The 72,089-nt window shown below is 36.1% G+C and overlaps 2 long non-coding RNA genes and 1 pseudogene across 3 annotated transcripts; 1 reads left to right on the top strand and 2 right to left on the bottom strand.

The window, feature by feature from the left end:
• Positions 1-21,973: 21,973 nt before the first annotated feature.
• On the bottom strand, positions 21,974-22,729 carry LOC125153602 (40S ribosomal protein S2-like; annotated as a pseudogene).
• Positions 22,730-26,578: 3,849 nt separating this feature from the next.
• LOC125156125 (uncharacterized) lies at positions 26,579-35,721 on the bottom strand. Its single transcript, XR_007148482.1, has 3 exons — positions 35,500-35,721; positions 31,272-31,349; positions 26,579-26,723 (listed from the first exon to the last, which is right to left on the bottom strand). It is a non-coding gene; the product is annotated as an uncharacterized LOC125156125 (long non-coding RNA).
• On the top strand, positions 35,667-59,752 carry LOC125156113 (uncharacterized). 2 transcript variants are annotated; one of them, XR_007148477.1, is made up of 4 exons: positions 35,667-35,720; positions 47,196-47,336; positions 53,522-53,615; positions 59,704-59,752. It is a non-coding gene; the product is annotated as an uncharacterized LOC125156113 (long non-coding RNA). The 2 variants fall into 2 exon arrangements; XR_007148476.1 differs by having other exon boundaries at positions 35,715-35,851.
• Positions 59,753-72,089: the final 12,337 nt, after the last annotated feature.

Below are 72,089 nucleotides of genomic sequence, written 5' to 3'. Positions count from 1 at the left end.
TTTGCTGTATGATATTCCAAATATTCATTTGCTACATTTTATTTATACATTTTCCTAGTGATTGCACCTAGGTTGCCCCAAGTCACTCTTATCACATACCATTTAATATGAACATCCTCATATGTAACTACTAGGGATCTCCAAGAATATCTTCTGAGGTATAGACTCAGGAATGGAACTGATAGGTCAGTAAATAGAGAATATATATATGTATATATAAAATTAATATAATACATGTTTTTATATATATGTATACATATGTGTATATATGTACATGTATTTAAATATAAGTAGTGACAGACTACTCTCCAGAATGGCTATTCCTGTTTCCATTCCTACCAGCAGTGTTCTGGTTTTCCTGTTTCCAAGTACATCTCACCAATACTTAATATTATCCTATTTCTAGTTTTTGCATCTCTGATCAGTAAAACATGACATTTCATTGTTTTAATATTATTTTTTTTCCTCTTGATTATCAGTGAGGTTGAGCATTTCTTTGCACATTCATTGGCTATCTTCCATTTTGTGTATCACTTCTATAGCCATGGTTCCTTTTCTCTGTATTTTCATTTTTTTAGTTACTAGGCACTCTCTTTAGAGCCAGTAAACATTTTCCCCAATGACCTCTCTATTAGCCTTGTCTATGGTGCCCTTCATTGCATGGTAATTCTTAAATTTTACATAGTTGTAGCCATCAATTTTGGGCAGTATTGTGTGTATTTCCTTGATCAAGAAGCCATTCCTCAGGATGAAGTTAGAAAACATTCCTTTACATCCTATTTATTAGCTTCATGGTTTAATATATAAGCTTTATACTTTATGGTGTGAAGGAGAGCTACTTTATTCTTCTTTATATGGTAAACCAGCACAGTCAGAGTCATACGTTAAAAATCTGTTTTTCTCTACTGCTTTGTAATGCTTCCTCAATCATATTCTAGTTTTTATATGTTTATGGTCTACTTATAAGCTCTCTGTTTGATCACACTGGTCTCTTGTTTATTCTTTGCCAATACCACATTGTTTCTATTGCTAAGAGTCAGAGGTATATCTTACTGTCTGAGGTGAATCATCCTGCTTTGCTCTTCCATTTAAAAATTGTCAGAGTGATGTGGGGACTTTTATTCTTTCATACATTTTATTACCAGTTGGTTAAATTCCTAAAAACATACTGCTATAATTTTATTAATATTTCCAGGCCAACGTTGAAAGAAAAAAAATGTTGTCATTTTATTTACTCAGACTTTCTTTTTACGTTCTTTTTTTTTTAAATTTTTTTTTTAATTTTTGAGAGAGAGAGACAGAGCACGAATGAGGGAGGGGCACAGAGGAGGACACAGAATTCGAAGCAGGCTCCAGGCTCTGAGCCATCTGCACAGAGCCTGATGCGGGGCTCGAATTCACAAACCATGAGACCATGAATTACCTGAGCTGAAGTCGGACGCTCAACCAACTGAGCCACCCAGGTGTCCCTCTTTTTAATTTTTTAAAATATTTTTATTTATTTATTTCTGAGACAGAGAAAGACAGAGCATGAGTGGGGAAGGGGCAGAGAGAGAGGGAGACACAGAATCTGAAGCAGGCTCCAGGCTCCCAGCTGTCAGCACAGAGCCTGATGCAGGGGTCGAACTCACAAACCATGAGATCATGACCTGAGCTGAAGTTGGTCACTCAACTGACTGAGCCACCCAGGCGCCCCTAGGTGTCCCTCTTTTTAAATTCTTAATACAGCTCTAAAATTTTCCTTGCAGATTTGTTCATTATAGATTTTAGTTCTTAGGCTCTACAGTTTTGAATGTTACTATAAATGGTATCTCCTTCCTATTAATGTTTTTTGGCTAATTATTGCCAAAATTGAAAGTTGAAATTTTTAAACTAATTTTGGCAAATTTGTCAAACTCTGTCAAAATTCCCAATACTTTTATATTTTGTCTGCTAATCCCTTTGAGTTTTTTATACAGATACGAAAAATAATAGTTGTTGTTCCATTTTAATCTTATACCTCTTATTTTGTTTCTAATATTATTGTTCGGCCAGCATTTCTAGTATTACACCAAATAATGGTAAGCACTGCAGCCAACCTTCAAAACTTCTCTATTCAGGAGGCCCCTGGGTGGCTCAGTCGGTTAAGCATCTGACTTTAGCTCAGGTCATGATCTCACAGTTCCTGAGTTTAAGTCCTGCATCGGGCTCTGTGTTCATAGCTCAGAGCCTGGAGCCTGCTTCAGATTCTGTGTCTCCCTCTCTCTCTGCCGCTCCCCCACTCATTCTCTGCCTCTCTCTCTGAAAAATAAAAATAAACTTAAAAAAAAAAAACAATTTCTCTATTCAGTATAATGTTGGCTGTAGATTTTTAGTAAATAAGCTTTATTTAGGGAAAAAATTCCTTTAGGTAACATTTATTAAAAATAATCTTTATCAAATTTTCCCCCAGCTATTGGAATAACAGATTTTTTTTTCTTTTAGTCCCTTCATGTGTAGAGATTCTTATGCTAAATGACCTTTGTATTCTCAAGAGAAAAACTTACTGATCATGATGCTATTGTTTTTTAAAACAACGCCGCTTGATCCCATTAGCTAATAATTTTATTTATATTTTTTTAATCTACATTCATAAGTAAAGTAGATATATTTTTTTTTCTTACACTGTTTTCACCTGGGTTTGAAATCAAGGTTTTATTAGCTTTATAAAATTACTTAAACAGCTTTCCCTCTTTTTATATTTTCTGGAATTACTCATATAAAGTTTAACAGTTCTTTAATAATTTAGTGAAACTCAGCTGTAAAATTATAAAAATGCTTGATTACCATAAAGAAATGTAATTGTATTAGTCTATTAAACTTTTCTATTTCTTTTTGGAACAATTACTCATTTTATGTTTTTTCTCAAAATTTATATATTTTATCCAAGTTTTATTGTTGCTATTCTCTATTTCACTGCTTTGTTTTTTTCTTTTACTCCATTGATTGAATTCTTAGCTCATGTGTTTTCAGACTTTCTTGCCTTCTGATAAACATATTTAAAATCTATATTCCACATTAGCTATATTTGATTGCCCTCTGGTAACTCCCTTTGGTGAGGGAGGGATTTTCCCACCCGAAACAGTATGAAATGGCCAAACATAAGACACCTGACATGAAACATATGAGACTGGCAGTTGTGTTAGTAATATACCTACAATCCAGGAGAGGAGGACACCACACCATGGAGGGCCACAAGGGTTGTATGTGGGAACAGAATGGTCTATTTTTTTCCTACTGGAAAAATTTGTCCAACAGCACATTTTATGGGAATCTTATGTTATCATTTTCTCAGCCTTACATCACTGAGAATATCATAAAACCCTAAGTTCAAAGATTTTTCCTTTAACACTTGTGTTAAACAGTAACACAAATATTACTCTATTGTCTTCTTCTATCTGGGAAAAGTTTGATAATAGCAATAGTTAAAACTGACAGAATGCTTACTATGTGCAAAAGTGTTCAGAGCAATTTACATACATTAACTCATTTAATGTTGATAATAGCAATATCATTCTTGTTTCTTTATAGATATAATACCCTGTCCCCACACTCCACTTCCATTTTGGAAGCTTGTAGAATTTTTCTGTTTTAGTTGATGCTCTTAAATGTTAGTATATTATGCCTGGGTATGATTTTTTTTTCATCCACTTTACTTACCAGGTCATGGCCTTTTTATTTTTATTTATTTTTCAATATATGAAGTTTATTGTCAAATTTGTTTCCGTACAACACCCAGTGCTCATCCCAAAAGGTGCCCTCCTCAATACCCATCACCCACTTTCCCCTCCCTCCCACCCCCCCATCAACCCTCAGTTTGTTCTCAGTTTTTAAGAGTCTCCTATGCTTTGGCTCTCTTCCACTCTAACCTCTTTTTTTTTTCCTTCCCCTCCCCCAAGGGTTTCTGTTAAGTTTCTCAGGATCCACATAAGAGTGAAACCATATGGTATCTGCCTTTCTCTGTATGGCTTATTTCACTTAGCATAACACTCTCCAGTTCCATACGTGTTGCTACAAAGGGCCATATTTCATTCTTTCTCATTGCCACGTAGTACTCCATTGTGTATATAAACCACAATTTCTTTATCCATTCATCAGTTGATGGACATTTAGGCTCTTCCATAATTTGGCTATTGTTGAAAGTGCTGCTATAAACATTGGGGTAAAAGTGCCCCTATGCATCAGTACTCCTGTGTCCCTTGGGTAAATTCCTAGCAGTGCTATTGCTGGGTCATAGGGTAGGTCTATTTTTAATTTTTTTGAGGAACCTCCACACTGTTTTCCAGAGTGGCTGCACCAATCTGCATTCCCACCAACAGTGCAAGAGGGTTCCCGTTTCTCCACATCCTCTGGTCATGGCCTTTTTAAATCTAAGGTCTTATATATATCTTTAGTTCTGAAAAATCCTTGTTTATTATATCCTCGAATATTTCCTTTCCTCCACTTATTTGGATTGGTTTTGTGGGTGGATGGGTTAGATGGGTGATGGGTACTAAGGAGGGGACTTGTTATAATGAGCACTGGGGTGTGTATGTAAGTGATGAATCACTGAATTTTACTCCTGAAACCAGTATTGCACTGTTTGTTAACTAACTAAAATTTAAATAAAAAGTAAAAAAAAAAAGATGGACATGATGATTTGATACATTGATATATTATGAAATGATTACCACAGTAAGGTTAGGTAACATATCCATCACCTCACATAACTACCTTTTTTGTGTGTGCTGAAGACATTTTAGATCTACTCTCAGTAACTTAAGTATATGATAAGGTACTGTTAACTGTAGTCACCATGTTGTATATTACATCCCAGAACTTATTCATCTTATAACTGGAAGTTTATACCCTTTGACCAATATTTCCTCCTTTCTGTCACTTTCAGGTCTTGGCAACCACCCTTTTACTGTTTCTATGAATGTGGCTTTTTTAGATTCCACATATAAGTGATATCATACAGTATTTCACTTTCTCTGTCAGATTTATTTCACTGAGCATTATAATCTAAAGGTACATCCATACTGTTACAAACGACAAGACTTCCTTCCTCTATTTGTTCCCTCTTACCTTTCCTTTTATATTTTCTTGCCTGTTCCTTTCTAGGAGAGTTCTCCAGCTGATCTTCCAGCTTACTAATTTATTTTCAGTTTTGTTGAGTTCTTTCTTTATTTCAAGTCTCATGTTTTGATGCCCAGTTTCTTTCACTGTTATATTCATTCTTACAATGATTTGTGTCTGTTTTGTGTTCCTAATAATCTCTTATTTCTTTGAAAAATCTTTATTATGCTCAAAAATTTTTTTCTTCTATCTGGTACATTAAAGGTGCTTCATCTAGTACAGGTTGTTCAGTTTGTCTTTTTTTACAGTGCTTACACCTCAGAAAACGTCTACTTTGGCTGGTAATGTTTCCAAACTGAAGCAGCAAAAAGCCTAGGCCCTGTCTAGCACCATCAGAATGTTTTTGGTATTGGGGAGGGGATTCTCCTTGTAGAACAAGGTCTCTGATGTTATAATTCACTGTCTATCACTCACTCCACTTGTTTTCCTCCCCACCAACTAGGCAGCTGGCTTTGAAACCTTCCTATACCTTGGCCTACTATTTATCAAAAACTACCTCTCTGAACTACAATCACCTATTTCACACGGTATTGAAAGGAAAAGGGAAGAGAGTGCAATAAATGCTTAAGGGTTAGCCTTCTACATGTATGGGTTTTGTTTATTTGTTTGCTTGCTTGCTTTGTTTTTATCACTCTTCACCCAAGCTAGAGAGCTCTTCCCCATCGATTGATCCAGAGCACAGGATGGCCCCTTGCTTTGTACTGTCATGCACCTCATACCTGGACCTAACCTCTTTCTGTCTCCCAGGATCTTCAATGTCAGCTTCTAGGATCCCTCAAACTTTTTTCTTTCTCTTTTAAGAAAGAGGTTGAGTTTCTCTTTTTTCCCTTTCTCTTTTGACAGGACCAGCCAAGTATTGTCTGGTATCCTAGTCCTCACTTATAAAATGTGTCTAAGAAAACATGTCAGCCCAGAAATATATTAAGGCTGAGTTTTCACCCAGAAAGTTGTAGCTTTACAATGATAGAAGAAGGTATTTCACAGACTTGAGGTGGCAGTTTCGTGCCAAGGTATGTAGCTTTTAGAAAGAACATAGCCAGGGTAAGACAGTATGACAGGCCTTGATAACTACATATACCTCAGTCATATTATTAACCTCCAGTAACCCTGTAGAGAATTTATCATTCATTTTCCTTTTTTTCCTCTCCTCTCCCCACTCCTCTTTCCCTCATTCCTGACTGACCTCTTTTTCTGCATGTGAAATGATCAGACGCTGCTTGCCCACAGCAATAGGAATCCACGCAGTGGGGTGCAGGTAAAAGCGGATTTGCAGCAGGAAGTTTGGTGGAGGGACAGAGAAGCACTTTCCTCTGTAGTCAGAGGATTATGTCTAGACGAGGATGCCTGATTTGACTTCCAAATTAAAATACTGCAATGCAATTTCCCCAACAACAATAGGTGATTCTTATAAGCAAAGCATTATATGGTTCTTTGCTCTTCTAGTTGTAATGTCCCCTCTGATTTCTTCCATTAACATGCTTCTTGCCAGAAGCAAGTCAGACAATTGAGTAAAGACAGCTGGATTAATCATTCCAAAATATCTATAGTCTACAAAAGAAAAATATTACCAGAAATCGACAATTTTTATTTTCTCCCAAAGTAAAAATGTGCAAAGGACTATTCAAAAAATGTTATTTTATTTGTATTATATGTTTATGTAAATTCACAAGAATAAATGGTTTCCTATGACATCATCTTCCCTCCTAAGTAGATAATTAACTGACTGGTACACTTTCCAAAAGAAGGCTTTTACCAAATAAGGACTGTTGCAAATGCAAATGCACAAAGTGAACACTCGATGAATAGAAAAATAAGAGAAAGAGAGGAGGAAGAATATACCTAAGTAACTCCTTCTTAAGAATAATAATGTTATTCATTTACTTCAGAATTTCTTATTCAGATAGTCTCAATTTATTCAATAAAGAAAGAAGGTTTATGAGGCTATTCTTCTGCATTCTTTAACATCTAAATTTATTTCATTATGTCCAGAACCTATTTCAGCCAATTAATTTATCCTTCAAAAGTATGTCATAATCATTCCCTTCCTTCTTTCTATACCACTATCACATCCTTATCCCCTGTCCTTATCCTCTGTTTCAGTTACTATTGCTGCATAACAAACATGCCAAAACTCAATGGCTTAAAACAATTATTTAGTATTTATCATGTGTTTGTAGGCTGACAGGGGTTATTTGGGGCTCAAATGTTTCCTAACAATCTCTCTATAGTCTGTATAGACTAGCCAAGACATGTTCTTCTCTTTGATGACAGCAGAATTAAGTCCAATCACACAAGTGCTTCTTGAGTCATACTAACATTCTAGCAGCCCAAACAGGTCACAACATCAAATCCAGAGTCAAGGGGTGAGAGTGGTATGGTGGAAGAGAGAGGAAGTGAATATTTGGAATTGTAATTTAACTTACCTTATCCCCGTATTTACATATTTTGATATATCAACCTCTCAGCCACTCTTGATGATTGTAGAATCACCCTTGTCCAATGCCTACTATGTATATTTTCCAGATTAGTCTTCCTTAAACAGCACTTATATCATGTCATTCATCTCTTCTAAAATCATGAATGGATCTCAATTTCCAGCTGTACTTTGTCTAAAGTCTTCTTCCTGTCTTTCAAAACCCTTTATGATTTGGCTATTCTCCATTTCCTCAACACATATCCTCCACTCTGATAAAACTAGGCTCTCCAATATATTATGAACATTCTCATCTAGGTACTTTTGTTCATACAGTTCCTCCCACCACAAATGCCACCTTGTTTTCCCCAGTCCTAATTTCATCTTATCCACAAAGTTCCCTAGGTAATTTTCCCCAATTTATATCCCTTTTACCAAACATTGCCTGGCATTATAGTAAGTGCTGGAGATACCATAGGGAAAAACACCCAGTCCCTATATGATAACAAATTGGATAACCTAGAAGAAATGGATAAAGTCATAGAAACACCCAACCTTCCAAGATTGAATCACAAAGAAATAGAAAACCTGAATAGACTGATTACAAGTGATAAAATTGAATCAGTAATTTAAAAATTCCTAAGAAACAAAAGCCCAGAACCAGACCATCCACTTCATAGATGAATTTTACCAAACATAAAGAGTTAGTACCCATCTTTTTTGAATTATTCCAAAAAATTGAAGAAGAAGGAATACTTTGAGGCCAGCATTACCGTGATATAAAAAGCAGATAAAGACACCACAAAAAGAAAATTATAGGCCAATATCCTTGATGAATGTAGATACAAAAATTCTCAACAAAACATTAGTAAAACAAATATATCGAGTGGGATTTATTCTATGGATGCAAGAATGGTTCAACATATGCACATCAATCAACATTCTACATCACATTAACAAAACAAAGCATAAAAACCATATACGATTACATCAATAGATGCAGAAAGAGCATGTGACAAAATTCAACATTGATTTATGATAAAAACTCTCAACAAAGTGGATACAGAAGGAATGTACTTCAACATAATAAAGATCATTATGACAAATCCACAACCAACATCATGCTCAACAATGAAAAGCTGAAAACTTTTCCTCTAAGGTGAGGAACAAGACAAGGATGCCCATTCTCACCACTTCTATTCAACTTAGATAAGATGTCTTAACCATAGCAATTAGGCAAGAAAAATAAACAAAGTCACCCAAATTGAAAAGGAAGAAGTAAAACTGTCTTTGTAGATGACATAATATTATACAGAGAAAATCCAAAGGACTCCACCAAAAAGTTATTAGAACTAATAAATTAATCCAGTAAAGTCACAGGACACAAAACTAACATAGAGAAATCAGTTGCATTTCTATACACTAATAATATACTGTTAGAAAGACAATTTAGGAAAACAATTTCATTTACAATTTCATCAAAAAGAATAAAATACCAAGGAATAAATTTAACCAAGGAGATGAAAGACCCATACACTGAAACTGTAAGACATCAATGAAAGAAACTGAAGCCAATACAAATAGAATACTATTCCATGCTCACAGAATGGAAGAATTCACGTTGTTAAAATATCCATATTACCCAAAGCAATCTATAGATTCAGTGCCATCCCCATGAAAATACCAATGACATATTTTTCACAGAACTAGAACAAAGAATCCTAAAATTTATATGAAACCACAAAAGACCCTGAAGAGCCAAAGCAATCTTGATAAAAAAGAACAAAGCTGGAGATATACCAGACTCCCTGATTTCAAACTATATTATGAAGCTATAGTAATCAAAACAGTATGGTAGTAGCCCAAAAGCAAATATAAAGATCAGTAAAATAGAATAGAGAGCACAGAAGTAAACCAATACATATATGGTCAATTAATCTATGACAAATGGGGGAAAAGACATTCTCTTCAATAAATGGTGCTGAGAATAGTGGTCAGCTACATGCAAAAGAATAAAACGGAATCACCATCTTTACACCATAAACAAAAACAAATTCAAAATTAAAGACTTGAATGTAGGACCTGAAACCATAAAACTCCTAGAGGAAAAGATATGTTTAAGCTCTTAAACATATTGGCAATTTATTTTTAGTCCAGTCTCCTCAAGGCAAGGCCAATAAAAGCAAAAATAAATGAGATTATGTAAAATTAAAAATATTTTGTATAGTGAAGGAAACCATCAACAAAACTAAAAGGCTAAAAAACTAAAATATTTGCAAATCATACATCTGTAATGGCTTAATATAACAAAATATGTAAAGAACTTACACAACTTAATATCACACAACTTAACTAAACAATGGGCAGAAAACCTGAACAGACATTGTTTCCAAAGAAGACCTGATGGCCAACAGACACATGAAAAGATGCTCAACATCCATAATAATGATGGAAATGCAAATCAAAAGCACAATGAGATACAGCCTTACATTTGTTAGAAGGGCTATTATCAAAAAGACAAAAAATAGCAAGTGTTGGCAAGGAGGTGAAGAAAATAGAACCCTTGTACACACACTGTTGGTAGAAATGTACATTGGTGCAGCCACTATGGAAAACAGTATAGAGTTTCCTCAAAAAAAACTAAAACTAGAACTACCATATAATCCAGCCATTCCACTTTTGGATATTTATCCAAAGAAAACAAAAACACTCATTTGAAGAGATATACGCACATTGTAGCATCACTACAATAGTCAAGATATGGAAGGAAATTAAGTTTCCCTCAACAAATGAATGGACATATATATACATACATGCACCCAACACAATGGAGTACCACTCAGCTATAAAAAAGAATAAAATCTTGCTATTTGCAACAACATGAATGAATCTAAAGGGTATTATGTTAAGTGAAATAAGTCAGTCAGAGAAAGACAAATACATGATTTCACTTACATGTAGAATCTAAAAAACAAAACAAATGAAAAAAAAAACAGACTTATAGATACAGGAAACAAATTCTTGGTTACCAGTTGGAGCAGGGGCTGGGGAGAGGACAAAGTAGGTGAAAGAGATTAATAGGGACAAATCTGCAGTTATAAAATAAGTAAGTCATGGGATATAATAATGTACAACATAGGGAATATAGTTAATAATATAATTTTGAATGGTGAGAGTTACTAGACTTATTGTGAAGATCATTTCATAATGTATAAAAATTGAATCACTATGATATACACCTGAAACTAATAGGATACTGTATGTCTATTGTACTTAAATAAAAAAATAATGAAATAAATATAAATAAAAGTCAATAAATATATTAGGTAAAAAAAAATTTCCTAGTCCCTGTCCAACATGCTGGTTGACAATCTCTTAGGAAATAGTAAGGTGATAGAGCTGTAGAGAGGTGAACACAGAGGACACAGAAATGCATATGAGGAGCATTTAATTCCTATCTTGGGAGACTATGGAAAGACTTGGAGGACAAGTTCTCTAGAGTTAAGTCTATGTGGTAAGTGAGAGTTATTCAGCTGAAAAGGGATTAGTAGAAAGCATTAACAGTAGAAGGAACTAAGAAAGGAAGAAAGACCCAGCATATTTGAAGTGCTGCCCACAATCCTGCATGGCTGTGGCAATGAATGTGAGACAGAGAGAGGAAGGAAATAAGGCTAGAGAGGAAAGCCATGTGTAAGGAATACGAAACTGACTGAAGTCAGCAAGGAAGTACGTAGCATGCTTAAGCAGGGACATGACATAATCAGATTAGTGTTTAGTTTTTTTGTTTTGTTTTGTTTCATTTGAGATATAATTGAAATATAACACAGTAGTTTTAGGTGTACAACATAATGATTCAATATTTGTATATATTATGGAATCATCACCACGAAATCTACTTAACATCCATCACCATACATAGTTGCAATTTTTTTCTTATGATGAGAACTTTCAACATCCACTGTCAGTAATTTTTAAATACACAATATGGCGTTATTAACTATAGTCACCATTCTGTACATCACATCTCTGTGTCCTGTTTATTTTCTATTTGGCAGTTGGTACCTTTTGACCCCTTTCACCCATTTCATGTCTCACAACCACCCACTTACTGCTGGCAAACACCAATCTGTTATTGATATTTGTGACTTCATTTTTTAATTCCACATATAAGTGTGATCATATGGTATTTGTCTTTCTTTGACTTATTTCACTTATAATGACCTCAAGGTCCATCCATGCTATTGCAAATGGCAAGATATCCTTTTTTATGCCTGCATTCCATTTTCATATATTATACATCTATATATTATGATTACATATATAACAGTATATTATATATTATAAATTTTATTATACTTATAAATTATTTATAAATGCTAGAAATATAATATATATAATATATATGTAATAATATAGTATAATATGACCTAATATAATAATAATATGTAATATGCCTATATCATTTTCTTTATCCATTCATCCACTGATGGACATTTAGTTTGTTTTTATGTCTTGGCCATTGTAAATAACGTTTCAATGAGTATGTGGGTCCAGGTATCTTTTTGAGTTAGTGTATTTGTTTCCTTTGGATACAGAATTCCAAAAGTGAAATTGCTGGATCGTACACACAAGTACACAAGTGTTCTTTTTTCTCCATATCCTCCCCTGTTTTAAATTTTTTGACACAGATTAATTAGTGTGTTAAAAAGATCACTTTGGCTGCTTTGTGGACCATGGATTAAAGGGAGATAAGAAGAGAAGCAACACTCACACGTGGAATTTAAGAAACAAAACAGATGAACGTATATGGGAGGGGGGAAAAGAGAGAGGAAACAAACCATAAGAGATTCTTAACAGTAGAGACAAAATGGAGGGTTAATGGAGGGAGGTGGTGGGAGAATGGGCTATATGGGTGATGAGTTCTAAGGAGGGCACCTGTTGTGATGACTGCTGGATATTGTATGTAAGTGATGAATCATTGAATTCTACTCCTGAAATCAATATAGCACTGTATGTTAACTAATTGCAATTTAAATAAAATTAGAAAAAAAAAGAGAAGAGAACTAAGTCCAGTTCAGGAGGTTGTTGTAATAATCCAGGTGAGAGATGAGTGTGGATCACACTATAGTAGCGGAGAAAGTAGATTATTTCAGAGATACCTAGAAGTGGATTTAACAGGTCTTGGCTACTAAAATGAAATGAGGGTACAAGGCAAAGAGCAGTGCCACTAGTTTGGGGAGCCAGAGAAGGAAAAGAGGAGATATGGAGAAGTGGAAAGTAGTGCAGAGCAGGATGCAGAGGTGGACAATAAAGGGGGGGGGGGTGCACGCCACACCTTGATGCTAATTAAAGAATGATGTTTGTTGTAGATATCATCAAGTAGGCAGATAAGGAGGTCCTTCCTAGTACCCCTGAATCACTCCACATAGGTGAACACTTATAAGTGTCCTGCTGGTGAGTGGAAGTAAGTTCAAGTTGGAATGGGCCTAGGAGGAGTGCTATGGCCCAAAGTTGCCTGAGATCCAGATCAGCCCAGTTGTGGATACCAGGGGTGGGGTACAAAGTTGCTGAAGGTAAGACTATGGGTCTATGTGTACTTTCTCCTTACTTGACTTAGAACACTGATAGTTAACAATTCCTCATTCCTTAAATACATATCCAGTGATAGTGTTCCTGAGACTTGCAGCTCAACCTTACTCATTTGATGTTGCTACACTAATAGTGTTCTACCAAACAAGAAATGAAAGAATTAACTCCAAAAAGTCAGTTTTACATTCAATAAAAATTTATATTCCTTTTAAGGAAAATGAAATTAATAATCATTTACATCTGGAGAAATAAAATTTCCTTTGCTGGAAGAATGGTCAAAATATACATATTGGATCTTAAAAACAAAGACAGACATGGAGTTTTTATGTTAATATCAGTGATATCGGAATGTTGCCCCAAAAGAAAATAGCATCCATAGGAATGACAGCTATACACTCAAGGGAGGGGACTGTGTGCTTGATGGTTTACAATGCGTTCAATTACCGGGTAGATCAGCGACTCAAGGCTTTTAGCAGTGCAAAAGGCTGTTAGATCACTTACCAACCCCTATTCCATACCCCCACCAGCACAGGATTCTTCTCTTTGGTATGTTCATAAGGACTCTGTTCAGTCTCGTTTTAAAGGTCTTACGCTTGGAGGTTTTAATCACCTTCTTTAGAAGACTCTTCCCTCCTATCATAGGAAGTATGTCCTTAAGGGAAATTCACTGATACTTAACCCATATTTTACTTGTTATAATTTCCTATTACTCTAATTAATACCTTTCTCTGAGCTTTTCCTTGTGACTCACCCACCCTGTATCACCTCTTCCTCTGTGGTGTTTTTGCCATTTAGATCCCTTGCATGTGGATAGTCATCCTGAGTCTCTAGTCAGTCTTAATAGTTAGGAAATGTTTAAGCCTGTAGTACTAATAAATCAGGTCAAGGTATAATTAGAGGCTTAACTCTGCGAAGAGAAGATGTAACCCATTTGTTAATAACATCACTTAGGTCTTTTGAAAACATTCCTGCCTAAAATAACTGAGTCAAATTAAGAACTAGCCTTAAACAAAATGTCAAAATAATGGGCTTTGAGGACACTGAGAGCCCAATTCCTCTACTGAAAGTGCAGCTAAGAATGCGCTGCCGCTTTCTGCTAGTTATTCCATAGGCAAGTTGACTTTTAGCTTCTCCAAAGTTGATTAAAATTCAGTTGTGATTAATATTCGCTGATGTACTAGATACTTTCATTTAACCCCCACATTATACTCATAGACAGTACACTACAGCTAAGAGATGTTAAGTAACATTTAGGATACCATACAGTAGAAAGTGAAAGACTCAGGATATAAATCCACGTCTTTTGACTCCAAATCCTGAGCTCTGGAAATGTTATTCACCTGACTCAGAGATGATTACATTATTACTTAGTGGGCTTGGAGTCTCTCCACTACACCCTGAGGCCTTAGCAAAATATCTGCTTTGTATTTTCTGCTGTGCCATAAAGCATCTGGGCACTAAGAACAAGCATGTTTATGGATGTATATAGAGCTATGGAATTCATATTCTCCACTTTGTAGTAATCCATACTTCCTTGCTCAACCTACTTCACATTTATTCCTTTTGTGTTCTTATACAAAATGGCCGCTGCCCCCTTTTATGGACAAGGTGCTCTTAAAAGTTTTCCAAAGAGCACAGAGTAAGTAGAAAGTGGCTGAGTTCAAAATCAAACACAAATCTCTCTGATTCCAAAGCTCTTCCTTCATTTGTTGAAAATAAGTGAAGGAAGCCTACTTTGCTTCCTCATCAGGAATCTTGTGAGGGGGGGCGGGGGGGGGGGGGGCGGCGGATAACCAAAGAGTGATTGCAACATGTTTTGCAAAGTAAAATATGTCAGGGAAGAACTGATAGTATCAACAAGCTCCATAGGAATTGTGTAGATGATGAACTTTAAGACTCACTAAACTAGTTTTTCTGTTGTGTAATTCCTTTTCTTGTCACTCTCCTAAATATGCAATGTCATCTCTTATGTACTGTAACCTGTTTAGTGATAGCTAGTTCTAATTTTATTGCTACTTGGGTAAATTATGTTTAAAATTAAAGTTAGTAATTTTTAATGAAGAGAACATTTTCTATGACTAAGTAAAATATCAAAAGAGCATGTAACCTGACAAACACTACTTCAGCCAGGTGGTCAAGGTGATTATCAACAGTGATAAATCATGGGATTAAATTGGCACTTTATGTCTGTGGTCTTGCTTCCAAAGATTGTAACTTCCATCCAATTGAGAAAAAAATTAGAAAAATCTCATTAGAGGGACATTTTACAAGATACCTAATATAGATATAGCTAAAACCGAAAGTACTCCTCAAACCTGTCAAGGTCATCAAAAACCAAGAAAGTCTAAAAAATTGTCACTGTCAGTAGAGGCTTAAGGAGAAATGATTAAATGTAATATGATATCCTGGATGATATCCTGGAACAGAAAAAAGGACACTGGGTAAAACTAAAAAAATCTGAGTAGAGTACAGACTTTAATTAAAAACAATATATTGATATCGGTTCATTAATTGTGACAAATATACCATACTAAGGTAAGATGTTAATGACAGAGGAAACTAGTTGTGGGTTATATGGGATTCTCCATACTATCCTCATAATTTTTCTATAACTCTAAAACTGTTCTAGAAAATAAAGTTTATTAGAAAAATAGCTAAAACGAAAGATTATGTAAATAGAATTTTGCTTTGAATAAATTCCTTAAAATATATATTCTCCTCCCATTCTCATGGTTTTGTTATTTTGTTAAATTTTTTCTAATATTTTAGAATATTCTAAATAAATAAATATTTATTTTTGGGAGAGCGCAAGTGGAGGAGGGGCAGAGAGAGGGGGCAGAGGACCCAAACTGGGCTCTGCTCTGACAGGCTGACATCAGTGAGCCTGATGTGGGGCTCAAACTCATGAACCGCCAGATCATGACCTGAGCCGAAGTCGAATGCTCAACTGACTAAGCCAACCAGGTGCCCCTCATGGTTATTTTTTTTAACTGCAAGCACACAGGAAAAATAGCATTTTTTAAGTTCACAGTAAATGTGTTTATCATGGAAATGTAAAAAATTACCTTTCCCTTGCTATCATGAACAGAGATTTAGAAACTCAGGGCTATTTTTCTTTAGCTTATCATTGATTAATTATGATCTTTAAAAAGTCATTTTTCCATTTGTAAAATAGATAAAATTCTACTTTACGGGAGGCTTATATAGTTTAGTGAAATGAAATAGATAAATAGTGCCTAAAAGAGAATTACTTTAGGGCTAAAGTTATAATATCAGAGCTTTTTAAAAATAATCAATGATCCATTTCACCACTGACCAGAATATTTGACTTTCCTGTCAAGGAATATGACTATAATGATTTTATTCCTTTGTTGAATTTTCTTCACACAAATCAGATGCACTTAAACTTGGCTTAAATACCAAAACATGCTGACACAAGTTGAGGACAGAATTGCATAGACAGTCCACACCCTGGCTCCTGCTCAGTTTTTAAAATCCAAGACACAGTATAACCCAGCAAGTCACTGTTTCATGAATCAGCCCCTCGATGTGAGGGGGAAAGTCCTTGGCAACCTGACTGTGCTGTTCTAAGGTAAGAGAAGTGATTGCCTAGGGAGAAGACATCAAGGCCACCACATGTACAGACTTGCTCTGCCCAGGATATGGGGAATTTTGCTTTGCTTGGAATCAGCCCCAGAATTCAGAAGTAAGCTAACTATAGCTTGCTTCTCTAATATCCTAAAAATTCATGCTTTTCATAAGACCCTATGTGCTGGTTTTCATATCTGTGCTTGCTTTGCTCTGCTCACCATCCCTGAGCCCTTGGAGTTGACACACCATTGCTTGATCTAGTCAGGTAATGTGAACTGGAGTGAGGCAATCAGCCATTCAATTCAGTCACAGGTGTGAGTGTAGAAACAACCTCACATGTAATCAAAGGAAGTCACAAGACAGCAAAGGCAACTGCAGGTTTTGAAAAGAGACCTGATTAGGTCTATACCAGAATCTAGGTAGCTAGAGTGGGGTATGGTCACCACTTCTGTGGTGTCTGTTGTTGTTATGGTTTATGCTATCATTGCTTAATTCAAGAGAATCTCACCTGGTGGTACCAACAGGAGATAGAGAGGCTACTCTTCTGTGGGGTCCAGTCTCTGACCTAAGGTTATTTCCAACTGCTCCTTTTATTCCCTCAAGTAGGCCCATGGAACTCATGTGATTAGACTTATGACTCATGGTAGTTACTAACAAGAATTTTATGGAACATAAATTCACCACATGACTTTAAAGTTGTAAGACTGAATTTCATAGCCTGCATTCCTTTTCTCTTTATTGCTGTGCCTACTGCATCTATCCCTAGAGATTCCTCTTTTTTCTCATCTCCAAGACTGGCTGTGAGTGGATCATGTACTCTCTAGTACTTAGTTGTTAACAGTATGGACATGCACACCATTTCTGCTTTAGAAGTTTAGACCAAAGTACTATAGGAATGCTGACACAAGAAAAGAAAAGAATGTAGTAAGCATGGGGGAAGTTGTAAAACCAAAACCAAAACCAAAACAAAACAATAAATTATATAAAAGTCTTCCAGTCATAATCCCTAGTCTGAAGTTGTGGGATAACACCCATTGGTATTCGGTTCTTGTTCATAAGGGTGAAGTTTGAAAGAAATAAACTTATATTTCCTATCTAGGGGTAATGTTTATTTTTCAGAAACTTTCAAATAAATGTTACCAAATGTAGTGGGCATTTTCACAGGAATGGGTATTTAAGGAATTACCACCTCCTTAAACATACTGAGATACTTACATCCCTATCCAAAATTCTTTGAAAGCTAAGGAGTTATTCAGTCAATATACTCAAAAAGAAGAACTTGACTTCAAATTTTACTTCTATCATTTGACTCATGAGGGTAACTAACCAGAATTTTATTGAATATATATGTGATTCTGAAACAAATGCAGAAGGCTCTGTGGCTTGGTTTCTAATTTCATTATCATCTCTCTACTCAGCAATGTTGCTTGGACTCAATGCTAGTCTAGGGTTTTTTTTCCTCATTTAGATCCAGAGCTTCATCTGACAGAGTTTAGGCTTATGTTCGATAAAGTCACTAGAAAACTTTATTAATTTATAACACTAAGAACATTAATTTTTTTTTCTCTAGATACTGTCCTCAGAAATGAACCAAGGACAGACACAGGCCTAATGACTATGGAGGTAGGGAATAAAGCAAAGAGAACGTTTTTTAAGCTGAAACAGCTTGAGGAAACTTCCCCTTACAATTATGGCACCACAGACTTATATCTGCCCAGGAGCCTAAATACTCCTGTCACTAGTCTGGGGGCCCTTAGTTTGGAGACATGCCCACAAATTCTTACTTTATAATTCCCATCTTTCTGGATGCCATATGTACCCACACTTTCTGTATCTTCACCCTCAATGCAACCCTCTTACAACCTTTGAACAATGTCTTCTACGTTCCATTTAGCTGACTTCTTATGGGAAAAAAGTACCTATGTATATTAATTGCTGTCAGTCCCACAGTAGGACTTGCCTTTTTTTCTCTCTTTTAAAAAAAAAAATGTTCTAGCATTCATCTTATTTTGGTCCGTTTTGTATATCCAATTATTACAATTGCATACAGCAATTAACTCACCACATTTCAAATTTGTAGTTATATCATCAGTTGACTAGGTACCATAAGCACAAACAAGAGCAAAAATGGTATTATAAAATCACAAAGGAGAATCATATAGGATATACATTCCTTTTTTCCTCATCCTATATATGTGAATGGGGGAATTAATATAGGTTGACATAATGGTAGGGATCTTGGCACTTTAATACATAACAGTAAATGAAGGAGTGTAATTGAACAATTGCCAATCTTGTGTTCAGTCATTACTGACTTGAGGTTTTATTTTTAAATGTTTATTCATGTTTGAAGGAGAGAGTGTGGTAGGGGAGGAGCAGAGAGAGGGGAACAGAGGATCCAAGGCAGGCTCTGTGCTGACAGCAGTGAGCCTGATGTGGTTCATGAACCATGAGATCATGACCTGAGCCAAAGTCAGCCACTCAACCCACTGAGCCACCCAGGCACCCTACTGACTTGAGATTTTAATTCAATGGACATTTGTTTCGTTCTAAATAGGAGTGTTTACAAATCTTTGACAGAATAGCAGAGAAGCACCCAGAGTGGGGAAATCGTATTGTAATTATTATTAGTAAACACACTATAATTAATATAGCCTCTGAAGTATTTTTACCTAAATTTTGAAAGGATCCTGTGATTGGGATAACTGGATATGAAAAAGAATAAAATTGGACCCTTATTTCACACCATGTATAAAAATTAACTCAAAATGGATTACTGACCTGAATCTTCATGACCTTGGATTATGCAATTGTTTCTAGACGTAACCTAAAAGCACAAGTGATAAAAGGAAAAACAGATAAATTGGATTTCATCGAAAAAAAAATTTTTAAGTTTATTTATTTGAGAGAGACAGAGACAACGTGAATAGGGGAGGGGCAGAGAGAGATGGAGAGAGGGAGAATCCCAAGCAAGCTCTGCACTACCAGCACAGAGTCCAACGCCGGGCTGGAAATCAAGAAACCATGAGATCATGACCTGAGCCGAAACCAACAGTCAGATGCTTAATGGACTGAGCTGCCCAGGCACCCCAAGCTTAAAAACTTTTTAATTGTAACTATGAGATGATACATTAATTAGCTTAATTGCAGTAATCATTTCACAGTCTGTATGTATACCAAATTATCATGTTGTACACTTAAATATATACAGTTTAAAATATATAAATTACAATATTAAAAGCTTTTTGCTTCAATGGACACTGTTGAGAAAGTGAAAAGGCAACCCACAGAATGGGAGAAATTGCAAGTCATATATCCAATAAGGGACTTGTACCCAGAATACATAAAGAATTCTTATACCTCAACAATAAAAAGACAACCCAACTTAAACATGGGCAAAGATTTGGATAGGCATTTCTCCAAAGAAGATATATAAATGTCCAATAGCACTTGAAAAACTAAACATCATTAGTCATACAGCAATGCAAATCAAAACCCTAATGAGACACTACTTCACACCCATTGGGATGGCTATAATCAAAATGACAGACAATGACAAGTGTTGTCAAGGTTATGGAAAAACTGGAGCCCTCATACATTGCCAATGGTAATGTAAAATGGTACAATGCTTTGGAAATAGTTTGATAGTTCTTCAAAATGTTAAATATAGAGACACTATAGGAGTCAGCAATTCCACTCCTACTGAACTCATTCCCAGTTATATCCCATGAAAAAATGAAAACAAATCCACACAAGTTCATAAATAACCAAAAAGTGGAAACAACCAAAATGTGCATCAACTGATAAATGGATAAACAAAATGTGGTATGCCCATATAATTTTATATTATTTGACCATAAAATGGAATTAAGTATCCATACATGTTATAACATGGATGAACCTTGAAAACCTTATGCTAAGTGAAAGAAGCCAGACACAAAAGACCACATATTATATTTTCAATTTGCATGAAATGTCCATAATGGGCAAATCCATAAAGAAGGTGATTAGTGGTTACCAGGACCTGGGGGAAGGGGTAATGGAGACTGCTAATGGATATTGGGTTTCTTTTTGGAGTGATGGAAACATTTTGGAACTGGATAGCAATGATAGTTGCAAAACTGAATATACCAAAACCCTGGAGTTGCACCCTTTAAAATGGTGAATTTCATGGTTTGTGAGGTAGGTATATGAAATATCCACACTTTAAGGTAAAGAAACAATGGTTCAAAAATGCTGAGGACTTTATTAGACTAATGGTTCTCAAAATGTGGTTTGCAAATCAGCAGCATCAAAATCACCTGGAAGCTTGTTAGCAATGCACATTCTCAGGTTACTCCCCAGGTCAAACGAGTCAGAACTTTCGGAGGAGGAGCTCAGCAATCTGCGTTTTAACAAGCTGTGCAGGTAATTCTGATGACACTCAGGATTGAGAGTCACTGGGTTAGTTATAGCTTTAAAGCCATATTGCTCTCCTGGTCACTAGATGTATAGCCTTTGACAAGTTTCTTGACCTTTCAGTGCCTCAAATTATTCATCCAGAGAAATCGTTCTTCACAGGGTTATTATGAGGATAAATGTATAAACACAAGTAACTTGCTTGGAAGAGAGTTTGCCACTCAATGAGCTGAGCACTCAATAAGAATCAGCTTCTGTTATGTAACAGTACTGAGCTGATATAGGAAACAAATGTAGATCCCCTCACTTGGGGAAACTGAGTCACAGATATAAGTTTTCTAGTAGCCACATAAAAAAAGTAAAAAGAAATGATAAATTAATAACATATTTTGTTTAACTCAATGTGTTAAAAATATTAGCATTTCAATATGTACTCAGCACAAAGTTTTTGGATAGCTTACACTTTCTTTTTCAAACTGAGCCATCAAAATCCAGTGTGTTTTATACTTAGAGCACGTCTCAATCTGAACTAGCCACATTTCAATTGCTCAGTAGTTACCTGTGGCTGGTGGCTGGTGTACTGGACAACACAGCTCTTACTCAAATGCTATGCTCTTTTCCTTACCTAAAGTTCCTAAAAAAAATTCAGCATGTAGTCTTTGAGGATATTCAAAGAGTGGAATTATGAGGTGGGGACAAGCACAGAGCATCCTTTACTAACATATTCCATCTTAAAAGGTGATGTTGGGTTGCAGATGAGCTTTGAATCCATGTCCTCAATTGCATATTATTACACAGGAATTATCTGGTGAACTGTCTGAGAAGATTTTTTTTTTAAGCTTTAATTCACTTTATTTTTCTTACAGCTGAAGTCTGGGTCCTCTGCATGGAGACTCTGGTGTGGATCTTTACAAGATGGTCAGTAAATTCCTCATAAGGAGACTTGGTGAACACAGTCTCTTTCCAGAGGTCAGGGGTAGGTCTTGGAAATGGCATCAAAAGTGGCCTTGGCAAGGTTGCCCAGGGTGGCAGTGCAGCCCCTCGCTGAGGTATAGCAGTTGTCCATACTGGCCATCATCAGTAGCTTCTTTGGCACAGGGGCTGAGACAATGCCAGTGCCTCGGGGGGCAAGGATGAGGCACACCAGCAGAGACCCACAGTGGTCATGGGACAATGTGGGGCTTGCTGATCTTGTTCCCTGAGTAGCCTCCTTGCACAAGGACAATGGAAAGCTTGGCCACGATGATGGCCCCACAGATGGCAGTGGCTACCTCCTTGGAGCAGTTAACACCCAGACCGATGTGTCCATTGTAATCTCTGATAGCAACAAATGCCCTGAACCTGATCGGCTGGCCAGCATGGGTCTGCTTTTGCACAGGTATAATCTTCAATACCTCATCCTTGAGGGATGCCCCCAGGAAAAAGTCAATGATTGATGGGCAGGGAGAAGACAGAGATTTCCTCCAGGGAATTGATCTTCATGTCCTTGACCAGGTAGCCCAGCTTGGTAATGGGGATCCATTCCTTGTCCTCCTTGAGGAGAATCTTACTGGAATAACATAGTAGACTGCAGGCCTTTGCGTATTGTTTGTTCTTGTTCATTCTTGTATCCATAGAATCTAGAAAACTTGCTAGGCACATTGCAGGCACTCAGTACACTTTTTTCAATTAATGAATGAACATTGAGAGTGATTTTCTAACTTAACTTTTAATTTTATTACAATTTTTTTCAAATATCTGAAACATCTAGTAATTCCTTTCATACTGTCTTTACTTCTCAAAAGCAAAATCCACCTTTTGTCTTCTAAATTGATTTATGCTTTTCCTTATGTTTAAATATTTATCAAGTCCCTAGTAAAGATTAGATTTCAAGAACATGAGCCTGTAACAGAATTGCCAATATTAAGGGTTTATTTTCTGTGACAAAAGACATAGTTCATATATGTGCAAGTATCGTACAAAGATCACAAATGAAATTTTTTTTGGATTTTTTTATTGCTGGTCTAAGAATAAATGGAAGCAAATATCCAGAGTTTCAATATTGATGAGTCTTCCTCATTCTCAGTAGCAGTAATTATAGGACATACTTTTACATTAAGGGCTGATATTAGTACATTAGTGCTGACATTAGTAAAACTTGCAGACTTAAGTAACCTGAAGAAACACTATTGATATATGGGTGGAATGGTTTCCTAGGAAATTTGATGCCTGGAATGAAGTAGTTTCTTACTGAGTTCCTAGAATCCTAGAAGCAAGATATTGTGGGTAGTTAACTCAGATGGAGTAAAAGACAAGGTCCTGTTAACAACCTAGGCTTCCTTGACTCACTCTATGGTTTTCTTTATGCTCACTCCCCTCCAGCCACACTAGCCTCCTTCCCGTTCCTCAGACACACCAGGTTTGCTCTGACTTTCCTCCTATACTTAATGTTCTTTCCCCCAAATTCACCTGGCTACCTCCTTTCACTTCCAGTCTTGCTCAGATGTCTCTCCTCCATGAGTTCTACCCCAGTTGCATTATTAAATACAGTCACCTGCTGGGATTCCACCCCCTGTCCCTCATCTTTTTACCCCACTTAGCACTCATTACTCCTTATGATACACCATCCTGTGTTGTTTATTGTTCATTGTGCTAGAATGTAAGTTTCACAAGAACAGAGATCTTGTCTGTTTTGTTCACTGATGTACCCTACCTAGAGTAGTGGTTGGCTTACAGCAGGCACTCCACAAATCTTTGTTGAATGAATAGTTCACTCATAGACCAGATTCTTTAACAGATTTCTTTTCCTTTTCACTTTTTTAGCCTGCTCTAGTATTAAGATCAGCTGGAAGGTTTTGCAAGCCTAACTGTGAGGCTGAACTCTCCCAGCCTTCTAGTTGGGCTTGCTCCCTGAAGGGTCCTGTCTCTGGAATTCATTTCTCTGGGCAGGTTGCCAGGAGCCTGAATTTGTCGTCTTTGGTGTATGATGCAAGATTTAGGGTTTTTGTTTTTCTTTTTGGAGGGGCGTGTTTCAATTTTGGCTAACTTTATTGTTTTGTCTGGAGTTTTATTCTTGTGTTGAGTTTTGTTTGTCTGGGTTGATCAAGCAATTTAGCAACTATTCTTCACAGAGCTATGGAATACTAGAAATTAGAGCTGAAAAAGACCTCATGGTTGATCCAGTCCATCCCCCTTGCCATTGAAGTCTTGCTCTGCACAATACAATGTCCACGGCTTTGTTCAATGAGGTTTTAAATGTCCTCAGAGATTCCTTTGGGCACCCACTCAACTAACCTAATACTCTCAACAACTAACAAAAATTCCTAGTGTATGTCTAAACTCTCCCTTTCTATTTTCATTTTATTTCTATGTGTCCAAGATGTCAAGCCTTTTCCCTTGTGGGATTTTATATCTTTCAAAGAAGTGTGGACTTATATTTCTGCTATATCAGTTCTTTAGCCAACTATGCATGCATTCCTACCTTCATTCTCTTCAATTTTGGTTTTGCTTAGTGAATTCTTTCAAACTCCTTACCTTTTTATTTAGTATGTGTAGTTTTACTAGTCATCCATTGAATGACTGTAACATAATGCTTTTCCTTCTGAAACCTTAAGACAAAGCACTGCCATCTACCATAAGGAATTGCAAATATATCCAATTTGCTGCCATAATCAACCTAGGGTGTTTTTATTTTATTCATCAGACTATTAAACAAGTTCTATGCAATGCTCTTCCCTTGACTTTAAAATTTTGATGATAATTGTGTAATATCAGACATCTCACTTAAGCTCTTTGTACTTTTGTTTTTCCATCTGCAAAAGGAGAGAATATTGGCTTCAGCCTGCTTTGCTGTAATCTTATGAAAATAAAGATGTTATATTAGGGCTAAAGAGATCTTTCAGAGATAAAAACCTTTCACTTCCTAGCTTTCAGAATCACATGGAATAAATTATTGTCAATACTATGAAGTTCAAATGGCACTCTTTTTTTTCTGGTTTATAGTAATTTATGCTAGATCAATGCAGCTCAAACTAATTGTAGTAAAGGGCAGCTTTCAAAAATTTTCAAATGCCATGGACTGATTTTTTCAAAATACAAAATCACAGGGTTCGATGAAATAGGAAGAGTCAGTTTTTATATTTATCTTTTCCCAAATGGGCAATGGTTCATGGACCCTACTTTTAGTAGCCCTAACCGTCATTGTCCTCACTTTCAGATTCGGATACTTTATAAATATTTCTCTTATGAAGATTAACATAGTACTTGCTTTTACCTTTCAGCTTGTTTTCTGCTTCACTTGAAAATCAACTTTTAGAAAAAAGAGCCAATTAATCATTTCCCCAAAATATTTGGTTACATGTTTCCCATTTATTTATCTTCACTTTTTTTGAAGTGTAATAATCCCTAATTTATTTCATAAAATCAAATCTGAATGAAAAATATGTTTATGAAAGAAAAATACATCTCTTGGAGTTTACACCAAGTCAGCATCTTATAGGATAGTCTCTTGGTCACACAATGCCAGTTGCTTCACTGCTCAAACTGTCACTAGTCTCTAGCAATTCTGACCATGGCCAGGGCAACACTGTTGACAGCAGAAAACCACCAGTCCAAGAAGGTAAAAAACAATCTCGCTTATTCCACTTTGTCTGGCACTCTGCCATCAACCTGCACTTTTTGGATTTAAGACGCAGATTATATGTCACCAATAACTGGAGTAGCTATTACATAAGCTGGTTATAAGATGCCATGTGCTTTCAACCGGCATCTTTTATAGTTTGGGCATAACAAAAATTTAGTTTTAGCACTCTTTTCTGAAATAGGCTTCTCTTATTTTTAGTGGGTTTTAATTACTTTGAGAGGGAATTAAATAAAAATATACTGAAATATCATTTCTCCAGGGAATTAAAAAAATAAAGTTTATGGGAAAACATGAAATGTAAGGAAATATTAAATATAGTAAACTGCACAAATGTAACATAAGTTACACATTGGGCTTTTTATGATCTAAAAATCTATTCCAAGAAAAAGAAAAAATGAAACTTGAAGACTTATGAGCTTGTTTCAAAAAACACTAAAAATAAGTTCCAGCTGGTGTGAGAACATGGTAAAGGTATAACATGGTACTAGGATAAATAATAGCACAGGATGGGTGAGGCACTGGCAGAGGAAAACTTTAAATGCATAACATTTTATACTGCTTTTTAAAGGAATTTTTACAAAAGTAAGAAAGCATATATACACACATCAATAGCAGAGAAAATGTATTGAAACAATATATCAGATATGTTTTCTTTACATAAGAGAAAGCACAAGGCCAATATGGATTAATCACTAATGAATTTAATAAAGTGAACAAATTATTAGCTCCTAAAGCTAGTTATTTTATTTTCTAATGTTTCAATGTGCCAGATGTTTCATAAAAATAGTTTTTATTATTTAAAACGATTTATGAAGCTAGAATGCCCAACTTTTATTTCTGTGTTAAAATTTAAGAGTTAAAAACCGTTAACAAACAGAATTTGCAGTTCAGTTAGCAGTCACTGAATGTGAAAAGAGTTCTTAAAATGCTCCTCTTCAGAGCCATTCTTGTTCCCATAGAAACCAATGTGAGATCCTGGAAAACAAGGTAAGTTCTAAAATAATCACCATTATAAATACCCATTATATAAATGTAAATACAGGCAATTGAAATGATTTAGATGATTTTGAAATTGCATATCATTTCCCAAACCATAATGATTCCTTCAGAGTGGTTCTTGTCTGTCATATAAATACAGCATTTACAAAATTTTTAAAATTCTTATGATTTACTTGTGAGACCATAATCGCCTTTTCAAACAAGACTTCGGCATGCAAATATCGATTTTTGAACATGTATTTTGGTGCAAGATGAGTATTTTGGCTGGGCTTTTCCTTTGGGTAGATTAAGTACTTACCATTATTAGTATTTGGATTTTATATAACTACTTCTTTATTCATTATTAATTGCTCTACAATGAGATCTAGATATTTTAGAGTTATTTTACAATTATAAGTTTTCACATTTTTATTTATCCAAGCATTTTGTCATGTTAAAAGAACCAAGAAATCTTCTTTTATTGGGATTGTAATTCTTTCCAAAGTCCAGAACTGATCATTGAGTATAGATAATAATATTAATAAAGATGTGTGAGTTGCTCACAGATATATATCCCTCTAAGAGATAAGCTTCCTAATGTTTAAGGAGCAAGAAAATTTCAGAGGTAAAGTTCCAATAGTAAGAAGCAAGCATTTTAATTTAGTATGGCTGTTGAAGGAGTTCTGGATATGCTACCCCAAAACATGACACTTTGGTATAGTGATTATTTTGAGGTGAAGGCACTTGAAAAACAACAAATGCAGGGAGAGGCTTTCTCTGAACTTCCCTCAGCTTCATAAAAAAAGAGCCTTCAAAAGTAATTTAATTGTCATAAATTCCCTCCCTGGGATTGACTCCTACCATTGGGAGGAGACTAGAAGTCAACACCACAGCCAGACAAACTTTGTCACAAACTATTATATCTCCCATCTATTCTTCTAACGGCCCATTCATTTTCCCTAAAAATAATTTACTGTCCCCCAAGTTGCCTATATCCTCTCCTTCCTCTGTTAAAGATGGCATATAAGTTCTCAAATCTCACCACTTTTTTGAGTTTTCACTTTTTTTCCCCCTGTGATGTCCTAATAAACATAATATTAAAAATTAATAAATTACCATTTCTCCTGTTAATCTACCTGTTGTCAATTCATTTTATAGACTCAGCTATTGAACCTAGTAGAAGAGTGAAAGTCTTTTCTCCCTTACACTGTTAAAGGAGCCACAAGTTATAGACTAGTCATGCAATGTTGTTAGCTGGATCAATGTTCAGAAACTCAGATATTTTCTCTTCCATTTCATCTAACCCTTGCTTCTTAAAACTTAGTGTCCAGAACAGCAATCTGAAAGCTTGTTAAAAATGTAGAATTTCGGGGCGCCTGGGTGGCGCAGTCGGTTAAGCGTCCGACTTCAGCCAGGTCACGATCTCGCGGTCCGTGAGTTCGAGCCCCGCGTCGGGCTCTGGGCTGATGGCTCAGAGCCTGGAGCCTGTTTCCGATTCTGTGTCTCCCTCTCTCTCTGCCCCTTGCCCGTTCATGCTCTGTCTCTCTCTGTCCCAAAAATAAATAAACATTGAAAAAAAAATTAAAAAAAAAAAAAAAAAAATGTAGAATTTCAGGGGCACCTGGGTGGCTCAGTCAGTTAAGCATCCAACTCTTGATTTTGGCTCAGGTCATGATCTCACAGTTTATGAGTTTGAGCCCTGCCTCAGGCTCTGCCCTGACAGTGTGGAGCCTGCTTGGGATTCTCTCTCTCCCTCTCTCTGCTCATGCGCTCTCTCTCTCTCTCTCTCTCCCTCCCTCCCTCTCAAAATAAACACATAAATAAAACTTAAAATAATTGTTTTAAAGATGTAGAATTTCAGGCCCTAGGTAGACTAACTGATTCAAAAGCTGCATTTTAATGAGGTCAACAGTGGTCTGAATGCACATTAAAATTTAGAAACACAGCTAGTCTCAAATATTTGCTCCAAACAAATTTTTGCTTTATTCCAGTTGGACTGATGGAAGCTACTAGGATATAAACTCTGAGAGGGGAGGGACTGTGTCTGCATGTGGCATCTGTCCATCATGTAGGTTTAGAATAAAATCCATAAACAACGTTAAGTAATTTTGAGAAAAGAGAATGAAAAAATATCCCTTTATTTCACAAATGACATATTTTCAAATTTTATTTTTTAAAAGGAAATGTTCTTATATTTCATTTTGTTTTTACCCACTCCCCACAAATCAAACCATTAAACATATATCATGTGCAAAAATCAACTCAAAGTAAATGGAATATTGAAATGTAAGACCTGAAGTTGTAAAACTCCTAGGAGAAAACATAGGGAAGAGCTTCAAGATATTAGTCTAGGCACTAATTTCTTGGACATGATACCAAAAGCACAAGCAACAAAAGCAAAAATAAACTAGTGGGACTAAATTAAACTGAAAAATTCTGCACAGGGAAATAAACAATCAACTGAAAAGGCAACTTACAGAATGGGAGAAAATATGTGAAAACTATAATGTAACTAATAAAGGTAATAAAGGGTTAATCTCCAAAATACATATGGAACTCCTACAATTCAATAGCAAACAAACAAACAAACAACCCAATTAAAAAATGGGCAAAGAATTTCAATAGACATTTCTCCAAAGAAAACATACAAATAACTAATAGGTATCTGAAAAGATACTCAACATCCTGAATCATCAAGGAAATGCAAAAAACAAAACAAACAAAAAAACCCACAATGAGATATCGCCTCACATCTGTCAGGATGGCTATAATAATAGTAATAATAATAATAATAATAACAACAACATATATTGGCAAGGATATGGAGAAACCGTAACCCTTACATACTGTTTTTGGGAACGTAAAATGGTGTAGCCACTATAGAACACAGTATGAAGATTTCCCAAAAATTACAAGTAGAACTACTATATGAACCAGCAATCCCAATTCTGGGAATTTATTCAAAAGAACTGAAATCAGGATCTCAAAATGATATCTGGATTCCCATGTTTACTCTGCAGCATTATTCACAATAGCCAAGATACAGAAACAACCTAAATTCCCATTGACAGATAAATGGATAGAATATTACTCAGCCTTAAAAAAAGAAAGAAATTCTGACATATTAAACAACATGGATGAACCTGGAGGACATTATAATAATAAAATAAGACACTCACAGAAGGACAACTATTGCCCTTACATGATCCCACTTACATGAGGTATATAAAATAGTCAAACTCGTAAAAACAGAAAATAGAAAGGTGATTTCCAGGGGCTGGGAGGAGAGGGCAATGGGGGAATTGCTGTTAAATGGCTGTAAAGTTCAGTTATACAAGATGAGTAAGTTCTAGAGATCCTCTGTATAGCATCATGCCTATAGGTAACAGTAATGTATTATGTGTTCAAAAATGTAAGAGGGTAGGGGTACCTGGGTGGCTCTGTTAAGCATTTGACTTTGGCTCAGGTCAGGATCTCACGGTTTGTGGGTTCAAGCCCTATGTCAGGCTCTGTGCTGACAGCTCAAAGCCTGGAACCTGCTTTGGATTCTGTCTCTCGCTCTCTCCCTGCCCCTCCCCCACTCACACTCTGACTCTGTCTCTCTCTCTCAAAAATAAATAATAAAAATGTAAAAGGGTAGATATATTAAGTGCTCTTACCACAATTTAAAAAAAAAATAGATCACAGCAGGGTACAGAGCTAGCTGCACATGTTCAGAGTCTGACTTCATAATTATAGTTCACTTTTCTTAAAGACCTTAAAGATCTGTTTCAGGGGAAAGTGAATAAAATTTAAAAGTCCAGAAAGAATGAAAATGTGAACATGGAGCTATAGATTTATATGAAATAAGAGATGTTCTATAAACTATATCCCAAAGACTTTCTAAATCTCATCCTTTCTACATTTCCCCTGCTTTATTTCCATTGCTGAAAATTACATATGGTTTAGTTTACCCCACCCTTTCAAATTTTCTCCTAACAGAGTTACACCTACATTTACCACAAATTTATGTAAACTCTGTTGATGGTGTTGATAGTTGTCTAAATGTTGTGACCTGGTGTGTAGAGAAGGGTCCTAAAAGTGTGCTTTACAGATTTAATTTCATCTAGGACCTGTCCCTCGGAGACTGAGAGAAAAGCTGAAACAAATAGTTGTGTTCTGGATGTTAGAAAGGGCAGATAAAAAGATAGATAAGACATAGGAAAAGTTCAGTACTTCTTGATGACAAGCATGGATGCTGTTGGAAATAAACTCTTGAGGAGTTTTATGCATTGCTAGAGGGCAGAAATCAGCATTATCATTCTCTTTTCTACTTCAAACTATTACTATTTACTGCCTATTTACCACATGCCTTCTGAGTGTTTTTACATGAAATAGTTCATTTAATCCTTGTAACAACCTCACAGGGAAAGTAATTATTCCTCCCATTTCAAATCTAAAAAATTGAGGTCCAAGAGGGAAAGTAATTTTCTAGGGTCCCTCAGCTGGTAAGTAGCAGAGTGTGAGTCAGGTAGAGTGACTCTAGAACCAAAGCTTTTTACATACCCTGAAAGGATGTCTTACAAACTTGGTATGTAGACGTGCCTCTTCAGTCTTCATGGCTGGCTAATTAGCTGTGACCCCCTGAAGAAAAAATGAAGGTGCATTTGAAATCATTCCTCCCTCCAGCTATCACTCACTTAGCAGTCACTCACCATTTCTTCCTGGATAGAGACAGATACAGAGAGGTCAATCTTGCAGAATCCATTCTGCCTCATTAACTAAATGGTCACTCTATAGCAAACTTAAGGATTCAGGTATTTGTGGTACAACTAAAACTATGTAGATCCCAAATGAAGCTTAAGGGGCGGGGGGGGGAAGATTTGCCAGAGACAAATGGAATCATCTACTAAAAAATCTGCTGCTAGCTTGATTTCTTCTGAAGTTAAATATAATCAACCGATTACAGATATGATATGTAAAGGCATAGTTTTGACTATAAACAATGCTTCTCTCTCACATTGTGGAGGGTGTCCTAGCCATACACAGCTAAATCAATATTAAGATTTTATTTTCTTCTTCATTCTACCTCTTTGCCTTCTGCACTTCTGTCTACATTTACATCTTTGTTATTTTCCTATATATGTGTATGTTCAGCAGTGTAGAAATGATTCCAGGGGTTCCTGTGTCAACTGTCTGCCTCTCTACACACTGAGATGCTTTTTTTCTTATCCTTTTAAAAGCCCTTAGGAAATACAAATCAAAACCACACTGAGCTACCACCTTACACCAGTGAGGGTGGCTAAAATTAACAACTCAGGGAACAACTGATGCTGGCGAGGATGTGGAGAAACAAATGCAAACTGTTGGTGGGAATGCAAACTGGTGCAGCCACTCTGGAAAACGTGTGGAGGTTCCTCAAAAAATTAAAAATAGAACTACCCTATGACCCAGCAATAGCACTACTAGGAATTTATCCAAAGGATACAGGAGTGCTGATTCATAGGGGCACGTGTACCCCAATGTTTACAGCAGCGCTTTCAACAATAGCCAAATTATGGAAAAAGCCTAAATGTCCACCAACTGATGAATGGATAAAGAAGACGTGGTATATATATACAATGGAATACTACTTGGCAATAAGAATGAAATCATGCATTTGCAGCAATGTGGATGGAACTGGAAGGTATTACGCTGAGTGAAATAAGTCAGAGAAGGACAGCTATCGATAATATGTTTTCACTCATATGTGGATCTTGAGAAACTTAACAGAAGACCATGGGGGAAGGGAAGGAGAAAAAAAAAGTTACAAGCAAGGAGGGAGGGAGGCAAACTATAAGAGACTCTTAAACACAGAGAACAAACTAAGGATTAATGGGGGGAGGTGGGAGAGAGGGGAAAATGGGTGATGGCCCTTGAGGAGGGCACTTGGTGGGATGAGCACTGGGTGTTGCATGTAAGCGATGAACTATAGGAATCTACCCCAAAAACCAAGAGCACACTTTACACACTATATGTTAGCCAATTTGACAGTAAATTATATTAAAAAATAAAATAAAAAGCCCTTAGAATACAATAGCTCCGTCACTTCTTAGCACTGTGACTTTGGCCATATTACAACCTCTCTGTGCCTCAGTTCCCTCAAGTATTAAATGTATTTCATTCATACTCACTTAATACACAGAAAAGGTTTGGCACGGTGACTGATACAAAGTAAACACTAAATACATGTTAGCTATTGTTAACTTGTGGAGGAACTGACTTCTTCCTTGGAAGGAAGGGAAGGAAACAGAACCCACATTTAAAGACTTTTACGGTTGGTATAGAGGGTCTGAGATATTTAAAATTGAAGTCCCTTATTTAATAAGAGCTAACATGTATTTATAATTATCACATGCCAGGTATTGTGCTATGCCCATTATATATATCTATAATGTACATGTATATCTATATAGAGATAGATACAGTCATTTAATCTTTGTTATCTCTTCAAATCACTAAAATATATTTTGGAGAAATTAAGCAATTTGCCTAAATCCCCTATTTAGTAGGAAATGAGCCTAGATTTATATGCTGGTTCATCAAATATGTATTCTTATGCACTTAAGTTAGCAAAGCAATAATGTCTCTTACACTTTAAGAGCTATCATTTTCCAGAGTTTTTCCATGTACCATGACCATTTAAGTGAGAAGTTGCTCATTGTAGAATGTGCCACATGATTAAAATAAGTTTTTTCAGTGGTTCCAACATTCTGGACTTAACAGATCAAAAGTTGAAAATTTAACATAAAATTGTTATTTGTAAATTATTCCTTTACATTAAATATATTCAGTTTTAGGGGGGAAATCACTATATTGCTATTGATTTTTTCTTTTTCTAAGAATTCATACAAACATCAATTATATATCAAATAAATTAAATAATACACACAGGAGTTAGAATTTGGGACCCCTGACTTCTTGGCCAAATTTTTAATAACATTTACAAAAATTCAGATATACTTCACATACCATAAACTTTATCATTTTGAAGTGTACACTCAGTAGTTTTTAGTACATTCACTATGTTTTGCAACCATCATCACTATCTAGTTTCAGAATATTTTATTACCCCACAAACCCTATATCTATTAGCATTTGTCCCAAATTCCGCCCTTCCCCATCGCCAGGTAGCTGTTAATCTTTCTGTCTCTATGAATATGTCCTAAGGCAAATCTTTTATCTCTGCACAAACATGGCAATCTCAGACCTGTGATTTGTTTTTTATTCCTTGCTGCCTAAATCAAACTGCCTGCCCAAAGCTTTACCTTGGTATGTTGTTCCCAGTGGCATATGTAATATATATATGATAGAAGGCATGAGAGTGTGAAATTCTAAGATAACTCATCAAGGTTAGCAAATGCTGCCATATGTATGGATTTTATTTTATTTCATTTCATTTATTTATTTTTGAGAGAGAGAGAGAGAGAGAGAGAGATGGAGGCAGAGAGAGAGAGAGAGAGAGAGAGAGAGAGCAGGGGAGGGGCAGAGAGAGAGAGAGACAGAGAGAGAGACAGAGAGAGAGAATGAATCCCAAGCAGGCTGCATGCTGTCAGCAGAGCCTGACCCAGGGCTCAAACCCATGAACTGTGAGATCATGACCTGAGCCAGTATCAAGAATCGAATGCTTAACCGGCTGAGCCAACCAGGCGTCCCAGTATGGATTTTAGTATGAAGAAATATACTACATTCTTTCTACATTTCCACTGTCTACATTTACTTACAGTTTTAGTTTACTTCCAATTTACTTCCCATTTTAGATTTTCCTCATCTTTTCTCTTCTTTCTCTTTTTATGGCATCTATTTATATGTCAAATTATATACACTTTGAACTTGAGGACTGCTAATGTTTTTAGTAATGAATAGAAATCAAAATAGTATTATAATACTCATCTTATTTTTCCTTTAATTTATATCTAATTGTAGGATCCCAAATTCTAGTCCAAATTTGTGCTATATTTAGTTGATCTGTACACCCATACACTCTGTTCATTTCTCAGATAATTTCCTTTTAAGGGAGACATTCAAATGTATTGCTATGTTCCACTGTAATTTATCTGTTTACATGTCTCTGAACTCCTGGAGGGTAAGGACTTTGTCTATACATCTTTGATTTCCAGTATAATGCCTGGTGCATGACATAAACTATTGTTGTTGAATGAAGGAATAGGATTTAAATATACAAACATTGTATCAAAATTTATAACACTCAATTACATGTTATATTACATAATGTCCATCTAGAATATTACATACCCATGTAACAGATCTATATAGTTCACAGCTACATTAAAAAGTTTTTAATATTTGAAAAATTCAAAATGATACATTTTGAACACCATAAAATGTTACATGTATCAAATTTAACATAGTATTATGTTATAATAACCTGTAAACTAGTTATTACACACACAGAAACACACTGTTTAACACAGTATTCACTGCGTAATTATAAGATGGAGACACTGAATAATGTTTGTGGAGATTAAAGTCAGGTAAACAAACCTGTACTTGGATTGTCTAGCACTGCCTTACTGATTTTGCCTATTTCTTTCTGAACCTGAATTTTCTGTGACTGCAAATATTTAATATCAAACCGCTTAGGGAATGGTTTAAGGATGGAGCTAATCCATACTAAAGGCCTGACCTTTAGGCCCTTCAGGAATTTTAGCGGCCACTTTATCCCTCAGACGTGAACTAAGTAAAGGTGTTTAATTTTTTAACACGAGTGTCTCTTCCAGTGAGGAAAACCTACCCGGACGCCAAATTTGTCAATTCAGAGAGTCCAGATAAAACGGTAAATGCTCAAAATAACCCGCCTCTAACTCTGACGGACGGCTAAACCCGCAGGTAGCGCTGGGCGGACTTCCACTATCCCAGCATTCCGCGCGCCGCTCCCGTTGCTCTTCTATCCCGTCTCTATGGTAGAGCCGGTCTCAGAGGCGCCAGTGGTGTTGGCGACTTCGGTGAAGAAAAGTGAGAGTTCCAACTTTGCTCTTGGCCCGGGAGGGTTTTGGCGCGGAGCGTTGTCATGTCAGAGAAAAAGCAGCCAGTAGATTTGGGTCTCTTGGAGGAGGACGACGAGTTCGAGGAGTTCCCTGCGGAAGGTAACTGGCTGGGCCCGGGCCTCTGGGCCGCGCGGACGGTGACTCAGGCCTCCGGGTAGAGTCGGCGCGCTGGGCGCGCCGGGCGCTTGGGCTCGGCCTCGAGGTGCCCACGGGAAGTCTGGACCCCTGCGGCCGGCTCTGTCGAAGCTGTGCACGCGCTACCCTCCGTGAGAGCTGCTTCGGGTTCGGAGTGTCACGGTGGGCCTCACCGGTGAGCGTCACCGGTGAGGCTGAATGCCTTCTGCTTCCTCTTTGGGAGGAGCCACGGTGACCTGGGTTAGCGCCGTGTCTGGGATGGTTGGTCCTTCTGCTCTTCAGTCGGGTGACCCGCCACCTCGTTCCTGTCTGTATAAACCTCTTTGCTCTTTATTTTCTCGCAGTGTAGCAGCCTGCCTTTGTCCTTAGACAAGCCAGAATTAAATTGTTGTTCCCGGTTAGGCCAATTTTGCTTACTTTTAGGACTTTACAAATGAAGGCTGTGAAGAAGGATGGGAGGATCAAGTGTTGGGTAATACACGTTATTGCCTTGTCCTTGTTCCTCATTTTGGATCACTTCAAACTAACAGAAGTTGAAGGATCTGTAAGACCCTAAAACGTGTACGTTTTTATTAGTTTAATGGTTACTAAGACAAACTGTAGGTTTTTCATTGTAAATAATAGCAAATAGCTAACATTTATTGGGTGGTTACTTGTCCTAAGTGCTTTGCTTGTATTAGTTCATTTTCATAGTTCTGGCAATTATTAGGTACTGGTGCTACCATTTTTCAGATAAAGAAATTGAAGTTTGGAACTATTTAAAGAAACTTGGCCAATGCCATAGCTGGCTAGAAATGAGGGACACCTGGCCCAGTTGACTCCAGCTCTCTTAAATCTTTTGATGTACTGCTTCTGTTTATTTACTAGATCGTTGTTACCAGGTGTGTTTTCAGAATTATTTGCTTTATCGGCTGGTTATGTATAGGATAAATGCTTGTAAGAAAAGACTACTGTTGGGTAGCCTTTCTGAAGGTGATGGGAAGAGAATTGGTTAATGGTGTACAAATCTGTTAGGCAGTTACTGCTTCACTAAAGTTGTGTTTAATTGTACCCCATCGTGATTCTATTGTGCATAAAACCGCATAGCTCGAACATTTGTTCTTTTTATTTATGATGTACTCTATTACTTTCCTTACAGAAGAAGACATTAGTGTGCATAGGACATAAACTAACCCAAGTCACATTTCAATTATGGGATTCATTATATATTGAGGGGATTGTTTTGTTTTTGTTTTGATAGTGGATTTATCTGTCCAGACATGTTTTCTGTACCTCACTTTAATGTTGGTTCATAATTTAACGTAGAGCCATACAGTAAAAAAAACTCACTTATTGAGGACAGAATCCACTTTTTACTCAAACTTCATATTTCAAATAGTATTTATCCATTGTTTATCACATACAAGGTAGAATGTTAGGCATTTTATTTGCATTTTATAGTCTAATTATCACCATACCTGGGAGGAAACTATGGCTTAGATTTAAAAAGTTTCCATTAAGTAGCCAAGCCAGAATCTGAAAGGTCTAAGTGACTCCCCAACACAAGCTTTTATTTTTACCTTTAGCAAAGTACGTGTCACATAGTAGGTGGTTAATAAATATTTCTTGAATGAATGAAGTTGAGAATTTACTACATCGCAAGCTCTAGAGATAACTGTGTACCTAATGATACACATGATTTTTCTCAGCAACTTTCATCAATTTTGCAGAATATGTAGTTCTTATTCTAAGTTTATGTTGTGTGAGCAGCAATTTGTTCAGTTTGGTAGTTACATAGTAAAAAGTCTCATTGAGAGGAAAAGCAGAGAATGTTTTTGTTTTTGAAGAGGAAGGCCTCTCACAACAGACTAGTTTATTAGCATTAAGTAACTCACCATTTATTGGTCACCTTATAGAATATTTGCTGTCTTCAGGTTTGAATGTGTAGAACCTAATTCATTTAGGAATTTTTCCATTTAGAATGAGAAATAACATTGCAATGCCATTGTTCTGTTCAGTTTTCTATGTTTCTCTTGTTTATAATTTAGACAGGTTTTCTTTTCATGTTAATTTGAATTGAGATTTTGCTGGATACAAAATTACCCCACTAGGTGAAATCAATCAATATTTACTAATAAAAACTGCCCTTTAAAAAACAAAACTAAAAGAAGGAAAAACTTGGAGAAATATCATCAAAGAATTATTTCTCTTTTGAAAGTAGTTGTGTGTGTGGCGGGGGGAAGGGGGGCACTTAGCCATGGTTTAATCTCCATTGCTGCTTAGTGTGATCCATGCAGTTTTGGCATTACCCGGCAGCTTATTAGAAATGCAGCATCTTCAGGCACCTGGGTGGCTCAGTCTGTTAAGTGTCCAACTTCAGCTCTGGTCATGATCTCACTGCTTGTGGGTTGGAGCCCTGCATCTGGCTCTGTGCTGACAGCTCAGAGCCTGGAGCCTGTTTCAGATTCTGTGTCTCCCTCTCTTTCTGCCCCTCCCCCACTCACTCTCTGTCTCTCAAAAATAAATAAATGTTAAAAAAAAAAAAAAAGTGCAGCATCTCAGTCTAGAACTACTGAATTGGTTTAGACTTTTGCAGTCTAAATCTTCCTAAAAGATTTCTATGCATTTAAAGTTGGAGAAACACCCAAATGGCCTATTTTGAATATTTTAGTATTTAAGTTTTCAGTTCAACTATTATGCCCACTTCTCAAGTTCTCTGCCTTTTTTGGAAATTGTCTTTCTTGTGATTGTCCTTACAGTAAATGTACCATTGACAAACTCACTAACAGATACAACTTAAAATGGCCTGTAATCATCTTTTCTATGTATAGGAGGTCTGATTTTCAGGGGCCTCGTTTCCTGTCTGATCCAGAAAGTGGATGATAACCATTGTCTAGGGCAGAGACTGCTACATGAAAGCCATTACTGATGTTTGACTGGTTTGACTAAGGATTGTCCGTCTTTTTGGGGAGTGTTGTTGGCTACATCTCATCCTGGATAAGAACTTGTTTGGTAGAGTGTCATTCAGTCATTTTAAGAAAGGGGAATTTCTATTTTAAAAAGGAAAATAAGATAATATGTTTTCATGGAGGGCTCTTTGTTTCTTCTGAACAGTTCTTCAATGGAGATATAGCTGTGGGAGGAGGAGGGTAGGGGTGATTCTCTGAAGGTACAAAGAAACAATTGCTTTTCTTTTTTTTTTAACTTTTTACTTTTTTGTCTGTAGATCTGTGTTACATTGGCAGTTCACAGTTATTCTAATTGATGGGTGTGTAATCTGGTCCTTAAGCAAAAACCGTTTAAAAATCCTGTTTAGGGGGTGCCTGGTAGCTCGGTCTGTTAAGCCTCTGACTTCTGCTCAGGTCAAGATCTCAAGGTTTGTGAGTTTGAGCCCCATATCGGGCTCTGTGCTGACAGCTGAGAGCCTGGAGCCTGCTTTGGAATCTGTCACTCCCTCTCTGTCTGCCCCTCCCTCCCTCCCTCTCTCTCTCTCTTTCTCAAAAAATAAATGTTAAAAAAAATTTTTTTTTAATCTTGTTTAGTATCTTTGTGAAATGCATTCTGCAACTTTTTGACTGTTTAAACTGATTGAGAATAGGCATATATTAAGAATTTCAACATACTGGGTGTGATTGATTATAATTAAATTTGAAGGCTTTGGCATGGTTAGAATTTTAGAACTGGAAAGCAACTTAAAGTCTAGAGAAGATAAAACTTGTCAAGCTTATACAGCTAGGTTGGTGGTAGTAGAGCAGGATCTAAAACTGAAATACTTTATAATTTATTTGAAACTTCAAACAATTTTTCATACCAGATATTGAAAGGGTATTAAAAATATTTTCATTAATCTCCTCCCTCTGACAATTTGAAGTGGGTGAGAGTAAAAGTGGGAAGAACAAGTGGGTGGGCCTTTAGGTTCTTTTATTCTCTTCTTTCTGTGCCAGAATTGAGAGGGTTTTTTTTTTCTTTTTTTGAGGAAATAACTTTTTAGAATATTTAAAAGGAAACTGAGTTTGCCTCCAGAAGCAATGATATTTACAAGAAAATTGTTAGATACTAAGTATTCTGTAATTTTTCTACAATCAGTGAAACTGCTCTATTATTTGATAAAATCAAGAGCAGTATACTACCTAACTTCCTACCCTCCTTGAGAAATTGCTGACCAAGAGACTGTTATTGATGGTGATCCCCTCTGGAATAACTGAGGTACTTCACCTAACAAAGTAGAACATCTTATAGTGGTTCTTATCCAGGTAAATATTTTTGGATGTCACATTCACTTGACAGATGCAAATGTGAAATCATGATCATGACCACAATTTAGGGGTAGAAATGAAGGATTTTAAAATGCTTGTTGTGCATAGACCAGTCCTGCACAAGAAGAATTGTCCTATGAATAATGCCACTGAGGGGCACCTGGGTGGCTCAGTCGGTTAAGTGTCCAGCTTCTGCCTGGGTCATGATCTCACAGTTTGCGAGTTTGAGCCCGGCATCAGGCTCTGCACTGACAGCTCAGAGCCTGGAGCCTGCTTTGGAATCTGTCTCCCTCTCTCTCTTACCCCTCCCCGGCTCATGCTCTGTCTGTCAAAAATAAATAAATGGTAATAATGCCACTGAAAAATATTTACATGAACATTGGATACCAATTGGACTAAACCAGCGATAGGATTCCTTAGAATCTTTAAAATTTTTTTTTAATGTTCATTTATTTTTGAAAGAGAGAGAGAGAGAGAGAGAGAGAGAGAGAGAGAGAACGAACCCAGAAGGGCAGAGAGAGATGGAGACACAGAATCCGAAGCAGGCTCCAGGCTGTGTGCTGCCTCACGAGCCATTGGATCATGACCTGAGCTGAAGTGGCTCAACTGACTGAGCCACCCAGGTGCCCCCTTAGAATCTTAAATGTAAAGGTAGATAGAACTGATACTATGTCAGATAATATACTAGTCAGTTAACTAGTGCCAAAGGGGCTCTGCTATTTTCACTTATTAAATATGATATAATGGACCTATAAATAATACCATCACACATTTAAATTATTTACATGGTGGTAGCAAGAAATAGAGAAATCACTCCCTCTCTCTCTGCCCTTCCCCCGACTCGCACTCTGTCTCTGTCTCTCTCTCTCTCTCTCTGTCTCTCTCAAAAATAAATAAACATAATAATAAAAAAAATTTTTAAAAAGGGGCGCCTGGGTGGCTCAGTCGGTTAAGCATCCAACTTTGACTCAGGTCCTGATCTCACACTCATGGGTTCAAGTGCCGCGTTGGGCTCTGTGCTGACAGCTCAGAGCCTGGAGCCTTCCTTCAGATTCTGGGTCTCCCTCGCTCTCTGCCCCTCCCCCACTCTCACTCTGTGTGTGTGTCTCTCAAAATTAAACATAGTAAAAAAAAATTAGAGATATCATTTTTATTAAAAATTAAGAGAAAAGATAAATACAATGAATGGCGGAGTGCCTGTTGAGTGTCCATTCATGGTAATCATATGCAAGAAGAAAGTTTTTGAATCCTGAGATGGAAAAAGCACAATGAATCTAAGATCAGACCTAGGTTCAGAATCCATCTTTCATCAACTTTTTTTAGCTTGTCAACTCATGCTGGTTACTTAACTTCTTTAAAATACTTTTATAGTATAATAATATATAGCATAAAAGGGCATAAATTAAAAAATAAAAGCACTGTTTCTCCCTGCCTTCCCCCCAAAACATTTGTTATGCTCCAGGGTAGCCACTGTTAAATGTTTTTTTTAGTATCCTTCTAGACATTATGTATATATCGTGTGTTTGTATATATTTTAAAAATACAGAGGACTATATTATATATACTATTTTTCATTCTAGAGCAGTTCTCATTCTCAGTTGGTCTTTGACTTTCATGATTTTGACACTTTTGAAGTTTACAGGCCAGTTATTTTGTAGGATGTTCCTCAACTTGGGTTTGTCTCATGTTTCCACTTGATTAGCTTCAGGTTCTACACCTTGGCAGGGATATCATAGTTGTGATTCTGTGTTCTCATTGCATCCTATCAGGTGGAACATGATTCACATTTGTTGCATTACTAATGATGTTCACTTTGATCACTTTTCTAAGGTAGTGTCTGTGAGACTTTTCCAGCATGGCTCATTTTCCCTTTGTAATTAATAGACATTTTGTGAAACTACAGAAATACAATATTCATTAGCAAGCTTTCAATTTATTCACTTGGTTATGTATATTCGTACAAACTCATGGATTCTCATTTAATGGGTTATGATTTTTTGCTATTGTCTATTTTGATCCTCAAATTGTCCTATCTTTGAACATGGAAAACCCCTTCATACCGTCTTCTGTGACCTTTTGACATATCACCATCATTCTTTGTGTGTTTTCAAGCATTCTGACACAAAAAGGTTCCCCTCCTCTAATCCTGGAATTAGCCATTTCTCCAAGGCTCATTTCTTTTAGTGGAGAATGATATTCAGAAGGCAAGATCTTAACTCCAGTTGTGGTCATTGCTTTGGGGAATGGAAGGAACTAGGAAATACACGAATGTGTGTATACATATATACACTTTTACATTTATGTATGTGTGTATATAAAATCATGAGTTCACACGGTATCTCCATTTACATTTCAACACTACGGAGTTCATTCTCATTGATTTCCATATTTATAACTCCCTTCCCAAACAGTGAGAAACCTGGCTTTCTTATCTTAAATATATCATGTATTTGTTATCCTCTTCCCTAGCCAATTTTTGTTGCCCTCTCTGCCCACAGATACCTTCCTTTTGTCACTTGGGCTTCAGCATTTTTTGCCAGGCCACCCACTTCCCTCCTAACTTCAGCACTGTATGACTTCTTCACCCTGTTCAGGTCTGACACACCAGTCACGTTGTGCTGCCTCTCTATAGGAATGCCCTCTTGGCTCTCCTTTGGGCACTGACACCTTACCTGAGATGAGGTGCATTTCAAATTTTGACATACATCTTCACATTGCCTTTTAGAATGGATATACCAATTAATATTTCTATCTACAGTTTCCCTTTTCCCTTGTAAGGTTGCCTACACTCCATATTAAGCTTTTTAGTCATTGTGAACATGAAATGAAAAATGGATGAAAAATGAAATCTCATCATTTTGATTTGTATTCATTTGAGTGAGATTGACCATTATGTTTTTCCTTAAACTGTTACCATCTTAATCCTAAATTTCTTCATATGTAATTTGTGGATAATAGAGTCATACAAGTACTGCATGAATATGTTAATCTATTCAAACTACCATAGCAAAATATTGTAGACTAGGTGGCTTAAACAATGGAAATCTATTTTCTCACAGTTCTGGATTCTGGGAAGTCCAAGGTCAAGGTGATGGCTGATTCAGTTACTGGTGAGGACTTTCATTTTGGCTTGCAGACTGCTGGCTTCTCACTGTGTCCTCACAAGGTGGAGAGAGAGAAAGGAAGCTCTGTAGTGTCTCACCCTGTAATGGCACTAATCACGTTATGAGGACTACACCTTCGTGACCTCATACAACCCTAATTACCTTCCAGAGATCCCATCTCCAAATACCATTACATTGGAGGTTAGGGCTTCAACATAAGTATTCTGAAGATTGGGAAAGGAGACACAAGCATTCAGTTCATACCAGTGATAAATGTAGAATGCATAGGACAGAGTTTGGCACCAAGTGGTACTTATTCAATAAACATTAGTCCTCTTTCTTTTCTTCCCTCAGATCTTCTTGGGGAATTGGATTGAATATTTGGTATTTACTTAGAATTTGAATTGTTTTTGACATTTTATTTGTAATTTTAGGTATATCCAAAATTAAGCTTGTTTATTATTTAAAAATTGATTTATTGTTCAGTATTAAAAACTTTTAAATAATATTGCTAATTTTCTTTCCAAAAGTATGTTAAAAATAGTTTTATTATTCATATAGAATATAAAAATATTTATAAAACAATAGCATATATTGTTTAAGGATGCATACAGATGTATAAGAGGTATAAAGAAACACAGGGGAGTGAAAAACCCCCAAATCAAAATACTAGTGTTTCTCACGGGATAGTGAGAGGTGTGCCTCAGGGATATTAAACAGTAAAACTTACTTTGAAAGCTATCTGATTAGCTGTTTCATTGATTTTATAGAATGAACAAGCAATAAGCAATTGCAACTTCGGTATTTAACCTTATTACTGGTTTGTTGTTAAATATTTCTCATTGAAAGATGTGATGAATTGTTGAAAACACTGAGGGGAAAATAAAAGTTTTGAAAGCTATATTTACACTCTTTTTCTGAAGTATTAAAAATTCACCAAATATTTTTTTTTTCCTGTTTTGTGTTGTGTTGTATATGTAACTATTTGGTAGAAATGGTATTGTCTTTATTATGGAACATATTTTTCTTACTTTCTTTACCCCTCAAGTTGATGTGAAGTGATTAGCACCCAATAAATAATTTATTCATTCAATATATGCTTGTTGAGTGCTTCCTATAAATCTGGCACTGAATGGTGCAGAAAGAATGATGTTAGCTGCCATTTATCAGTGGTAAGTGCTGTATATACATAGTTTTATTTAATCCTCATAGAAGCCTTTTGAAGGTTTTATGCTTGGGGCTCAGCAAAATTCAGTAGCTTACCAGGTCACAGTTAACTAGAGGCTGCACTGAGGCCAATTTGACTCCTTAGTTAGATACATGTCTTTGAACTTAGAAATATCAATGCCCAGGGAGATAGGGCACAGTGATTTTCATAGTCAGCTTGAGCTTTTTAGTATTGTAGAGGTGCTTATCCTGGGAGGTGGGGCTCCAAGCTTTTCCTTCTCTGTCCCCAGTTAAACCAGAGCAACTTTACTTTTGCCTATCATTATCTTTTGGGCTTCTTCTGGGTGAGATTTTATTGAGTTTCCTTCCAGTGGTGTGGCAGGGAATTAGACAATGTGGTAGTAAAGTGTAACAGCAGCTAAAAAGAAGGGAAAATTATTTCCAGTTCTGTACAACGTGAGATAGCGACATTTGAACAGAGTTTTCAAAAGATAGAAATGTAGAAAAAGGGTTTCCAAAGATAGAAATGTAGAACAATGGTTTCCAAAAGAAGGGGAAAAGAGTAGATACTTGGAGGTAGAAAAATAATGTGTATGTGTTTTTAATTTGTCTGTGAAATAGTGATTGCAATTGCAGTAGTTTGGGGCCTAATACTGGAAGGCTTTAAGCCAAATGGCCAGTTTGGACTTTATCCTTAGATACACGAAAAGACAGTTTTTTTGTTTTTTGGGTTTTTTTTTTTTTTTTTTTTTTTTGGTTTGATGTATGTGAGCTTCCTTTACGCAGTAGGCAGTTTAGGAAAAATCAACCCAGCAGAATTAATTTGAAAAGATAGAAAAGAGCCAAGGAAGCTGATTAGCAAGTTGTTAAAATAGCTTAGCTGAGGACTAAGGGCCTGAAATAGGTTGTTATTAGGAAAGAAGTGAAGAGAGTGATGCAAGAATAGCAAGTGAGCTTTTTGGCAACTGGTTTGATAAGGACTGTTGGGAATAGGAAGAAATCGGAGGTTGTGATTTTGCATTTGTGTGTCTAGTGGAAGACAGGTGGTGGGGTTCACATCTTAATAATATGGAGGATTAGAATGAGGGAATTGAGACGTGTTGGGCATGAGGGCTTGCAAAAAATGAGAATAATGGCTTGTGAGAATTCTGTAAACGTAAGAGACAAACACTAAGCACTAACAAAGAAACAGAGTCAGCATGACTTTGTAGTGGAATCATTCTCCCAGAGGTGTGTATTTTTAAATTAACTGATGAAAAGAATTGTGTCTGAATTTCCTTTTTTTGTTGTTTTTTTTTTTTGTTTTTTTGTTTTTTTGTTTTTAATGTAAGAAAAAATTATAGAGGTGCCTGGGTGGCTCAGTTGGTAGAGCGTCCCACTTCAGCTCAGGTCATTAACTCATGGTTCGTGAGTTCCAGCCCCTCATCGGGCTCTGTGCTGACAGCTCAGAGCCTGGAGCCTGCTTTGGAGTCTCTGTCTCCCTCACTCTGCTCCTTTCCTGATCACACTTTGTCTCACTGTCTCTCTCTCAAAAATAATTAAGAAAAATAAATAAATAAATGTAAGAAAAATTATAAATGGTTATGTAAGTTATTTTGAGCCTCTCTTTGAGCTCAAATAACTGTTGACCACAGATAACTGAAAGCTCATGAGTAATCTGGTAGCAGCATCATTTATGACTTGCTTTTCACTGTTTGGTCTGAAGTTCCTCACTGACATTTTTGGTCCTTGTTGGAGAAAATACAGTAGTATTATGGTTCTCTCCTAGGTACTAATTTTTTAGCCACTGAATAGACATTAGATCTGTAGGGTATAGTTGTTTTTGTATCATGATCACCTATAGAACTTTATTTTTTAAGTTTTAATCTATTTTATACAGTTTAAGCAGGAACACATGTATTTCAAAATGACTAGATTTAGTGTGGCTTCATTCTCATATTCATAAACATGATGTTGCTATTGTCATTTACACTTAACCTATGATGGTGAGTATACAATTAAAAATTTTTCAAACTTTCATCTGTTTTTTAAAATATTTTTCTTCCTGTAATGTTCTGTATATAGATGTGCATTTTTTATTTGAAGAAACTTTATTGAAGATTAGTTTGTTTATAATCAGAGGAGTTTTACTATTAAGGAATGAATGAGAATTTGATCTTCCTGAAAATCGTTAATAGAATAGGGCATTTGCAGGGACCCTGGGTGGCTCAGCCAGGTTGAGCTCCCGACTCTTGGTTTTGGCTCAGGTCGTGATCTTACAGTTCATGAAATCGAGCCCATGTGGGGCTATAAGCATAGAGCCTGCTTGGGATTCTCTTTCTCTCTCTCTCTCCCGCCCCCCCCCCCCCCCTTGCTTGCCCTCTCTTTCTCTCCCAAAACAAATAAATAAACTTAAAAAGGAAGAATAGGGCATTTGCAACACTATTTGCTGTAAATGTAATTTCTTCTTTACTTTTCTTCAAGGAAGTATATTTCATACTTTTAAGAAATTTTAGAATGTTTATTGAAGAGTCGGGAGAGTAATTTCAAAAATAATTGAGAGAAAACCCTTTTCCATGTCAAGGTGATACTTAGATTAAGTATGTGGGATCTTTGATAGTTCAGATTCTTGAAATTTAAAGCTAGTCACAGATGTAATTCTCACTGGCAAATGTGAACAAAGCCAAATTTGGGGGCAAAGTCTTAAATAATGTAGAATTCCTAGAAACTTATGTATTAGGCATCTGTTATTGGTTATTTCCAATTCTGACTTCTTAAAATATGGTAATTTTTTTTTTTTTTTTTACCATTACACATCTGGAGGCCTGCACACTGAAGTAAACACAGCTGTGGTTATTTAAACAATTAATCACAATCCTGGAAATGCATTTCATGTTGAAGATAAAGTGTGAATACTTTATAAAGTCATCTACATATTGAAGGAAAGCATTAGATATGAATCAGGTATCCTTTGATTTTATTATTTTGCTCTTTTCAAAAATGGTGTTTTGGAGTTAAGTCTTTAAAAAGGAGTGATTGAATAAAATTGCATAGTTATCAATGTAGAGTTATAATTGAAAATTAAAACACAAATCAGGGATATATTACATGAAATGTCAAATACCATAGATTATAACAATCATGGCTTTTTAATTTACTCATTCATTTAGTATGAGCTTGCATATATTGTAATTTACATATATTGTAACATATGTACAGTATGGGGAATTTATAAGTGTTGGAAATAATATTTGGGTGCATTACACCTTATCACTTAAAATTTTTAAATAATATTTTTTAAGTTTATTCACTTACAGAGCATGCACAAGTAGGGGAGGGGCAGAAAGAGAGAGGGAGAGAGAATCCCAAGCAGGCTTTGCACCATCAGCACAAAGCCCAGTGTGGGACTTGAACTCACGAACAGTTCAAGGCACCCCTAAACTTTTTATATAATATGTTCAGTACATTCTTTGTTAATAAAATATTTTAAAGATTTTAAAGAATCTCAAATAAATTATGGATTCTGGTTTGTCAATGTGAATGAACACATACTTCTTAATGGTGCTCTTGTTAATAATTTAAAATGCTTATTAATAAGTTGTAATTCAAGAGGTTATTTATTGTCTTAGATTCTTTACCTGTGATAGTCAGAAGGCTAGTATGTTCAGGGCATCTCACTCCCAGGATAAGGCATTAAGGTTAAAGAGTAATACATTGAAATTCATATGATGATTAGTGAAGAATTTAAACAGTTTTCCCACTTTTTCTATCCTTGTGTACTCAAAAGTGTCAATTATAAAGTGCTGTATAATACTACTAAAGAAATACAGAGTTATCATTATGAACCTTTTTTGTGTGTTCTCTAAAATTTTGCTCACAGTACTGTCCCACTGCACCCTCATGGGCACCTTTCTTTCTCTTGGGACTTTATTTCTACCTTCCTTTTCCTGTCCTTGCTACATTGCAGTTTAATGATATAGTTGTATGTGATTTTTTTTATACTGGAAAGCCTTAGTAATTAGCACAAAACAAGAAGCATAAAATCCTGAGCTGTCCACAGCTCTAATAGCTAATACTATTAGATAGCTACAGAGCTATAGGTTACAGTAAGACTGGAGGGAATGTGGAGGAAATAGCATTATAGTCATTGTTTACTTGCTATAAAAGGGATTGTGGATTTAGTTGTCCCAATACAAGTTCAATATACAAGAATACACATTTTGGGAAAGTTACATTTGAGATTATTTGAAGTACTTTATTCAGCTTTAATCTTAAACATTAAAACCATTCAGTATCTGAGAGAAATAGATCTACTGTTTGAAATGAAGCTCCTTAATTTACAGTTTGATCTTAGCTGCACCCAGTACCACCTTTACTTAATGTTTCTCTCATGTACTTAACATTGCCATTTCTGTCCCCTTATTTGTTCCTTAGAATAGCTTATTCTTTCTGAAATTTCTCTTATAAGGAAAGAAAGTTTATACATAACATTATAATGTATATAGTAAATAGTTCATTATTGATTGAGATGGCAATATGAGAGTTAACAGTACTGTTTTATCCAAATAGCTAATGATCAACTCTTGACTTAACTAAGTCACTTGTCTAGTCTATGAAGGTACAAAAATGTTATTCTTTCAGTTTCTTTTAACTTTGGGAGTATATAGATATATAAAAATGGGTTGCAGTAGCTTTCTGATTGTACTTCTATAGACTAAGGGAAATCCTTAATGTGATTCCCTATTTTTTTTAACTATCTTAATCTACTCTCATTATAAAGTGTAGCTAGTTTCACAAACAATAAAAATTTTCAGCATGAGCTTCGAGTTACTATAAGAAAGGAGAAAATGTAAGGCTGTCTCTAGCCCAGTCAAAATTGAGATGTAATTAATACTACTATTAAATGTTACTGTTGTTAACGACCTCAGAGAATAGTGTAGGATTTGAATTTAGGTAATTACAGTATTCTCTTTTTGAGAATAATATTGCTAAGGGATATAAGAAAATTTATGTGGGTAAAAATACTTCTGATTATTGAGAGTTTTTATTAATGAATATACATTCACTGATCTATATCCAGTGATTAAAGTTGGGTATACATTGTGTGTGTGTGTGTGTGTGTGTGTGTGTGTGTTTTAAGTAAGCTCTATGTGCAACGTGGAGCTTGAACTCAAGACTCCAAGATCAAGAATCGCATGCTCTACCAACTGAGCCAGCCAGGTGCCCCTAAAGTTTGGCATATATTTGAGCTTCCTAGCAACCTGAAATAAATTGCCTAAGAGAAACTTTTTCATCTTTTCAGGTACTGGGGTCTTAAATTTCCCATGGTCTCTTTTTGAGGAGCATTGAATGAGGTGATCACTATTCTCAAAAGAATTTATAATAAATGAGAATTCTACATGACCCATTCACAATACGTGATATCATTTATCTCTTCTATCTTGAAATATATACTTTTGGCTTCACTGAAACTACACTGGCCTCTGTTTTCTTGACATTGGCCACTTGGAGGGCACTTGAGAAATGTAGTTCCATTTACCCGGTGTTGAGTGTCTACTATGACCGCAGAACTCAGTGCGGGGCATCAGAGTTGCAGATTTAATAAAATGTGGTTCCTACCTGAAGGTTTTGAATAGTAATGGACAAGAATGGTGGTGGTATTTTAGACATCAGTGGAGGATGGGTATAAACTATGTAAGACTGGGGAGGAGGGGACAGAAATAAGACTACAGTAATATTTACAAGGAGAGTAATTCTAAACTAACAAGTGGCAGTAAGAATAGGGAAAGGGAGACTTAACTCTGGAGATAATTGGGAGTTGAAATGGAAGGGACATAATGAGAAAGTAGCTAAGATGCTGCCTAAGTTTCTGGTTTGGGGGACCAGGTAAATAAATGTACTTCTATTCTTAAATCATGATGATGACATATACTGCATTTAAAAATTTTTGTCAGTGACACAACATAATACCATGCCCATATTATGAACCATTGTTGAATAGATTTAAATTTATATGTACATTATATAAGAAAGCCTAAATTATACCTTTTGTTACTTAGTTACTTTTCTTTTCAAGTTGAAATGTTCTTAGCCATGTTTCTAATAAGCAATTACTATGGTGAAGCTTATGGCTAGGACATACTTAAGAGAGAGTGTAACTCATAATTACTGTTTTTGAAAGGGAGGGGGTCATACAAAAATACACAAGGCCTGATTTAGAGTTTTGTTTCATCTTTCATAGCCATTTGTCGTGCAAATGCTAGGTACTGTTTTTAAGAATACAAAGGTAAATAAAGCTGTTAGTCTTGAGCTCAGACACTAGTAATGGACAAAGACATACAAATTGATAATTATGATTGTACAGTATGTAAGTGCTATAATAGAAATAGACACAGAAGAGGGAACCTAATGTCTGAAGGTAAGGAGGAGAAATGGGAATAGGGAAAGCTTCCAGAGATGATTCCAAACTGATTTTTTTTAAAAACTATCTTTCACACCTTTTAATTTTGAAACTTTCAACCTACAGTAAAGTATAAAAAAAGAGGACAAGGTGGGGGATGAACAAAGTGGGTGAGGGGTGAAAGGTGCAGACTTCCAGTTATAAAATAAATAAGTCATAGGATGTAATGTTTAGCATGGTGCCTACAGTTAATAATACTATATTGCATATTTAAAAGTTGCTAAGAGAGTAGAGCTTAAAAGTCCTTATCACAAGATAAGATTTTGTAACTATGTATGGTGATACATGTATACTAAACTTATCATGGTTATCATTTTGCAACAAAATGTACAATTATTGAATCATTATATTGGATACCTCAAACTGCTATAATATGCCAGTTGTGCTTCAATTAAAAAAAAAAAAAGCAACATGGGGTGCCTGGGTGGCTCAGTTGATTAAGTGTCTGACTTTCGCTCAGGTCATGATCTCAACGGTTTGTGAGTTCGAGCCCCGCATCGGGTCTGTGCTGACGGCTTGGTACCTGGAGCCTGCTTCAGATACTGTGTCTCCCTCTGTCTCTGCCCCTTCCCCACTTGTGTTCTGTCTCTCTCTCTTTCAAAAATAAATAAACATAGAAATTAAAACAACAACAAATACCTGAGTTTTGTCAGTTGCTAACATTTTATTCTGTTTATTTTTATTATCTCTCATGATTAGATTAAGGGTCAACATTTTTAGTGAGAGTACTGTACTGAATGGGTGATGTTTATTTCTCACTGCATCACATCAAGAGATACATGTCAAGTTGTCACAATTTATTGGTGATGTTAAGTTTCATCATTGGTTAACATTGTGATTACCAGATCTCTCCATTTTCCTCTCGTAAGAAGTATGTAGTCTATCCTGTAGTCCCAACTATTTTTTACTTAACAGTTTTAGTATCCATTGTTGACCCTTGCCTAAATTGTGCTGAGGGTTGCAAAATGGTAATTTTCTAATTCTGTCATTCTTTCTGCATTTATACACCTGAGAATTGTAAAGAGGATCTCCTCCCCAGTGTCCATCTCCCAACATATTGCTATGAATGCAAGCATTTTTAAATTTAATTCAGTGTGTCATTCTTTGTGATTATCAAGTTATTCCAGATTTGGCCAGTGGAAACACCTTTAAGCCAGTTTTTGCACCTTTTGACATGTTTTCAGGCATTATAAAAAGGAATCTCATACTTACCTATTAATTGCCTTATTCCAGATCTGAGGTCAGTCCTTTTAATGGGCAATGGTATTTTAACTAATTAAGGTGTTTTAACTAAGTACAAGTCAGTGCGAGTGGTAGGTTTGAAAGATGGCAAAAAGACAGAGATGAGGAACAGCATGTTTGATGAATAGAAATTTTAAGCAATTTTAAAACATGAAATAAAGTTAGGGCTGAATAAAAATGAAGAGCTTGTGGATTGTTCTTCACTGTTAGTTTCACATTGAGGAAATGTGTGTGAGTGAGTACTTCAAGCCATGTGACTAACACGAGTGAATTGTCCAGTGGTTTTAAATTTAGATAATTTAAAAAATTAGATAATTAAAAATACATATGTTAAATCAAATATATAAAATCATAATTTTTTCTGATAAAACCTAAAGCTATGTCAAGATTATAGTAGGTGGTCCATCTTAAGTAAGAAAGCAGAGTGTGCATAAACTCTCTTGCTTCTGGGATGGTTTGATGTCATTAAAAAAAAAAAAAAGAATATATAATGCTATTATTACCCTGGAGACTAGATTTTTATCAGGACCAAGAGAGTAGAAGGAAGAAGACCTGATAGAAGAATATTGCCATTGTATAGGTAAGAAATGATAATGGGAAGGTCTGAAGTAATAGGGAAGGAGATGTTAGTTTACATACATGTTTTCTATGTTTTCTGAGTATACTAAATAAAAGCTAAAATCTAATCCATCCCCCTGTAACCAGAAGGGAAGGAAGAAAAAAGGAAATTGAGAAAAACTAAAAGCTACAGCATTACTCTTTGAGCATATTTATATTTGTGCTTCCTTTAAAAATAAAGATTTTATATTAATAGTAGGCAAATGTTAATTATACTTACATGTTAGTGATACTTAACAATTTCTTTTATTTTTCATTTATGTATGAGTTATCCTTTTTTTATGTTTAGCAGTTTTGAATTCCAGGCTGGTATCTTCCTGCTACTCAACTTGCTTTAGCAGGTTGGTGCTGTTTTGAAAGGATTGTAAAATAGACCTTATAAAAATCAGCCCAAGGAAAAATCAGGAAAGTAAACATCCTCCTGAAATTATATTAAATTGTCATGGCAAATAGAATGTATTGTATTAACTTCTGTTTTAGATTATCAGCCAATATAAGAATTGAGAACAAGACAGTAAGTATAAATTGAGATTTAAAGAGGAAGATTACCATTATTTTATAAATATAAATATTTTCTATTTATATATATTATATATTATTTATATATATTTTTATGTTTATATTTAGATGTTTTTATAAATATTAGATGTTTTGGATTGTGAGAGTCTTCAGTGGACAACTTTCTGAATATATATTTATATTTAGATGTTTTTATAAATATTAGATGTTTTGGATTGTGAGAATCTTCAGTGGACAACTTTCTGAAGTTTTTGTATTTATGGAAATAACATATGAGAAGAATTTAGACAGTGTCTGTTTCTGTTTTTAGACTGGGCTGGTTTGGATGAGGATGAAGATGCACATGTCTGGGAGGATAATTGGGATGATGACAATGTAGAGGATGACTTCTCCAATCAGTTACGGTAAGTTTTAAGCCAGTTTTTACATAACTTAGTATTAATTATAAGGACGGAATATGTAGCTTACATATGATAGCTGACCTCTTTAAAAAAAGATAATCTTTGAAATATGTTTTTGAATTATGAAAAGGAAAACCTATTACCTTCATCTCCTATGTTTCTAAACATGAATACTTTGTGTAATTGTGCAGAATTTTTATTCTTTCTAGTTGCTTTACAAAGGTAGTTAAATAGAAGCATATTTACTATTTTTAATTTCTGTAGGTTTAATTCTGTCAACGTTAATATTCCACCAATATTGAATAGCTCAGCAGAAATTAGAATCACAGTGTTAGGACCTAATAGATTGGTAATTCTCAAACTGGAGTGGAGCTTGGGGTGATGTGAGTGTACTTTTTCATATTCATGTACAAATTTACCTAATATTGATTGAAGTAAAATTCATATATCATTAATCATTTTAAAGTGTACATTTCAGTGGCATTTTGCATATTCACAGTGTTGTACAGCCATCATCTGTGTGTAATTCTGAAGCATTTCCATCACCCCAAAAGAAAACATCATACGTATTTTAAGTTTGTTGATTTATTTTGAGACAGAGAGAGAGCAGGCATGCACATGAACAGGGGAGGGACAGAGAGAGAGAGAGAGAGAGAGAGAGAGAGAGAATCCCAAGCAGGCTCAACATGAGGCTCAGTCCCGTGAACCGTGAGATCATGACCTGAGATGAAATCAAGAGTCATGCTCAACCGACTAAGCCACTCAGGTGCCCTGAAACACCATACTTATTAAACAATCACTTTGTGTTCCTCTCTTCCCCCAGCTCCTGGTGACTGCTGATTTGTTTTCTGCCTATAGATGTGTCTATTTTAGATACGTCATAAAAATGGAATCGTATAATATGTGATCTTGTGTGTCTGACTTCTTAGAGTTAGCATAATATTCTCACATTTCATCCATGCTGTAGCATGTATCAGTACTTATTCCTTTTAATGGCTAAATAGTGTTACATTTTGTGGATATGCCATAGTTTGTTTATCCATTCATCAGTTGATGGACATTTGGGTTTCCAGCTTTTGACTACTGTAAATTGCTACTGTGAGCATTCATGTACAGGTTTTTGTTTGAATACCTATTTTCAGTTTTGGGGATGTAATCCTAGAAGTGGAATCTCTGGGTCATAGAATTCTGTTTAACTTTTTGAGGACCTGCCAAACTGTTTTCCACTGCAGCTGCACAATTTTACATTATTACCAGCAGTGCAGAAAGGTTCTAAATTGTCCATGTCCTCATTGAGACCTTTTTATCTTTTTTATTATAGCTATCCTAGTGGGTGTGGACTGGCTTTTTCTTGTAGTTTTGATTTGCATTTCCCTAATGACTAATGATGAGCCTTTTTCCATATATTTGTTGACGATTTGTATATCTTCTTTGGAGAAATAATCTGTTCAAGTCCTTTGCCCGTTTTTAAGTTGGGTTGTCTTTTTGTTGTTGAGTTGTCAGAGTTCTTTATATATTCTGAGGACTAAGCCCTTATCAGACATATTATTTACAGATACTTTCTCCTATTCTATTTGTCTTTTGAGTTTCCTCATCATGTTCTTTGCACAAAAGTTTTTAATTATTTTGTTTGTTTTTTTAGCATTTATTTATTATTGAGAGACAGAGACAAAAAATGAGCAGGGAAGGGGCAGAGAGAGAGAGAGAGAGAGAGAGAGAGAGAGAGAGAGAGAGAGAGAATAAATCTGAAGCAGGCTCCAGGGCTCGAACTCACAAACCATGAGATCATGACCTGAGCCAAAGTTGGGTGCTTAACCTACTGAGCCACCCAGGTGCCCCAAAAAGTTTTTAATTCTAATGAAGTCCAGTTTATCTACTTTTTATGAATTTATTGCCAAATTCAAGGAAAATTTATCCCTATGTTTTCTTCTAACAGTTTTAGAATTTTAGATCTTACATTTAGGTTTAAGATCCATTTTGAATTAATTTTTGTAGATGGCTTGAAATAAGGGTCCAACTTAATTCTTTTGCGTGTGAATATCCAGTAATAAATACCAGTACCATTTGTTGTAGAGACCATTCTTTCCTCCCTAATTTTTTTCTGATTCAACCCATATGTATCTGTCTTGGCCACAAAGTTATCTAAGTGAACTGTCACATACTTTGCTCAAATCAAGGTCTTGCAGTTCTGCAGTCTTCTAATTTTCTAGTCTACTATATTTGTTCAAAAAGAAAGATGATTTATAATAAATTAAAAATTTTAGTAATGATGCAGTACCTTTTGTTCTATACTGCCTTTTTTATGGCCTCAAAAACCCTACATTCTGAAGATGTTTTAGTATTTTGCTGGAGACTAAATAACAATTGTATCTATCACCTTTCTCCTCTTTTTGGAAATAGCACAATTTACCTTTCACTGTTATTCTGATACTTTTACAGTTCCCCATGATTTCTCAAAATGGCTGACTGTTTTTTTGACTTATCTTTTTGTTTTTTCAATACCCTGAGATGTAATTATGCAGAACCTAGAAATTTTAAACTACTTTAATGCAGTTTAGAGTTATCTCACCTGTCTTAGTTTTCAATTTTGTGTTAATGATGTTTTTCCTGTTGCAGTGTTATGAGCAAGGTAGGAACAATAGCTGTTGAACAATAATTCTGCTTTTTCTCTAAATCTGTTAATATTGCATCTATTCCAAGCATTGGATGGATCTGTCCTCATTCTTGTTTATTCATGTATGGATTTCAAGGCACTTTTTGTTCTTTGTATAGCTCTTGATCCATTCTGCGATTAAATTCTGTGTGTACAAATTCTTGCCACTTTTCTATTTGCATTTATTTTTGGTTTATATTGTTTTAAAACTAAGCAATATCAGAGAACACTTTGCTACCTTTAAATAAAAAAAGCACATTCCCTCCTTTCTTCCCTCATTAGAATCATATTATGCTGTTAGAATATTTTCAGGCATCCCACCTCTGTTGATCCCCGTTCTGAGTTCTTAGTCATATGTCAGTTTTTTTCTTTTCTGTTACCTAGAAATTTTTCAATTTGAAGCTAAATGAGTTTTATTCCTTTGTTATTCACAAAAAAGTCAAATTTCTCCAAAATTTTTTTCTTTTTTGTCTTTCAAAGTCAGACCATAGCACTTTTCTCTTAAAAATTAAATCAAGATATTGTTAAATACAATCATCAGGAGACTTTTAGTAGTAAATATATTGGTAATTGGAATTTTTGTCGTTACTCCTTCTTGCCTTTTTACTGGTTTGGAAATAGAACATTATTCCTATATTATTTGTGGCTTGTTGTTTGTATAATACACCTTCACAGTGCTCTTATGTTCTCTTGTGTTCTGCCTTTAGGTTTGTGGATTTCCTTAAGAGTATAAATCCTGATACTTTTATTAGTGAATAAGATTTTTCTTTTTATTTTTCTGTTTGAGTCATGAGTTTTTTCTGCATGGGTATTGATACATCACCAGTGCCAAAAAATAAAACTTTCTGTACTGGTAAAAATGTTCTATAAGCTTCCCTATCCAATATAAAAGCCACTAGCCACATATGGTTATTGAGCACATGAAATGTAGCACAGCTGGTGAACTGAGTTTTTAATTTAATACATAGCCACATGAGACTACTGTATTGGACATTGGAGCCTCAGATAATATTTTTATCTTTGCTTTAAAAAAATTGTCATGGTTAACAAGTTTCCTGCAGAGATGGTCTTCTCAGTCTTTGTTAAACATATAGATGTTTAATGTGATATTATAAACGATGGTAAAGAAAATATTTTACTGTGTTCTGATATTGTATATAGGTCTTAATCCCTTTAACTTTGGAGAGGCAGTACATTTTCTAGAGTCCTTCTGGTTCCCTGGGTTTCAACTCCAGATCTGCCTTTTGTTAGCTGCATGCCTTAGCAAGGATTTAGCTTTCCACTTTCCATGTTTTTCTCTTCAGTCTAATTACAACTAACAAGTAGAAGTAGAGAGAAAAAGGTTACCTGTGTCTCCAAGTAACTAAAAGTCATTATAGAGAAACAAAGGTATCAGAAACACAAAACAGAATTACCTCTTGGAGTTACTTGGAGACATATTTAGTAGAAATAGGCAGGATTATGAGATTTTCCTAATCTTGCATCACATGTTACATGAGAAATCCAAGAAGCCAATATCGTTCTTGATTTGCTGTGTCACATATAGCTACCCTCCTATAGCAGAGTCGTTTCTTGGATAATAAGAGGAGTTCTCAAACCTACCAGTGGCTACTTGTCATGTTCTTGTTTTGTTGAAAAAGGTATGCTGCCGTTTTTGTTTCAAATAGTGTACATTCATAGGAGTGCCTGGGTGACTCGGTTGAGTGTCCAGCTTCGATTCAGCTCATGATCTTGCGGTTCACAATTTCGAGCCCCTCATCAGGCTCTGTGCTGACAGCTCAGAACCTGGAGCCTGCTTTAGATTCTGTGTCTCCCCCTTTCTCTGCCCCTCCTCAGCTGTGTTCACTCTCTGTCTCTCTCAAAAAAAAAAAAAAAAAAATCAAATAGTGTACATTCGCTATGTGGGTTCTGTGATGATGTTCCAGTTGTGCTGGACTTCTTTCCTCTTTCATCTCCTTGTTGGATTTTTTTACTCAACAGGCTGATGATGCTAGTGTGTTTGTGTTATTTTGTGTTTTGTACTTGGTGGCCTCAACTTACTTTCATTTCATTTTTTTATGTCCTAAGTTCTCGCAGAAACTTTTCATCTTCTCTAAAAATTCAGCTAATAGAGAAACGTATCATAATCTCCTTTGTGTTTGTAAACAGTTTATAAATGTGTAGTCACTATCTCCTGACAGGAAGGCAGGCACAAACCTGGACAGACTTGGTATACTTGTTAACTAAATTGTAAGCTGAATTTCAGGGATATTTTGTTGTTAATTAAGAGAAAGTGAATAATCTACATCGATTCTGTTAAAGGCAGCAGAAAACTATTGTTTAAGAAACTTTTAAAGTTATTTCCATTTTCAGTAGAAAACACATAATCTTCAATTTCCTGAAAAGGGGCAGAGGGCAAGGGAAGCGTTTTGTGCTAATCTTCTGACTCCTCAACAGGTATTTTACCACCAGCCTCTATACCTGAGCAGAAGACAAAAATGTCTTATATTAGTAATCTCTGGCTTTAATATTATTCATAGACTTTAGATCAGTATTTGTATCGTTTATACAATGTTTGGTCATATTTTGGCCCTGAAATAATTTTGTTGTGAACTTCTATAAAATTGAATTGTGGCAGAGACATTATTGGTGATATTTGGAGTGGTAGTTTAAGTAGCTGAAATTGATTACAGGGCTAAACTTTTTTGCAGTTGATATTTTCGAAGTATGACTGAAACTTGTGATTGAATAAATTACTTAAAATTATAAAAAGTATCTTTTTGAAGTATGTATATTTATAATATAAATTTTTGAGGTTTTTATCCACATTTAAAATTTAAAAAGTAAAGTGTTACTTAATATTTTATAACTTATTTGTTATATATATTTGCCTACATATAGTTAATGCATAAAATTCCCATGTACCTTTAAATTTGATTGATAATATTTGTCTTGGTTAGCACAATGGATACATGTCACTATGGGAAGCAGTCTGTTTATTCTTTAGGTGTAATTAACAGTGATACCTATTATGAATATAAAATTTCTAAAAGTTTGGTACCAAATGTCTTATGTTAGCCATATGGCTGATTATTCTTAAAATTTGTTTAAAGATTTATTACGGATAGGATATCTATCTGTATGGTCTTTTGAAGATAATTTGGAAAATAGTAGCAAATCTCTCATATTTTTCTATCAATAGACTTATCAGAAAACTAAGGAATTTAAAATATAAGTTTACTAATGGGAAAGCAGAATTTTATTAGCATTATGTTGATTCACATTCAATTTTCTTAATACAGATTTCTTTTAAGGGAGTAAAGTAAAGCTATTTGGTAGTATTTTAAATAGGTGCCTAGGCTTAGCTCATTGTTTTTATTAATTGTATTATTTGTAAAAGCTTTGTTTCTTTATCATAAAGAATGTCTAGTGATTTTGTTGTTTTGTGTTTTCTTATAGAGCTGAACTAGAGAAACATGGTTATAAGATGGAGACTTCATAGCATCCAGAAGTATTGAAGCAACCTAAACTTGAACTGTTTATTAAATTCTAGGATGGAGAACCCAGGATGGGACACTTAAAAAAGAAATATGTTTATTTCATTAGCAGCTTGGATTTATTTTTGTTTTTGTAACACACAAAATAAATGTTTTGATCTAATCTTGATTTGGTTCAGAAGTCTTGATCTTTTGCTTCTAGTCATTAATTTTCTCATCCTCTTTATGATTTTCTAAGACTTTATTATAGAGAGACAGTAAATTCATCTGATCCCCAATTGAGTACTTTTATTTAACCACATCAATTTAATGTCGATCTTATTTATAAGGTTACTTCTTTTAAGTTACATTTAACCTTAATCTCATCTGTATTTTGAAAGCTTAGGAAACATTTGCTGACATCTCTAAGGTGACCCTTCAAAACCTATGTTTTAAAAATATTAATCATTTTCAATTGCTGTAATTAGCTCCTGAGCCATAATAATAGTATTAAAAGTTGATAGAGTATTATTAGTACTTAAAATCAAGCGGCTTGATCACAGTTCTAAGAACAGTGTCCTGTGTCAAAATTGGGGAAGTATAGGGGCACCTGGGTGGCTCAGTCACTTGAGCATCTGACTTCGGCTCAGGTCATGATCTCACAGTTCGTGAGTTTGAGCCCCACGTTGGGCTCTGTGCTGGCAGCTCAGAGCCTGGTGCCTGCTTCAGATTCTGTGTCTCCCTCTCTCTCTGCCCCATCCCCACTCATGCTCTGTCTCTCTGTCTTAAAAATAAATAAAACATTAAAACAATTTTTTTTTTTAAATTGGGGAAGTAGGATCAAGATACTTTGTTAACAGGCATATTCTCAGGTACTACATAGTAGATCCATTGAATATAATTAAGTTTCTACAAGATGATTGTTGTTGCCACATCTACTTTTGTGAGTGGGAGATACAATTTAGTTGGTAAAAGATTCTGTTAAGACTTAGAATGAAGCTAATGTACAATTTTTATTAGTAATATTTTCAAACCCATATGTGTTACTTACTTAGAAGAATTTTCAGAACTGTTGAGTAATTTAAAGTGTAAAATTTCTGTAACCTGATGTAGTATTGACACCAAAATAGAGTTGGGTGCCTGAAATATGCCTTAAGATGATTTTGAACCTAAGTAAGTTTTCTTCTCCTAAGACAGGCATAATTCTGCGTTGCCTACCTTATAGGTGGTCAGATAAAGAGTACAAAGAACTTTGGAAAGTGTAAAGGCATCTTATATTTTTGTAATCCTGTAGTGTAGCACAGGAAATCATGCTATTATTGAGGCATGTGCATGAATACTTCAATGTGTATATTCTCAGTACTCTAGTAGGTGACTATCTTTAGACCCCGTATCAGTGGTCACCTTGACAGTGTCAGATAATTACCCCGAGGGATGACCACCTCATGACTTTAAATTGGTGCAAGGTACAATTTTGAAAACTTACAGGAATTGGGGAGAGGCTTTAATAGGTTCTCACTAGTTATGTAGTATTTTGTCCTTAATGAAATTTCAAAATTCAGGCGTTTTCTTCTGTTAAGGATTGAGTGCCTGGAAATTGGTGTTTGGCATCAGGATGATGAAGCCATCAATGCAAAAAGTGAGACTAGTCAAGCAGCTGAAGAAAATTGTTTTTATGGGATTTTACAGTTAATAGACTTCTTGAACTTTTGGTCTTCACAGTAGTCACAATAGCCCTGCCAAAGCAGGCAGGAAGGGCCTGTCTATTGTAAACATTTTGTCAAATAGAAAACAGCCTCAGAGAAAATAAGGAAGTGAATAGGTGTCAGATAAATACGAGAATCCAGGGTTTTCATTTTTCCTTCCTCATGTTCCATAATCACTTAATTCCATTTGAGATAGTTTTGAATTCAAATTGTAGATGTAATAATAATGGTCAGCATTTTTCATCAGGCCTTGGATCAGAATTGTTGCCATTGGATGCCATGTCTCTTTAGCCTATTTTCCACTAAATGTTTAAGAGAACTATGATAGTGAGCCAACAACAGTCTTTTGAAAGACTGTAAGGTGTTAATAATGCCTTTTTATGAAATACCGTGATCTGCCCTGTACCTTTTGGCAGAGAGCCAAAATTTGCACTATTCTCTGGCTACCCACACATATTGTGCTGGGGAGTTAGACTTGAGTTGTCTAGCTGCCTTAGTGACTCTGGTTATATTCCACCTCTAAATCTTGGCATGCATCTAGATTCTGTCCTGCATCTACTTCTTGCTCTATCCGTACTACAGTCTCTTTAGTAATTTCATTCAGTCTCAGTTGCATTAAAAAAAAACAAAAAACTCTATATGTGTGATTTCATTCTCTATTTTCAGTCTTCCCCTCTCCTTGAAATTGCAAACTTTTATATCCACTAACAACTTGGTCATCTCCCCAGTATCCAATGGATATCTTAAAGTTCAGTGAGTGAAAACAGAAGACTTATTCTCAAACGTGATCTTTCCTCCAGTCTCTCCCATCTCAGTAAATACCCCACCTCCTTCCCAGTTGCTGAATCCAACACTATAAGAACTGCTCTTGGATCTTCTTAGTATTTAATGTATTGGCAAGCCTTGTCAACTCCACCTTCAAAGCATATCCCATGTCGTTGATATCACTGCTTGTTGTTTACCCAGCATCTGTTCCCCCCTTCCTCTTTTCTAACAAATAATCATTTTTTCCCTTAAGTATCCATCCTCTTTTCACATAAGCCATGTAACTCAAGGCAAGTCAACCCCATTCCCAGTTAGGGAGGGCTCTGCTTGATCTTTAGTCAGTTTTAACTCCATCTCTCATACAAATGAGTGGATGAGGGATGGGTAGGCTTAAAGAAATATGGGTCAGTGAACAGGGCTAGGGGCATCTGGCAAGGACGAATCCTGGCTTTTCAAATAGCCACGTAAAGTAAGCATCTCCCTCTAGGTATAAATAAGGAGCATGTAGTCTTAATTGTTAGTAGCAGTCATCTAACAACTATTCCACTCTAAGGCTTAAGATGATTGGAAAGTCTGGAAGAATACACTTCTTTGATAATATCATTGAGGCTGCTCTGGCCCTAAGCTTCCTGTAAAATAAGCATACGATTGTCCGTATGTCAGAAATCTTAGGTTGGGTATTTGGTTACTTGTATCCAGAAACAACTGATAAATTCAGAATCTATCTACTACTACTTACTAGCATCTTAATCTAAACCATCGCCATCATGCACTAGGATTGACTGCAGTGGTCACCTGACTAGTTTCCTACTTTTATTTTTTTCTACCCTACAGTTTTTTTTCTGTAAAAAACAGGGATCTTGTTAAAGTTTAGGTCACGTCACCCCTTTCTTGAAATGCTGCTCTCGGGTGCTCCTTAAGGCAGCCTAAAACTGCTTATAAAGCCCAGTATGATTGGCTTCTGCCTATTTCAGGTACATCACTTGGTTTTCAGTAATGTCTTATTTTGGTGACTTCTGAAGAGTAAATTAAAGCTAAATCACTAAGCAGAAAGCATTATACTCAAATGCTTGAAGACACCAGTGGTCTTTCCACAGGTTGGTCCCTGGAATGCTTGCCCTCATCTCACAGGTCTGGACTTCAGAAGGATTGGCAGAGCCAGTATAGACCAGGAAATAGAGTAGAGACTGTGTTTGTTTGTTTGTTTGTTTAAAGCAAACAAAAAAACAAAAACCAATGAGGACGTCTGCCTTCTTGGTTATAAGACACAAATCCATGCAATAAGTCATGTCATCTCATTGGTTGTACCTGGACAATTCAAACCTTGTATCCTGCCAGAAGAGGTCAGTAGGGTCACCAGTGATTGTGAAATACACTTTTTTGTTGTTGTTGCCTGCAGTGAATGTCTTGCAAAAAAATCTTCATAACTCTTGATTTGACCAAAATATGACACCATTGTTCAATAGCTATTCAATAAACCAATCACATGAATCTTGTTTGTATTTTCAAGAGTAATCCTTAAGGTAAAATGATTTGCTTTTGTATACATTAGTATAAATAAGTAAAGATAAATTAGGATGTTTGAACTTTGCACATCTCATACTCAAAGACTCATGGTATTGTATGTATAGAAACGTGTGGTCCAAGTTAATAGGATAGGTCTTCATGATTTTGACGGTGATATCTCCAAGTAGAGGAATGGACAGATTTTATGAGAAGAGCAATAGCTTCTTTTTGCTAGGGCTAAGAAGGTCACTATCAATAACCACAAAGTTGACAATTTGTGTTTATGTCATTTAATATTTTTCAGTAATTTCCCCTTTGGTGATTAAGAACAGAGCATATAGATACATTAATTTGGCTTTGGAGACATGTATCTTTCCTCTGAAGCAGGACTGCAGGAAAAAAAATCTTACAAAGGTGTCTTGCTAAAATGTGTAAAAATTATAAGCTAAGTTTTAAGTGCTATTGATTTATATATGAGAGGTTTCTTCATACTTTCAGTTTAGTTTGTTAAATAAGCTTAGTAAAACTTTTGGTGGCTAAGTTTTCACTGATACAATAGTCTCAATCTATATATTACTAATTGATGGTAGCATAGGGGATTAACTGCTGTTAGATTTTATTTTGTTTTTCAAGTTAAAATTGTTGATAGACTAAAAATTGTCTCTTTTTTTAAAGCCATCGAAAGAGAGCTTATGTACTTTTCCATGTAAAGTTTATTCCTTAATTTTTCTTGTCTGAATGAAATTGGTAATCTCAAGGTACAGAAAAGTCAAAATATTTGGGAATTTGATGAGTAATGTCTAATAGTATTCCTAGGGAGCTTGTGGATGAATGTGCAAAGATGGGGTCCACACATCCCTCTTTGTTTCATTTGAAGCTTTTTGACCTTTATTTGTGTTAGAAATTGGGATTCAATGTAAGATTTCATTTGAAAAAATCGATGTGGCTGCCTTTCTTTAAAGTTTGATAACAGTGATCTAGATTTTCTATGATATTGGCAATTTCTCCTAAGTACTACCAGGTAAGTTAGGTTTTGCTTTTTGTCCAGATTCAGGGTAAAACCACTACATACTGTGAAAATTATAAACATTTTTTTTTTCTAAATTTGCTGAGTCTTTGTCATCTATATATTTGTGATCATGATGTTAGATTTATAGAAGTGGATATATTCTTAAAGAGCATCTACCTCTACCACCTCCTTTTGCAGTTGAAGAAATAAACCCAAAGCAGTTATGACCTGTCCCCAAGGTCACATAGGGCAAAAGCAAGAAGATTCTACTCCAGTACTCTTTCTACTGCTTTTAACTTTCTCTTTTGGGGGTTCTACTTCATCAATCTAGAACAAGGAATATTTGTTAAATAGTAGGAAATATAAATGGCATAAAGGAAAGGATAAGAACAAATAACATTGAAGAAGAAATTCATTTATTCTAAAAAACATTGAGCAGCCACCATATATCAGGTACTGTATATTTATTGAAAGTAAGCTGTTAGCTTACATACAAAATCTATATGTGCCCTATACAGTGTTAATGTAAGTTGAATAGATGGTTCCTGGCCTTTAGGATTAAAACAATTTCTGTTTTAACACCATAGTGGACATTGGTTGCAACTCAGCCACCCACAATACATTGCCCCTTATGTTGATAACAATATCCAGATATCCTTATGGGTAATGAACACCACCACCTCCGCACCACCCCCATCCACTTTCATTTTTCTGTAGTCTTCATGAGGCCAAAAGTTAAGGTTCCCTGTTCAGCCCTAACCAAAAGGATGAAGGCATATGGGCAATTTTAAGTCAATTAAACTGTTTTCTCTGGGACTTGCTGTCTCAAGCAGAGAGATAAAAAGATGGGGAAAACTGTCAGAATTCATTTCTGCTTCTGAGACCATCTCCCCTCCCAGAGCGTCTTGGATTCTTTTTCAAGCTTGGCACTTAAGCATCATCTTGGATTCTCTTAACTTACTTCCATTAAAGTCCCTTTTCACTTAAGCAAAGTTGGTTTCTGTCATTTACAACCAGTTAATCCCAACTGGTATCTATGTCTGTGAAAGATTCTGCAATTCTTTATTGGATATGACAACACAAATTGCTAGAGAAGAACAGGACCCATGAAAGTTTAGGCTCTTTGTCTCAAAGTCCAAAACATGAGTCACTTACTTCATTGAGAGAATGTGACCCTAACGCCCAAACAAAACTTTTAGCTCTTTTAACAAGCTTGGTGTCAGGAGACCTGTTACATAATAAAGATAATTCCTTCCTTCGATCATCTTCTCCCTTCTTGCTTAGAGGCAACTTCCTAAGAAGCCACGCTGGACCTCTTAGAACTGTGAAGCACTGCCATCTTTTTCCCAGTCTTCATTTTGATCTGCTGAAGTACCATTGCACTGGCCCTCTGTGGAGTGCTAGTGACTTTACTCGCTGATTACTTTCAGTGATTCCTTTCAGTGGTTGATGAAATGATTATACAGTAATGAAAACAGAGCTCATTCACTTTCTCTTATCAGGATTAAAACTGAAAACGAATCTAATTTTCTTTTATGGGGAGGAGAAGTAAGACCAAAAGGTTTGATCAGCATCTTAAAGTAACATGAAATGAAGACTGCAGGATTTAAGATGGTAAAAGGAAAGGACACATAACTGTTGGGTTCCTAATGGAAGAACTGGTGATGCTCTGATTTCCTTGTTAACAATAAATTCCATTTACATACCAGGCCCAGTATACATACTAGCCCATATACCCTCCAGATAGATTTGTAATCTAAGTTGGGGGAAAAAGACATGTGGGAAATGTAAAAACTATCATGGGAAAATTGAAGAGATTAGAATTAGAGCTTTGGACAGTGCAATTTGAGATTTTTCCCTTTCCACAATATCTGTCTATCAAGTTGGGAATATTTAGTTTATAGGAAATTAAAGATACTTGGAAAGTTCTTGACTTCTTTGAGATTTTCTGCCAGTGGTGAATATGAAGGGTTAATTTAAAAATTATTGCACAGAATGTTATATATTTGTAAATTAATTAATTTACATATTAGAGAGCACATGTGGGAGGGAGGGGCAGAGGAAGAGGGAGAGAGAGAATCTTAAGCAGGCTCCACTCTTTCACAACCCTGCAATTATGACCTGAGCTGAAATCAAGAGTTGGACATTCAACCAAATGAGTAACCCAGGCACCCCTAAATATATTTTAAGTTAAAATTCCAACCTTTTAATACTTGAATGCAAATAGGTTGGTGCAATTATAGAAGGATGGACTGTACACTAACATTCCTTGTTCTTTCACATTTTTTCCTGAAGGAATAAATATGTGGTACAATCTATAGGTAGAGAGAAAGGCAGAATAGCCCAATGTAGTATCAGTGCATTATTGTAATCATAGTGTATGTCAATGACTTAATCTCTAGGCCTCTGTTTTACAACTGAAAAATGGGGTTTTATCAGTCAGGGGCAGGGCCACTGCCCACCTATAAATGTCACTATGGAAATTGGAAAATGCCACCCCTTTCTTCAGCAGAGTGTAGCCCCACAAGTTTGACAAGTGAAGCACAGGCTAGATTTCAGCCACCATAGTTTCTTTTGCTGGGTTCTCTTTTACAATGTACAACTCAGCTGCATATAGCTGCCTTGGTCTGAGTTCTTGGTTGCCTGCAACAAAGACCAACCCTAAATATCTTAAGCCAAAGAAGAATTCACTGGCAGGATATCTGGGGCTGTAAGAATATGATAAAATGACAAGATGTGGGGCATCTCCGGCATCAGGACCTTAGTTAACCAAGGTTTCAACTCAGGAGCTGCCTGGTTCTTGGGCCTTGAGTGCTGCTGCAGTGAGTTTGGCCTCTGCTTGTGCCCTCTTCCTTTGTATTCCTCACCCACTGGGATTTGCAGTCCTAGGGGTGCTGTTTGCTTGCCTGGTGTTAGGGTATACCAGGGAGCTAGTGAAGGAAGGAATGAAGGAAGGAAAATGCTCCCCCTTCTGAAGTTCGAAATGGTAGTGAGAGGTAGCACTTGATACCCTCCCACTAAGACTACACACCACTTGAATCTCCAAGGGGAGATGCTATGAGGAAGGTGTGTGTGTAGACAGTTGGGTGCAGGATAAATAGAAAATGTTAAATGTCTCGTATAGGACTTAGGTATTTATATTTGCTGTTTTTACTTAATGTATTGTCTAGTCCTAGCTCCTATCAGATCAAGAGCCTTCTACATGACCCTGTCCCCACTCCTTCCTGCTGTGAAGGACCACTGGTGCTTCTGGACAGGATTACCAGAATGGCAGAGTATAATAGTAATTCTGGTTTTCAGTTCTTGTCCAAGACTTTGCTGATTTTCCTTAGATGTGAATTTTTTATGCCCTTGAGTTTCTTCTGTGTACAAAACTTTTGTAGTCCAGTCTGTGCAGATTTCTAGCCTAGCAATTAGTCCAGTGGAATTTGTCTTTCTCCTAATGCTATTGTCTATATTATGGAACAATAAACTTCCTTCTACTTCTATGTAGTTCTTTTGATGGATCAATGTTCGTTCATTAAAGAAATAATACACTATTTTAAGACCTAGTGATGTTCTAAGCCCTAGTTTATCTTTTTTTTTTTTTTTGTAAGTGAAACTTAGATGATCTTATAGATTCCTTGTGTGTTACAGACAAGTGGTGGAGACAAGGAAAAAACCAAATGGACATATTTGTAAATATGTAATTATAAATTATGAGAGGGAATCATTTTAAAGAAAAAACAGGGCTCAATAATAGAGGGTAGCAAGAAGGGATGACTATTAGGCTACTCTGAGGAACAGATGAGTCATGATATGAAGATTGACAAGAAACCTGTCAGACAGATGGGTGGGGAGGTGGAGGTCAAGGATGTAGGAAGTAGATTTAGGGTGGGGTTGGGTGTAAATGGTGTATATTACTCAGGATGGGCAAGGCTTAAGCTGTGGTAACAAGCAGCCCCCAAATCATAGTGGCTTAACATTTAAAGCATTTCTTTCTTATACAAAGTCTTTTCTCTGGAGCAACTCTTTTGGTGACTCAAATACTCTTTTGGTGACTCAAGTCCATCACATGGCCCCTATCTCCACACACGACTGCCATATTCTCCACCAAAAGGAAAGAGCAAAGGGGAATGTTATGCAATGCTTTTCTCCACTATTAACAGACTATTGACCTGAATGAGTTCACAACCCTTTCTAACTGCAATGAGCTGGGATACTGAGGAAGGAATGGAAAGCTGTATATTGTTGAGCACTAGTTATGCCTTCCTCGTGGAGTGTGGGAGTGAAAGAGGAGCTAAAGCATTCTAGGCAGTGAGAAAAGCCTGGAGGAAAGTCTGGAGGTAGGATTATTATTAGAATACTGCAGTACTTTGGGTTGTAAGAGATCATGCCACCTTCTGTAGCCATGTAGAAGATGCACACTTGAGTGACACCATTTATTGTTCCCGTTACTGGAGTTCAGTGGAAAGTCATGTCTTTCATAGAAACATATGGCTTCCAGGACTTCTGGGGAAGATGTCAGAGTAGAAGGATCCTACGCTTACTTTGTCCACAGATACACCTAGATAACACCCACATCAGTGTAAATAACCCAGAAAATGACCTCAAAACTGGAAGAACAGACTTGACAGCTAAATGTAGAGAAGAAGCCATATTAAGAAGAGTAAAAAGGGTGGAGATAGTGGTTGGGAACCAAGCTGGACTGTGAGAATATACAAGGGAGGAGGGACACCACAGGCACAGAGAAAGAAGAAGACACCACACTGGGACCCCGCTCCAGGAATACTTGTATTGGGAAGATGAATCCCTGTAACGTCCAGGGATTAAAAGACAGAGGGGCTTCACGTCACAAGTTCTTACAATCAGTGGGACTTAACACCTAGAACTTTAAAAATCAGCAAACTTGGTTCTGGGAAGGCCTTTAGGAAACTGAATCCTGCCTTTAGAGAGACAGCAAAACAAACAGCCCCCTGAGATACAGCATAGAGGCAGTAGTATACAGGAGGGAGATTTGTTTACTCATCTTAGACTATGTGTTGGAGGGGCAGGGATCATTGGGAGACTTCTCCAAGAACAAAGGAGGGTGCCATTTCCCTCTTCCATTCCCCAGGCTAGATACATGGACATCTGTGGGAACAGCACAGTGCAAAAACTTTCTACCTTGCTTGCTAACAGCATGCCCTGCCCCTGCGCTGTTCTATGGACCCATCCCCTCCAACCTAACCTCAGAAAGAGCTCTCCAAAGCAGCTACAGGTCCCTTCCTACAACAGACCTGCTCAAATCTTGTTAACCAATGGTGCCTTCCATCAGTGTGTTCTTCTGTGGACTTGCCCCCTCCAACATACCCTTGGCAGGACACACCCAAAAGCACAAGAGAGTTCCAACACACCCAATATAAAGTGATTCCACAAGCCTGGCAGTGTGCAAGCAGTTACAACAGGGGCCAGCACCATTCCAATATGACTCCTGTCCTGGGGGAAAGAGAGGATAACCACACACCCCATTTTGACTGTATTGTGGCTCCAACAATGGGCTGGAACAGACATCTGGTCTGACTGCAGGCCCCGCCCACTCACAAAAGCTTTTCAAGGTACAACACAGGGAGAGCTCCCGGCAGTTCAGTGCGATGTCAGTTCTGGCCAATGCCTGTTCTGACCCAACTCAAGCCCAAGGCAGCCCCAGACTGTCCCACTAACAGCACAGAAACCAAACCCTGGTCACAACAGATAAAAAGAGCCATTGTAGATTATTGAACTGAAGGCAAATGCAGCTCAGCCACAGCAATAGGGCACATGTAACACACACAGGAGACACCCTGAAGTGTGAGATTCTGGTGAACAGGGGATATTACACTGCAGGGAACTACAGGACCTCTATTTCATAAAGCCACTATTTTCAAGAGCAGGAGACAGAGCTGATTTACCTAACACATAGGAAAAGACCCAGAGAGACAAAATGAGGAGACCAAGGAATATGTCCCAAGTGAATAAAAACAGGATAAAATCACAAGAGAGTTAAATGAAATGGAGATAAATAATATGCCTAATATAGAACTTAAAGTAATGGTCATAAATATACTCACTGTACTTGAGAAAAGAGTGAAAGATCTCAGTGAGACTCTCAACAAAGAGATAGAAAACATAAAAGAGAGCCAATCAGAGATAAAGAACTCAATAACTGAAATTAAAAATACACCTAATGAAATAAATAGTAAACAAGAGGCTGTGGAAGAACAGATGAGTAACCTAGGAAGATAGAGTAATGGAAAACAAAGAAGCTGAACAGGAGACAGAAAAAGAATAATAAAAAATGAAAATAGATTAAGGGAACTCAGCAACACCATCAAATGTAACAACATTTGCATTATAGGGATTACAGAAGGAGAAGAGAGATAAAAGGGAGCAGAAAATTTATTTGAAGAAATAATTTCCTAATTATTTCTAATTAGGAAACTTTCCTAATCTGGGGGAAAAACAGAGATCCAGATGCAGAAGGCACAGAGAGCTCCCAACAAAATCAACCCAAGGAAGTCCACACCAAGACACATAGTAATTAAAATGGCAAAAAGTAGTGATAAACAGAGAAATTTAAAAGTAGCAAGAGAAAAGAAAACAGTTACAAGGGAAACACCATAGGAAGATTAGCTGATTTTTCAGCAGAAACTTTGCAGACTAGAAGGGAGCGTCATGATAAAGTGCTGAAACTCAAAGAAAAAAAAAACCTGCAACCAAGAATACTCTATCTAGCAGGGCTATCATTCAGAATAGGAAAGATAAAGAGTTTCTCAGACGAACAAAAGTTAAAGGAATTCACCACTAAACTGGCTTTATATGAAATGTTAAAAGGGACTCTGAGTGGAAAGGAGAGACCATAAGCAGGAGTAAGAAAAATATCAAGCACAAAAGCAATTAAATGAAGTATATCTATAAGAATCAGTCAAGGGGCTCACAAAATAAAAGAATAATGTATGACACCATATATTTAACACATGGGGAGGGGCAAAGAAGTAAAAATTTAGTACTTTTAGAATGGATTCAAACTTAAGCAACCATCAAATTAACATAGGCTGCTATATCCATAAGATGTTATATATAAACCTAGTGATAATCACAAATCAAAAATTGGTAATAGAAATGCAAAAAAATGAAGAGAAAGGAATCCAAGTATATCACCAAGGAAAGCCAACAAACTGTGCAAGAAGAAAGCAAGAGAAGAAAGAAACCAAGAACTACAAAAAGAAAATCATAGAACAAATAACAAAATGGCAGTAAGTATATACCTAACTATAATTGAATGTAATGGACTAAATGCAATCAAAAGACATAGGATGACTAAATGAATAAAAAAGTAAGACCTAACTATATGCTGCCTACAAGAGATTCATTTCCAACCTAAAG

This window comes from Prionailurus viverrinus, chromosome A2 (genome assembly GCF_022837055.1).
Source record: "Prionailurus viverrinus isolate Anna chromosome A2, UM_Priviv_1.0, whole genome shotgun sequence".
NCBI classification, from domain to species: domain Eukaryota; kingdom Metazoa; phylum Chordata; class Mammalia; order Carnivora; family Felidae; genus Prionailurus; species Prionailurus viverrinus.
The sequence above is the reverse complement of the archived record's forward strand: the minus strand, read 5'-3'. Positions and strand labels throughout refer to the sequence as shown.